The sequence below is a fragment of the Streptopelia decaocto genome, assembly GCF_964273445.1.
Source record: "Streptopelia decaocto genome assembly, chromosome: 4".
Lineage (NCBI taxonomy): Eukaryota > Metazoa > Chordata > Aves > Columbiformes > Columbidae > Streptopelia > Streptopelia decaocto.
Genome location: NC_138658.1, coordinates 8,238,127 through 8,310,215, shown reverse-complemented (window position 1 = coordinate 8,310,215; position 72,089 = coordinate 8,238,127). Strand labels below are relative to the sequence as shown.

At 45.2% G+C, this 72,089-nt stretch overlaps 1 protein-coding gene across 1 annotated transcript; it reads left to right on the top strand.

Annotated features, from left to right (window-relative positions):
- The first annotated feature begins 43,034 nt into the window (after positions 1–43,034).
- PITX2 (paired like homeodomain 2) lies at positions 43,035–57,223 on the top strand. Its single transcript, XM_082050154.1, has 6 exons — positions 43,035–43,171; positions 45,537–45,611; positions 45,798–45,922; positions 52,955–53,215; positions 53,995–54,200; positions 55,851–57,223. Exons 2-6 carry the CDS (start codon positions 45,547–45,549, stop codon positions 56,412–56,414), a joined length of 1,221 nt encoding a protein of 406 aa, XP_081906280.1. The 5' UTR covers positions 43,035–43,171; positions 45,537–45,546; the 3' UTR covers positions 56,415–57,223.
- The last annotated feature ends 14,866 nt before the right edge of the window (positions 57,224–72,089 follow it).

Genomic DNA, 72,089 nt, shown 5'->3' with positions numbered 1-72,089 from the left:
GTTATTACTCATCACACTTGTATTGCAACCACTAAGACCTGAAGTACCATTTGGGGTTGGGTTTGGTGTTTTTTTTGTTTGGTGATGGTGGTTGTTTTTTAACCCATGTCCACAGAGAATCTTGTGTAACAGAGATGCAGGCTTCATACAGTGTTATCATTCAGATGATTAATACATTTAACCAATAACGCTGAAACCAACATGAAAGAATTTAAAAGCAGGTGAAAAATAAGGACACCTAGGAGTGGAAGTCAGTCTGATACTTCCACAAGAGGCTGGAAAGATTCCACAAATTTGTGCACTAAGATTTCTTTGTGTTGTTTCAGTGCTAATGTTATCAGAAAGGCTTATCCTAATAAGCATGGCTTTTTAATGGTACCAAGGTATACCCTGGTCTTGAAATTATTAAATTCAGTCCAGTTTAATACTTGATACAATTTAATTGGTGAATTAAGAATGTGCTTTTTAATTATGTACAGAGACAGCCTGGATTTAAAAAAAAAAAATAAAGCGTAATCCAGAAACTGGAAGTGGTAGGTGACTAATCACATTCACACTTTCAATAATCATGGTCAAGTTTTCTTTGTGTAGAGCTCTAGGATAAACTCAAGAGATGATTACTGTAATTAAGGAATTTACAGATCTGTTCCTTTAGAGACAAGCCATTTGGCAGAGATTTGCAGTCTCTTGAATAAACTCGCTCCAATCCTCTAAAGTCACTATCTTCTGCTCATTAGGTTCCCAACCAGCATATGCATACTGCAGATACCGGTGTCAGTCAAAGCCCTATCTGAGCAAATAGTTTTTGCAAATACAGATATTTTCTAGAATCTGACTCCTCCAAGCAAATGGGGGCACTTCCAGTCCTAGGGGAGGGGGCAGACTCCAACAAGATCCAACCCACCAGATATTCAAACATTACACAGCCAATGCTCTAGGTACAATCCTAACTACATCTAGGTTAATGCTAACTGATTTTTTTGAGAACAGAGGAGAGAAAAATCCAGATTTACACAGGTGCAACTGAAATCAAACTCTTGCTTCTCTCTCCAAGGAGGTTGCAACCCCACCCTCCCAAATACAAGTCATTAGGGGTATATTACAGATATGTAAAAACAGATTACCCACTGCTAAGAATGATGAGTTAGAGACGGGACACCAGCCTGTATTATGAAAGATCTTCCTTACTGACAACCACATCCTAGATTCCAGGGAGGAATAAAGGCATCTAATTGCATGCCACAGGCACTGAAGCAACTGGCTACATCTTCAGATATAGTGTGCTTATCAATCCATGTCTTAGCCAAACAAGTACCAAAAAAACCTCTTTAAGCTCTAATATAGCATCTAAGTCTAAAATAACCTGAGATCCTGATTAAACAAATACTGACTACAGAATTCAAACAAATCAGTGGAGGTTTAAATGCCAGTGATTTGGGTTGCCCAACCTGAAATACCTCAAGAAGTATGATTTTGAGGAGACAGTTGTGGGGGAGATGCTCAGCCTCTCAGATTGTACATGCAAAAAAAAAAATTACAGTTATTAGACTATCTTCAGTCACAAACCATGGAAACAGTGGCTGGTCCCTATATTGTTATTTAACTCTGTGAAGCCATCACATTTGGAAAATAGCTGAGAAGACTGGTTCAAGAGGAAAGGGGACATTCAATTACATTAGAATAATTTACACTGATTTTACCATAATTCATGCAGTAGGCTCTGAAATTCATTGCCACAAAAAAAAAAAATACCACACACAATATACACATACTTCCACAAACTACCATCCAAAGGCAGATCAAATCTAGACACAGATAGGACTATTTAGAGGAGTTATATTCACCAACCTAAGATGACTGCTGGAAAGGATAAAACCTCCTGCTTCAGTTTTAGCTCAATTTCTCATTAGAAGGGATTAGAATGAAATTTTCATAGAAGCCTCTAATTCCTATGGGGTCTACCATCCTCATCTCAAGCATCTGGTATGGCCATCAGAGAAATGACAGTACATTAGACAAACCACAAGCACAATCCAATATGGCAATTACTACATGTTTATTTTCTGCTTGATAAAAAGTTAAACAGTCCATCTGATGCTACCATCAAAAGGCAATTCTGAAACAAAGCACCAAATAAACATTTATGTATGGACAAAAGAAAGACTGAATATGCTCACTGGCAGCAACAATTAATATTCAATTCAGAAGACACAAGATTACCTACCCAGACCATGGTCTATCCCACCAATCCCTTTGGGTACTCTTTTTTGAGAAGTTACAATGTGAAATGTTTCTTTAGATTGCAGTGAAAACAGGAATCGTCACTGGGCTATACAGTTGATTTAGGAAAAGGCAAAGTTCGCTTATATTTTTTAGACCAATGTGGGCACTTCAGGAGGATTTAGCTGCTTAACAAGAAAAGGGCAAAGGAACAAGCAGATAATATTCTTCTAAATATGTTTTCTGCTCTTTTCAGAGCAGGCAGTACAATAATTGTCTCTAAGAGCCAAATAAAAGGGAGAAGAATATTTAAATGTTAAAGTTGCTGGAAATAGCTGGTTACTGAAAGCTGTCCTTTAGACAAAGTGAAGAGGGGGAAGAGGAAATACTGTTGTTGCTTACTGCTTAGGATCAGCCCTAAGAAAATCCCTTCTTAAAAGGAGAGACTTGAGTATCCCAATCACAGCAGATTCACAATGTCAGAGATAGATCTGCCCTCAAGAACTTGGATAGGAAAAATAAGTGTCAGATGTTAAGCAATGCTCCAGTACAGCAGTAGCAATAAACCAGTTTTATAAACCAAATTTAAAAAGGCAGCCTCTAAACATACCCATGGTGTTTTACTCCTGCCACTGTACTTAGAGTCTGAACTGAAATCACACTGGAAAAAGAAAGAATGGGGTAAAATCCTATTAGTTGTCTCAGACAAGAACGTGCTGGAGAACTTTCTAGCTACTTTTCTCCTAGAATGTGCTAAACCCTGAAAAAAGGTGATAATATGAGTAACAAAAAAAAAAGTAATGGTAGGAGGATCAATAGGAAGATGCTATTTTTCAAACAGAAGGAATAAGTTACTTGCTTAAACTGTACAGCTCTGTATCTACAATTTGAAAAAGTGTCTCTCTTGCCTTTAATACATGTGGAACAAGGGAAGTCATGCAAGAAAACACATTTATAAAGATACCTTAAAATTCAAACCAGTAAGAAGCCAACAGAAAGTGGGGAAAAAAAAAAAAAAGTGAGATACAGTCTTTCAGAGCATCTTCTATGTCCTCCAATTACAACCTAGAGAATGGGACTGTGCAATGAGGGTCCAGAAAGAGTCAATTCATTTTGATGCCTTCAGTCCCCAGCCCAGGCAGGAAAATGGTATTTACACACTCTTAAAAAGTGCTTTGCAATCTAGAGGTAACTTTGAAATGTTGTTAGACAAGAATTGCCTTAGTAGGTATAATACCTACAGAATTACTGAAATGTGTTGTTTTCTCTCACTTGATTAACGGTTATTTTTCTCTTGTTTTCTCACTACCTATTCAGTGACAAAAACCATTTTACACTGCTTTGCCTGTGTGTCTTATTCTCTGCCAGCTGGCAAGGAGAAAGCCTTGTTCTCCTGGCTCTTACCCCTGGTCCCTTCCAAAGTGATATGCAAAGTTTGGTACTTATCTACTTCAGAGGACACCTCAGCAGTATGATGAAGTCACCCCATAAGCTAAAGCAAAAACACTTCCCCAAGCCTGCAGAGGCTCAGAAAGCACAGTCTGTGATGTTAATGTCATTTGTTTCAGCAGATGATAACTCTGGTGCTAATGAAAGCACTTCAAAAACACCACTCACATTAACTTTTACTGCTAAACAGAACAGGCAGGTAGGATTGAAGACAGTTTTGGGTTATGGAAAATGAATTAATTTTTATTTCAGCCACAGGAACCTCTCAGCTAATCTATGCTAACTGGCTAAATGTTGTGTTACCAGCCACTATGAGAAACTGAGGAAAGCCTGAAGCACATCTACCATAGTGTAAAACTAAAAACATGCATAGGAACACTGGATATTTGCTTATTCTTCCCTACAGCAGATTCATTTCTACATCTGTCTGAAGCACTCTTGGAGAAGGAAAAAAAAAGTAGCGTCTGGATAAGTAAGAAAGACATTCCTACGCTCCAGAAAGCATTCAGCTCTGGGAAGGAGAGAAGAGGAGCCAGGAGAAACTAAAGACAAATAGCCTTTGGGAAGATACAGTGGAGCTGGAAGGGATATGATTAGTTCCATTTCTTGAATAAAGGATTCAGCTTTCTAACATATGGGGAGAAGTGGCTTATGTGGAAGGGGGAGGGAAAGGAATAGAAATCAGAGCTTTTCTCAGGCAATAGGCTGATTTTTGCTCTAAGGCTACCTTTTATGTGCATGTTCTGTGGTAATCACCTAAAACTTTAATGTAATGTAGACTTTACAAACCTAAAATGTAATTTATGTTTTTTATCTAGGATGATCCATAGGAATGAAATTGATGGCTAACACCATTATTTTTGATACCCATGAAATACTTCAACTCAAAGAAGTGAAAAGGGAGATTTTGTACCCACTAAGCTGACGGAACTCTCACTGAGAAATGTGAAATTATGCAAATGTAGACTTTAAGAGCAACATAGGAACCTTCTTCTATTATGCACACACAAGTACGAACAAAAGGTCACAGGGTGGTTTGCTAAGCTTCACAGCAAACACAGCCTATTTAAGAACCACGAAATGGTATATAAAGACTTGACATAAGTTATCAACAGCCACAGCAGTGATGTAAATTTGTGACTTCTGCAATGACTTAATTCCTTGCTGATTTGAACAGGAATAAGCTGCCGTTCTTCCTGGATTCAGACGAGGTAGGAAATAGCAGCACATATTGGGCAAATAGTGCTTGCTCTGAAAACAAAAAAAAAAAAAAAAAAAAAAGAAGAAAATAAAAGAAAAAAAACCTGTTTCTCAGGTCAAAAGAAAGCATAAATATGGCACACTAATTAAGGTATCTTTCTCTATATTTAGTCAGTTATATCCATAGCTTTTAAGCAGCTAGTTTCTACTTTTTTAGTTTTTTTAATCATGTCTTTCAGATGAGCAACACATGCAGCTTCAGGACCATGCCTATTGAAATGGGTTTTTTTATTAACCATTTGCTCACAAGATGAGCTAGACGACAGTGAAGTTCCACTAATTCTAGTTACAGAATCCAAGGCATTGGAACAAGCAAAACCAAAAAAAATCCAGTTTATACAACTTCAAGACCATGACCAGTAGTTCAAAGCTCACAAAAACCAGGATTGACATTTTTCTTGTGTACTTTCAGATTTCTGAAGCACAGTTTTGTATTTTAGTAATATTTCTGAATAAGATAAGCCACAAAATAGTTCTCTGCTGATGCCAATCAAAGCAGTTACAAAAATATCAGTAGGTATTAATTTCAAGGGAAATTCACCAATAATTTTAAAAAGTTACTATTAACACATGCATTTTTGATCACTGAGGCTGCTTCCCACTTTGCAAAGAAACTTCTTTCACATTGCACTCTATCCCACTCTTGGTTCAGAGGGCTTACTCCACACAGGGTAGACATCTAGAATCACTGTATTTACTATTTACCATTTTTTTTTAGAAGGATTCACAGAATTTCACATTCTTATAATGGTGGATTTTGTGTGCATCTAAACATGCAAACATGGTATCTCATTAAGTGTTCTGAGATCGCTGGTTCTTGTTACTTTCAAACACAGTCTGGTGCTGGTAGCATATTGGCCTTTACAGGTTGCTTGAAATAACAGGGTTTCACTGTATTTAAATTACTACTAAAATGCATTTCATTTGCAAGAAATTCCACTCTTCATGCTGAAGAGTAAAAATAACATGACCTCTAATAGAGAGAGGCTGCCCTTTAAACTGCACTGTACCTCACATATTGGAGCATATTATGGGATTTATTCATCCAAGTGATGAAGAAGAAGTGTGAATGTTTGAGCCAAATGCACAAAATATAAAAAGCTGATCAAGTTTAATGGTTAGATTTTTCAAAAGCTCTGAGCTTTAGATCCATTAAAAAAGTTAAAGCCATCTCTGCTAAATGGATGACTCTGGTAACACAGCTAAAGGCAAAAAAAAAAAAGTTCTTGTGTTCTTGTTTTAACCAATAGGTTTTAAAATATTTTTTTCAGGGAATAAAGGATAAGTTACAGTGACTTTCTACACTTTCACAAAATAATTTTTTTTTTCTTTCCACAAAGTCATGATCTTTCTCCTATTGTTGCTACTGCAACAAAACAACCAGCCATGCAGTATTAGCACCTGTAGAAGGATGAGAGGACAAAGGAGAAGTTCATTTTCACCAGTGCCAGGCTCTTCTCGGTGACAACCAATGATAGGACAAGGGGTAATGAGTATAAACTGGAACACAAAAGGTACCACTTAAATTTGAGAAGAAACTTCTTCTCAGTGCAGGTGACAGACACTGGACCAGGCTGCCCAGGGAGGTTGTGGAGTCTCCTTCTCTGGAGGCATTCAAGACCTGCCTGGACACCTTCCTGTGTAACCTCATCTGGGTGTTCCTGCTCCAGCAGGGGGATTGGACTGGATGAGCTTTTGAGATCCCTTCCAATCCCTGACATTCTGTGATCATCATGTCTTACATGTCAGTTTGTAACAGAACATGCATACTAGTAACATTTTTACCCAATGATAGCTAGTCTGATTGAGCTCTGACAAAATTTAGTTTATGCCTAAATTCACAAACAGGATTAAGTATTTGACATACCTTACATCATCTTTCATTAAAATATACAACACACTATATTATAACAAAAGAAATTGACCAGAGTATTTCTCAGCCCTGTAATTCCACTTGGATAATTCCATTGCCAGTTACAAACATTTCCAAAAACCTTCCCAGCTAGACAAAATTTAAACACTAGAATAACAGATTTATTGCCATTATAAAAGCACCAGCAGGTAGACAGGATAAAAAAAACAGGAATTAGATCAAAAGGCACTAAGTCTTACAGCAGCCATTGTAGCCTGTCAATGAGGACAGTGACTTTCTTGCTTGCGTTCCTCCAAGTGGTTGCATTCCCTCCTGTCTCTCACCAGCGTTTTGCAATATCACACATGTCCTACAGGCTTTGACCACTAACTTGAAGTAATCTGTAGTTAGCTGACAGATCAGAGTCTTCCCCTACCCTTTTTTAGAATTACTGGATTTTATTAAATCTGTACCTTCTAATAAAGCGTTAAATGATTCAAGCTAGTTTCCTACTAGACACTACATTATCTACAAACCTATGAAGTGATTTAGCACAGGAAATACTAAGATGCAGAGGCAGCTGCCCCACACCATTCACATGCAGAACCAGCAGGTTACTGCTGAAATGACATTTCAGTGCATTCAACTGGTTATATTTGTTTTGATTTTACCCAACAGTTCATTGAAACTTTATCCACAGTATCTAAATCTGGGTTTCCCTTGTACTTACACCAACACCTAAGCTTTAATTAAAGCTTTTACTAAACCTAATTTTTATGTTGGCCAATGCACTCAAAAGTTACAAGACCAAATCCCTGTAAATCCATTGCAGCAGCTTGTCTTTTATTCCAGTGGCTGAAGAACTGACTCTTCAGTGCTCATACACAGATGGGACTCCAAAAAAGGTTCCAAAATTGGTGTCCTTGGCACTTGTATGCCAGTACCCAAGTTCCAGCTCTACTTTCAGTGTTATACGTATATGTTTTACCACAGAGAATGAACCACAGATTTTTAAATACTGTCATAAGGGACATCAAGAGGTCATCTTCTGTACCTTGCTCCCATCCAAGTGTCAACCATGCTTTGATCATTCTTGACAGGTACTTCACTAACTTCTTCTCAGCATTCTCCAGGAACAGATCATATACAATCTCCCAGAGTATTTCAGTGTTTCATCTCTTTTTTTTCACAGAAAAACTCACCAAAAACCTATTCCTAATTCATATTGCTGCAGCTCAAGTCCACTACTACCTGTCCTGCTTACCACAGAGGTAAGACCATGATTTTTTGTTTGTTTGTCTGTTTTGGTTTTAGAATAGGCTTGCAAATTATTGCATCCCTCCCTCTGGTACTCCATCAAGTTAAAGGACCCAATCCATTCAGTCACTTCTCATCTTCCTAACATTTAATGATTTTCAGTGCTTTCCTTTCATCTCTCTGCAACCAGTCCAAGTCTTCCTTGAAACGTAATGCTCAAAACTGGATATAGCATTCCAGCTGAAGTCTTACAGTGACAGAAAGGTAGGAAAAAAGTGTCCTTCCTGTTATAGTCCTGTTCAAATCTTTCGCAATAGGGCAAGACAGCTAAGTCACATTTCTCTTGTGACATACTCAGTACTGAATCTTTGCATCTTTCTCTGCAGAACCTCTGCTTACCCCACTGCTTCTCATCCACAGTTATTCAGTTAATTCCTACCACCAAATAATAACTCAACCCCATTCAATTTCAATCTGTACTTTCCCGATCTTGTAATTTCTAATTTACCAAAATATTTTGAATTCTAATCCCACTCTCAAACACAATTGCAGCTCATCCTATCATTGGTTCATTACAGCCTTTAATAAAATAGCTAAGTCATCAATGAAATCTTCAAACAGAATCTGGCTCCAGGGAAAGTCTGGAGAAAGTCTGTTTAGTAAAGCCTTGTATTTTAGCCACAAATCACTGTTAACTCTGCTATGGTACAATTGCCCAACTGATTTTGAGCCTACCTTACAATAGTTTGACCTAGCCCACATGTCTTGAATTCATTAGAAAAGTGTTGGGTAAGACTGTTTTAAAAGCTTTTCTGAAGCCAGGATACAGAGGGATTTATTGCTTTGCCTCTATCCACAGATAGGTTGCCCTGCCACAGAAGGGGGTTACATTAGTTAAACATGATTTGTTCTTGAGGTATTTTTGGCTGCACTTCACCCTTTATTTCCTAGATATTTCCAAACTGTACATTAGCTTTTTCCAGAATTTTGCCAAAGATTAAAATCAGTCTGACTATTCCACAAGGTCCCCTGCTCTTTTGCTTTCACCAGCCCCTCTCCACTTAGAAATAAGTAAGCATTGTCATTTTCCTCAGCTTTTTAGTACCTCATTCACTCTCCACAAATTTTAAAGAGATGCTTATTAAGCAACTGAATAAATCACTCTATGGCCAAAGCCAGGCCCAGATGACATGTGAAAAATCCAAAACTTACTTTCCTTATCATGCAGAAGCATCACACCTTTTTTTAGGAGTATTAACTACACTGACCAGCAGTGTGCAATTGCCTCATTCAGTGACAGTGGACACAAGACAGTTAAAAACTTCAGGTTTCTCAGCATCCACCCTCATAGGCACAGACCAACTTTGCATATTACATCCCAGAATTTTACTCTCCTGAACCAGAGGCAGAACAGTTCCTCTCAAACAGCAAAATGGAGAAAGAAATCCTTCAAGCTTTCAGACCAGATTGATCACTCAGGAGACGCAGCTAACTTGAACAAATGTCCAAACTCAAGGTTGCTTTCCGAATTGATGCTCTTGAGGTTTGTTCATACCAATCATTAGTCACTACCATTTATTAGCTTGCAGATAAACTGAAATAGATCCTGGGAAAGAGAGAAAAACATTCTCCCAGGACCTTGGTTATTAATTTTATTTATTAACCAAACTCAAGCTAAGGCAAAATTAATAACTTTCTACATGTGTAGCAGAAACTTGGAGGAGAGAGGGAAGCTTTCTAACACACTGTGAAAGCTGGCCTCTCCCATTTGTATACCTCTGAAGAGGTCAGCTTGTATCATAGGCTTCCCAAATTCAGGACCATAAAGATCAGTGAGCATTAAACATCAGGAGACAGGAGCGAGGCACGCACCAGGTTATTTGGGAGGCACACCAAGGGACTCCACCAGCACAGCCCTCAGAAATGACCCCTGCCACACTGATTCTCAAACTCTAAACAAACAGGCATGCACAAAAAGACACTGAATTTCTCATGTCTGACAGATGGGAAATTTGGAGCTGACTAAACACATGCCCAACCCTATATTCTTAGCCCAGATAGCACTTTATTGACCCCTGGCTGATGGAAATGCCAGGAGAGTATCATCTGAATGTGACCCCTTAATGTAGTCCATGTGTGAAAACCTTAAGAAATAGTTCTCTTTCCAGTGGAGGCCAGGAAATGAATGAAAAACGTCCGCTGAAGTCAAGGGATTTACATTGGCATAAATCTGACACACAGAAAAATTAGGGATCCAAACTCCGTCCTCCAAACAGAGGCCAAAGGAATCCCAGGCAAAGATCTTCTACAGCAGTTCCCATATCATTCTGTTCAAAAATATAAAATAACCAGTGCCATATTCTATAACACTAATGAACACCAAATATTGTCCTCAAATAACAAAAATAACCCTTTGAAGAATGTTTTTGTTTGGCTGGTTTATGTTGTTGCTGTTTTGTTTTTTGGGTTTTTTTGTGTGTGTGGGTTTTTTTGTGTTTTTTGTTTGTTTTTTTTTTTTAATGTAAGCCTAAATGCCTTACCAACTTAAGTTTTCCAAAAGAGCCTAGGGATATAAGGTACTAAAATTATTGAAATCCAATAGGAGACTGGTTACTAAATCTTACTTCAAAAATCCTAGTGAAAACTAGCTATTTATAAAGAGTGAATCTTCAGAAACATTTACTTCACTGAACAGATATACCTAATATGCACAATCTTTGCCAAAACAAATGTGTATTTACTTCACTGCAAACACATCCATGCACTAATATTTATAGACTACACCATTGTGATTCATTATCAAATAACATCCATTTTCTGTGCATCCATTTGGGCTAAAGACTATTAAAATGAATTTTAACTTCCTTGTTGGTTATGGAAGAGCATCCTTTTATTGACATCTATTTTTAGTAAAAATGCTTTGAGAGATGTGTTTGGTAAACAATATTGCTCTTACAGATCTCACTGCTTCAGAAACATGACTTCTCTGAGGAAACACTAGATCTTGTAACAGAAATATCTTTAAATCTTTTAGATAGCCAGTCCACAGGGAAAGGTTTAAGAAAGGATCAAAGCTTGTCCTTTCAGCTTGAATTATTCCATTACAGCTGAATGTGACATAATTACAAAAGATGTTGGATGTGGAATCTCATCAGGATTATCTGACACTCATCTTTGTTGAAAAAGTCTCCCCAGCTGTTGCTCCAATAGCACAAATGTGACAGGAGTGCAGAGCACAAAAGTAGTTGCAAGTGACCACTGTTTTGGGGTTGGTTTAGGCTCCCTGCACCACATTGTGACTTTTCAGCCACCATAAATATTGAGATTGTTTGGGACTGACTTGCAGGTGAGAGGGAACACCAAGTATGCTATTGAATTTCTAAGTAAGAAATTAATTTAAAACAGCTTGTAAACTGATATCTGTGTTATTTAGCTGATGCACATAAACAATTTTTCTTCTTTCTTATGCAAGGTCAAAATAATTCAGTGATTAGCTCAGGTTTTACTTATTTTTTTCTTTAAAAAGTCAGCTATATTGTCTGAGTCAGCTTACATTGAGACAAGAACACAGTGCTACTTGCAACATCTAAGATAAAGCACATTCTCTCTACAATCTACATTTCTCTTTACATTTGATGCATTCGAAACCGGTACATGCAACCTCAGACAGCAAGGAGCACATGATTTTCTTATGGTGCCATTATAGTTTTTGTGTGTATGTATGTTTATTTTTTTTCATTCTGTGAAAGGAGCTCAATTGTAAACTATAACATCAAACATCTTGAATAATTACCCATTCCAGAGGATTTGGTAGCTGTAAAAATACTTTTCTTTCCTTCCTTGTCATGGATTACATTTCCTTCATACATTATTAATGAAGTTAAACTACTAGTAACATGCCAAATGTGCTGCATAGGAGATTTGTGCCTAATCCAGCACAAAACAGGCCCAGTCACATAATGATAGAAAAAAAGAACAAATGTCAACAGTTTCACACTGGGACTAGATTAAGCAGACCATACTTACTGATTCCTTACAAAGGGATTATCTCACTTTTAGTGCTATGAGAAGACAAGGCACACACTTTTTCTATGTTATTAACACAGAACTGCACCTCAAAAAACAACAGCAGAGTCCCTGAATCTGCTTCCAGATAGACAAACACACGCTGCTGTTTATTGAACATATACTCTCCTTTAGATGACAGACACAAAACCAGGATACTAATAGTAATATATATATATATTACTATTAGTGTATATGTGTGTATATATATATATATATATATTTTACTATTAGTATATATATAAATGCCCTCTTGCTGCTTTAGATCTCAATCCAACTTTCAATGGAATTTGTGGATAGCCCTTAAGAGGATATTACTTACAATTAGACTCCAGCTGAATCTCAATTAAATTAAAATAACTGCTGTCTGTGGGGTTTACCTTCTTACCACAGAAAACTTTCTTTGGCTTGGGACCCAAATCATGCCAACAGCTAACAAGTGTTAGCCTGATAACTAAAGTGCTCACTGAAGCCAACAAAACTGTACTTCGTCCTAAGTGTTTACAAGACCAGGCATTTAGCACAAAACTGCCTGTCAACTAAGCAATAACAACACACTAGAACTTGCCTTTTTTTTCCACTCTGTCTACAACCTATATACACTAAAATCCCTATGGCACTGGCCGATGTTTACTGGGATAGCATAGGTATGGTTTTGTGAGATGAAGAATATTGCTTTAGGATGCTTACTGCTTCACCAATGACACCAAAGCCAGGAGACAGACTGTAAAGCCAGTGAAAATCTGCTTTGTCATTTCAGATTTGTTAAAAATGTTCAAGGCGTAACTGTCCCAGCAGACCAGGCGAGATCAGGTGTCATCTGTCTACACTACTCTTAACTTTACGCTGGATCAGGTATCATCTCCGCTACCGCAGCTGACATCGCTCTGGTGGCACCAGCACAGCGTGCGCTGCACCTGGCTCAACGAGGCATGACCGAGCACACACGCTGATCCAGACCTAATTAATATTAGCAGAGCTCTGGCAGGAAGGACTGTTTTGAACCACAAACTAAATTTGCAGCTCCAAGTTGTTATTTTACAGGTACACAGGCTTTAAGCACTTCTCTCTTTAAGTCAGAGCAACCTGGTCTCTGGGAGTTACCATCACTTTCACAGTGTCAATCCATCCGCTTGTGAGGCTGGAGTCTGAAGTGGGTCTTTGAAGGGACCCTGGTTTTACAAGCCGACATGTTAAATGCATGCTGTGTGCACATTTTACAAGCTGGGTCACTTCAGAAATCTAGACAGGAACCTACAAATGGCTGAGTGACAGCACAAGGACAAGTCATTCCCAATAACAGCATGCCTTAAGCCAGTTTCAATGGTACTTACAGATAGATATCAACCTGCCATCTACCCAGGGGAAAGTACAGTCTGTTAGTTGTCCCATAACACACATTGGAATATATAGAGCAAATAATTAAATCAACTAAAAACTTATTCAGCACACTGTACATTCATTTTGAGCACTGTTCTCCACAATCAGAAAGCGAAGAAGTAAGACAGACAAAACTAGAAGGTTGTCTTGTGCAAGCTCCAAAGCATTAGTAAGTCCAAATCATTTTTATGTGTCAGTGACTATATAATTAATTTGCTTATTAAGAACCTGGGCTTATACTCCCTTACTGAGAGCATGAATTATTGCAGCCACAAGAACCCATGCCTTTCAGTTTCTTAGGGCCTTCCACTAAAACCTGTGAAGAAAACAATACACTGTGTCCACCAGACAAACTTTCTGCATTTCTTCTGCCCACATAACCCCCATGGCAGGAACTGAATGGGAAATGCTGAAGGCAGAAGAGGAAGAAAATATCCTTAGTATATGCTCAGGAGAAAAGACTGGGATGCATCTGTGTCTCCATAAAGAAATAATCCACAGATCGCCCGAAGATGCCGCAGACACTTTCTCCATGAAGCCACTCCATTCTATACCAGGCTTAACATTTGTTGCTCTCATAGTGCTTTCCAGACCGTGTAACTCCGTGGAGCTGCTCTGCTGGAGCTTTCTGCAAATACCCCGTGAAATGCAGTTTCTCACTGCACAAGGGGGCCCATGAGGAAAATGCTAGTCAGAATCAAATTCTTTCCACAGCCTATGGACATTTATTAATCCAGCCCTTTTCCTCCCTAGTCTTGGGCTTCAGATTTCCCTAAGCTCCATTTGGACCCCACAGGCAGCAAGAAATGGTGTTTCTGAAGAGGCTGAATATAGAGGTTAGGGAATATCCTAGCATAAAGGTTTCCTGCTTTGCAAATCCCATTGAACTACATGACTCCATAGCATTGTCCAAAGAGGACATCGAAAAACAAATTAAGTTCATGTGACTTTTCTGGTACACTTGTGGTTACTTAAATATTGATTTTTTTTTTTTTTGACACTATGAAATGTGTTAAATATGAAATGTCTGGCTTCAAAGCAATATAACACCATGAACTGCATGCTCAGCTTCAGTAAATTCTATTTCATAATTGCAGCCTATGCTTTACCCAGTTTCAAAGTAGTTAGCAAGTCAGAAAACAGTCATTACATTTCATTCAGTAAAAAGAGCACTTCCCAAATGAGGTGTCTTTAAAGAAAAGAAACAGGACAACTTGCACTGACAACATCTATCCTTTGTACTACACAAGGCTCTCCTGATTCATCACCTATTCATCTGCTTCAGCCACATCACTGGCCAACATCTGCTTGCGTCTTAAATCATAGCCTTACTGTGAACTCTCTCCAGTTATGTTCCTTCCCTCAGTAAAGCATAATACAAGTCCCCTTCTGACATGGTCTACTGGGAAGAGATGTAGGAACTGCCGGAGGATTATAGTATAAGAATACCACAACTACATTTTCTGTCTAATTGCTACTTTACTAATTATAGCATTTCTTTTAATTTGTTAAATTTAATCATTTTGATGTTTTAGGCACTTCAGGTCAGAAAGGTCCAAGATCAGCACTTTGTTTTAATGCAGAGAAAGACAGTTTATGGTACCACTGGAGGGAAACAGCTGGAGTTCAGGACCCTGGCCTTATTCATACCTTATTTTTGTGGCCCCCAGCTTTCTTGCCCACATGCATCATGCAAAAATCTTGTAAGCAAACATATGTCAGTCATCAAGAGTGTGTCAATCATTAGCTGTAACAAAGGTAGGAAACTACAAATGAAACAAGTTTTATCTGCTAATATTGAAAACAAACTAGATGGCTGGTTACTGGAAAATGTGGGCCAAAGGAGTGAATAGCTGCAGTGAACAACAATATATTCTAAGCTCTGTAGACTTATAGGATTTCATCACCATTCAGGATTTGAGGATTTGGTTGGCAACTTTGGCACATGCACATGAGGTTTTTGACAACTCACACATTTTAAGTATATATATAGATGTACCTAGTGACGTGCAAAGAGAAGTACAATATGGAACACATGCTTTTGAACCAGAGTACTTAATATTATCAGCCCATATGGGGTTTCTGAAGATACAGTTGGATATTTATGTGCCAGAGCTACCATGCCTTAACCTAAAAGAGTTTTCCTGAAGAAATCTCTCACTGTGCCATGTAGTCACACCATTCTCTGCTTAACTCATTCCAAGAGAAAGAACTGCCTCATTTTTCATGGCTCACTCCTTAGGACACAAGCATAGGCAATCCCCACACTTTTCCCCAAATACAACAAGCAAGATCATGTGCACTTATTCCTGCAGACAGACCCGAACAGTGAAAAAGCTCTTTCCTTGAAGGAATGCTAGCACAGCTGCATGACAGGCAGGAAAAGCCCTATGAGTTTTACAGGAGAATAGGTTTCACTCATGCTCCAGGTAACATTTCCACATCAAAAAAAGCCAGGAGGTTTGCAACAAAAGGACATCTATTTGTTGAGCTCTGGTTTATGTTATGTGCAGTACAATAAATTAATCTAATGAATGTTTTACAAGTGTGATGTTAGTATTCTGTAAAAGATATTTCTCCATTAGAAAATCCTGATACTTAAAATGGATTCAGAGGGACTAATAAATTGGTCTGGTAGGTGTTAATCAATAATATAAATGAATAACCAATGAAAAACTGTCACTAGTATGCCAAAGGGGAAATCATCCAAGAATGAAATTGGTGCAATAATACAAGTGCATTGTATCCTTCAACAAACACATGTAAAGCATACTGGATAGAGACCAATTCCCAGTACAAAACCATGTGCTCCTTTAGACTGCCTCAAAATACTTAATTTTATAAGGGATTTTTTTTTTAAGGGATAGATTTTCTTCTAATTGTAAGCACTGATAAGCTGAATTCAAAGATGCACATACACTGTGCCTGTGCACTGGATAATTTGTTTAAATTTTGTAGGGGTTTTTTTCCATTTTAATTATTCCTGCAAAGAGCTTTTTGCCAGAGCTCTGAACCTTAGAGGAAAAATCCTTGGAGATTTACATGAAGAAAAAGATGGCATTCCCTCTTATTTGCCTATTGAACACACACACAGTGACAGATTGTCAGGATGGGCAAAGTCTATCCTGTGTTAACATCTGAAACATCTGTCTAAGATCCTCAGATAGTCTCCATGCATTTACAAAGCTCTCACTTTAGTCAGGTGGATAATGCTCATTTTAGCTCCCTGCAGCTTACAGTGCTGCCCACAGCTCCTGCAAGAGCCCCGCTTACTGATTTTTGCCACTTAAAATTCCCTCTCAGGTATAAACTACTGGTCTCCCAAGTTTATTTGGTTGACTAATTCAGGACTTCCGGTAAAAAAAAAAAACACAGAACACCTGGCACAATTTTTTTATATCTTTGAAATCAAACCATGCCCCAAATCTATGTATGGAATGTTTGAAGTTCCTGGAATAACTTATTTTGATGACAGGGGAAGCTGGGCTACATTATTCATTTTCTAGGAAGAAGGGAACAAATGAACTAACACCACCTAGGATTGTGTTTTTCTGTTGTGCTAATCCTTCCCCTCCCTCATCACCAAAAGTCATTTGGCCGACCACATCTCTATATTCTCCCATCCAACTGCACTGAAGGAGTGGCTGCTACAAAGCTGGCACGGGGAATTTTGACTCAAGATTGTCAATAGTGATGCTGAATATTTGGATTACCATCAAAAGGTGGGTCAAAAATGCTTAAGATATCTAGAAAATATTCACATCTTGCAGTCCACATCCCTTGCAAGACTTGAAAGTTTGATCTTTCACAAAACCTCAATATCTACTTTTTTGCTAACACTTGGGTAATAAAATCCACATTCAGTAAATCTGAACTTTTAAAGCTTCACACAGCAGCGTTAGAGCCACAGTCGTCAAAGCGACACTTGTCTTGAGAAGCACTGAGAAGCAGTTTGTCAGAAAGGGGACTGCTAGTATCCCAAGTACCATGTCTAAAGCTGCTGACCTCGTGGTGAAGGACAAACACCCTTCAGAGCAGCACAGCAGTTTTACAGGTACTGATGTGCAATGTTAACCCCAGCAGCATGTAAACACACCACTGTTCAAGTCAGTGGAAGTCCAAATCTCAGATGATATTTCCAGAGAAGCTGTGACTGCGCTATTCTTCATTCAGATGCTGGTATCATACCTCTGCAATGGGGATCTGATGGCTTCTCTGCCTTATACTGACACCTTTATTTTTAAAGCTCATATTCTTTAGGATCAGATAGGTGTGACAGACTATCTACAATCAGGAAGCAAAGAATCAAAGAATAAAATACAAAACAATAGAGAGCAACCAATATCATATGTGCCTGTACTAGGTATACAATGCAGATGATGTAAAGCCACCCTACCTCACCCTGTCATTCTGGTTTATGTTATTCTCACTCATCCCCAGCACATCTCACATTATACGGCAAGATCTCTGCTGTAGAGAGCTTGGCCCCAAGTCTAAGCTTTATTTTTATTGTGCCTCCTCAGAGGAGAAATGTTATAGCAGCAGGAGTTTTACATCATATTCACATTTGCTCTCTATCCTTGGGCTGGTCCCAGGCACAATAGTTCACACCTAGCTTCATATGCACTCTGAGTTGTTTTGGCAGCCAGGAGCTCCTAGTACATTGAAACATTGAAAAGATTGAAATTTTTGCTCAGGAAAGGGCACTTACACCAAACAGGAAAGCAGAAGCCTTTTCAGACAGTAGAAGTACTATCCCAGTGACCTTCTGTCAACAGAAGAGTCTTCCAGTCATTGGTTAAGCCAATACTACAACTACTTCACAGTACCAGGTAGCTAAGCTAGAGACCTGTCTTTTCTGTAGTCTTGCAAAAGGCTCCGTCTAGGAAAAAAAAAAAAATAAATAGGAGGCTTTTGACAGGCAGCACAAGCAGAGTATGTTTTGTCAGTAACGCCATGTAAATCTAGCAACAGATATGATATGTTGACACAGATATAATGATGTGCAGCAGGAGCATAAGCGTGCCCAGCCCTCTCACAGGTATCCAAGTGAGATTTTCATACTCAGATGTGCAGTGACTGGACACATGGCAGGTGCAGGAGGTTTTATGATTGCTCCTGCATCCCTGCTGCTGCACAAAGATTTGCTGGCTTTATTTCAGGCATTTACCAAACTCCATGAGCCCTTCTGGGCTTGGAATTGATAACTGCTGGATTGCACATAAGAAGAAGCTCATTAGAGTTGATGTTGAGGGTACTATTGGCACTCCATGTCTTGAAAATTCTCTTCTTCGCCTGTCTCTGGATTTCAGAATAAAATTTAAGGCACATATTTTTGCCAACAGTGATTATTATGTCTTCAAAACAAAACATACTATAGCAATAACCACACACTCACAGGACACTTGAGACAGCGGATAAAGTTATTCAAGCCAATAGACACATTCAAGTATTACGCAGGCTGAAAAGGTGTTATATTTAATATTGCCCTCCAGTACAAATCAAGTGTGGCTTTTTGTTGTGGTGGGGTTTTGTTTGTTTGTTTTGGGGGGTGGGAGAGGGCTGTATTGGTGTGCTACAGGGAACTGCCCCTAGTCCCATTAAATGTAATTGTTATAGTTCCCACAACAGTTATTTTAATTAAAAATTTGACTCACAACAAGCTATATGATAATAAGAGTCTCAGTGTATTAATAAAAAAAAAAGTTGAATATCTTCATCTATATTTTTCCACCAGAGTAACACACATCATTCTGCTATAAAACTGGCACATATTATCCATATACGCACACTGTCTTTACTGGAACCTTGTTAATTTTTAATAAAATTCCTCTACATTCAATAAATTGAAAATACAATTTCAACTTAAAGATGCAGAATAAATACACTGAATATTTTCTTCATGTTTTAAATTCAGATTTTAGTTTATGTTAACACTGGAGGTACAAATTCATATTTGAGTTGGAGTGACATGCTTAGCTACTCATCCATCATTATAAAATGAAACCCAGTAGTAACTTTTTAACATCAATTATACAAACGTTCACTGCAAAATTCCTGTTCCTACCAGGAGAAGTAAGCACTGCCTTACTTAAAGTCTCTTTTTCTCAAATATTTCCCTCTAACTCCTCTTCAATTCAAATTATTTTGCTCAGCCACACACAGTATCTTGAAAAATCTGTAGCAGTAAATTTGATTAGTGTCAATTCTGGCATTCCTCAAAACCTCGACGACTTCAGAGACTTGTGCCTATTCAGAAATGTTTTCAGCTGTTGATAGAAAATGTATCATAACATTATGGTTTGCAAAATTATTTCCTGAACTTATTTAGACATGCCTAAATAAGTGAAAAAAAATCATCAGTTTATATCATTCAGGAAATTAAACAATTCACAGTTAGAATAAAGCAGTCTCCCGAGCACCTCCAGGACAGCTGGTCTCTGGTATCCCTATTACTCATTATTTGAATCTACAGTAGATAAATAGCAGACCATGAACTGAAACATCTGCACAATTCAACCCAATTCTTTTTTTGGATCCCCTTATAAATATGATTCACATTGTGGGTTTTAAGGAAAATAAGTTAGACATAACATTACTACCACCTCCCTGCTTCCATTTTTACTAATTACGTGACTTCATAAAGTTGATAGATGAAGCACATACCCTTCACTATTCAAGATGTGCTCCATGCTTCCTATGTTTGAATCTCTGTACCTCTCCAAACAGATATTTGTCTGAAGGGAGCATCCACACATACATTCTTCAAAAGGCTCTTAATGTATCTAACTGAAGTCTTCATCTTGCTTCTGTCACCTTTACAAGCCTCTGCCATCATTTTTATTTGACACTTGCTATTCAGGTTTCAGTTTCACCTGATCTACAGTTTTCCCCAGACAATTCCACCCTAAAAAAAATACAGGGAAAGGCAGGTATGAAACAATTCACCAGCCAAATAGTCAACACAAAGTATCTGTACATTAAGCCAATTAAACTGGAGAGTCATCACAGATAAGGAACTCCAAGGATTTTAATGTTTTGATCTCCTAGCTCTGCCATAGAAACTTCTAACACAGCCTTGAGTAAAATAGGCTACTATCCCCATTATCTGCAAAAATGCAATAATGAGCTACTCCTACCTCCCAGCCCACTGGAAACTTGACAGGTCCCGAGGCATTCAGGACCTGCCTGCACAAGGCAATGCAACACCATCCTCAGCGGACATTTGAACCAGTTCTGAGACAGCAGCAAAGCTCCATACACAGTGCAACACTGGGGTCCCCAACACTACCTCATCACAATGCTGGGCCCACACTGATATGGTGCTGTGCCCTGCTGACACAAAGAAGCTGTTCCCAAACTCAGCCCAGCTGGTTCCTCCTCAAGCAGACCATGCTGCTTGGCCCAGCATGATCTGAAGCTGCAGCCATACAAACATACAACCACAGTGAGACCACAACCTGGTCACACACAACAAAAACCATTAACTCCTATCTCAAATTAACCTACAAGTAAGTTGCCATGCAAGAACATCAGAAGGTAACCCATGTTAATAATTTAAACCACTTTCTGAGAGAATAGGTTAAATTGTGGCTTTGCCAGGAGAACTTTGACATCATCTTAAGAAGGACCAAGATTTTGCACAAAATCTTCACAAACAGGATTTTTCTGATCAGGATATCTCAGTGATGTTTGATAAAAGGGACAGAAGAATGGGAGAACTCAAAGAAAATGGACAACATGTCTGCCACTGTCCCAAACAAATGATCTTAGGTCAAAATAGACATGTTTTATTGAACAGTTTGAAAGTTTGCCTATCTACAATAACTGAGCAGACACAAACTTCTAAAACATGCATGTAAAAACAAAAAATGCAAGATTTAGGCTTTAAATAAGGGGATTTAATTTTCTGAATGAACAGCTTAATACAGTAGGTCTTACAAGATCTGAAACATTTTTATTGATAAATAGGGAGAAGAGAGACTAACGAGGGAGTTGTTAGATGCTGTTTTATTTATACTCAGTGTAAAGAAGCAGTTACACAACCTATTAAGAGTCACCAGTTTCCTCCCTTCCTTCTACTCAGATGGTTACCTCCCACAGACAGGCAGGTAACTCCTTCAGCTACTGTGTACTTGCTTTGCAGGCAGAATGGTGATATAACCAGCTCTCCGTACAATTGCTCACTAATTTCATTAGTGATTAATCATCCACAAGAATGATGGCAATGCTCATCTCTTCAGTGGATTATGTTATCACTACAATACTTTAGTAAATTCACGTGTGGTTCAGCTCACACTTCACTTAAACATTCAACTAATGAGAGCTTTTCCTTTCTGTAAGAGCAGCCTTTCCAGATCACAGGAAATCTCTGCAACCAATATTTAGCTCTGCAGTAGCCTTAACAATTAATTATGTATCTGGGTTTTTTAAAAACCACCTATATCATCCCAACTATTAGTAGTTACTTCCAAAGCAACAACTAAAAAAAAAAAGGCAAAAATAAAGTACAATATGGACATGCATTGAGATACATGGAAGATCACCCATATTACCTCTCTTCCTGTCAAGCCCCCCACCACACACACATTGAACTCAACTTTGCACAGAAAAGGTGCAAGTAATAGCACTTGTTAATTAAGGTTGTAAGACCATCTTTCTGAAAATAAACTCAAATATCCCAGCACAGGCAGCAACATTTGGGCCTACACTGGGTGTACAATCTTCACCACATTCTTTGAAGACACAGTCCAATGAAATATTATTCCATTGTTTCAACCACATTATTGATCTCATGCTCAGAGACCTGTGGCAGATGACATGTTCTCCACTATCCATCATTTACAGCAAGCAAAGGAGAGGATGTCAACACCTTTTTTGCAAGAGACATGGTCCACATTACTGAGGAACCAGAATATCACTCAGGAATAGCTGGTGTAGCACTGCTTGAAGTCAAACTTGGAAGAAAAAAAAAAAATATATATATATATATATATTTTTTTTTTACTGCCCTACATGAGACATCTTTGGTCACTACAAGACATCCAAGCAACAAAAAAACCGACCTCTAAAAGCCAGCATGACATTCTGACAGTGATGCATTGCTGTTCCTTCTGTCAAGGGAGTGCACATCTCAACAGCTGGCTGATGCAGGAATTGGACACACATCCTTTTGCTGGAACACAACCGCTTTATGGGCCTTGCCTTCATTCCAGCCTGCCAGGAGAATTTCTTCCACTGCACCCAAACATGTTGAAAGTGTTTTTCTTGTTTGGTGAAAGGAAGACTTTGTTTCCTCCTAGTGTGCAAGACACAGCCACAGAGACCCCTCCTCACACATGAAGCATTCATAGATAAAAATGTAATTCAAGGCAATTGATTAAATAATACGCAAAGTAAGCCAAGAGACTCTGTATTAAAAGATGTGTTTTTTAAAAATATGACCTAAATCTATGGGACGCTTTCTGCTTCAGATATGCAGAACTGAGATTCCACACAGAATTTCTTTCATAAAACTAGTTTGGGATGTTTTAAAATACATGGTTTATGACATTATTATAAGAGTGGAAAAAACACTTAGTAAAACTGTTGTTGAATATTGGAATGTAAATCTCTGAGCTCCTTATCTTATGAAATAAGTCTTTTTGTGTGCATAAAATACAGTTCAATGTTAAGTATTTTCTCAAAAACAGGGGAAAAATCCCAGCATAATCTTTAGGTAAAGTTATTTCAGATGCCTAATGCCTGTAAAATTATAGCTGTGCCTGGTCCTAAACTTGAGTGTCTTTCAACATCTCCATTATAAAAGCAGTTTTTCAGGGTCTTGTAACTCAACCATAAAAATTTGATTCAGGATGAATCTTGGTGTAAGAATGCTCAGCCTGGAATATATTTAAAGTTGTGCCCACAGATGTGGGAGACTGTATTTTCATCTGAGCATAGGGTCCAAGCTGTCTCTCTAAAAGATGCTATTTACAAAATGCATATTTGTACCATTCACATACATGGGATCACTTTCCAAAGAACAGCAAGTAAGCTGCATTTCTAGCTACCTGCCCTGACAGTCTTGCACTGGGACACTGAAGAATGAAAGCCCTCTCTTTGTACAGTAAAACAACGGCCATGTGAAAACTCAAACAGTATCTTGATATATTTTTTTTTAATGGCCACTTTCAGAGAGAGAAAAGACACACCATGCTAAAACCTGTTCCCAAAAGAGATTTTCCTGATCTACAACATTATTTTAAGGTTAAAATAAGAACCACTTAGATACTGTACTAAATTCCCAGAATTGCTTTTTTTTAAACCTGATATGGAAAAGAATAAGATGGCAGGCCACCCTGATGGGGCCTTCCTGCTGGTCTTGGGCGAAGGAATAAGGTAAATTGAGAAGCCAGATTCAATCCTAAAACTCTCTCCAACAACATGAGACTCTGGCAAGAGCAAAGGGACAGGCTGGTTAGTTATTTTAGCCAAGCGCACGTGTGCTCCAGCCTGCAGCTCACAGCTGCTGAATTAGGCAGTGGGAGCAAACAGACACACAGGCAGGCATCTTTAGGCAGAAAAGGATACAAGCAGCAACGTTTGGATTCATATTTCAGATGCACCAACATGCAGTGGCCCTCCAACCCAGCCTTACGGCAGCAGGCACAGCTCTACTTTCACTGTGCTCAGCCACAAATTAAAACAAATGGGAAGTGTTTGCTCACTCCATGGTATGGTACCCAAGGGGACTGCCAGATAGATTTGGATTAGGGCTGCTGCTGGCTCCCAAAGCCCAGGGGGAAGAAAGGCAACTACAGTTGAGGAGCACCCAGGTGCCTGAAACCAGCCATCCTCATCCCTCCTCTCTTCTGGTATGTTCTAGGAGCAGTGACAAGCCACCTTCCAGAGATTAGCCCTATGGCACAGTGAAGAGACATCTAATTCTTTTCAAGCTTTTCAGACTTTGCAACATAACTAGGGAGACAAAATGCACTCAAGTGTGACCACAACAACAACAAAAAAAAAAAAATCACAAAGAAAATAAATAGCAGGGATAACAATTATAAATACCCACATGTAATCTGATTATAGGAACAACTCAAGTAACAACCAAATCATATTGAAGTCAGCAGGAGACCAGGAGGAGGAAGGAGGGCTCAGTGCAACTATTTCATGCCATTCAATTTTTGCCAGTTTCAAGTGCCCTTTACAAACACCCATCTTGCCTTTCCCAGCAACAGCCCATTTCTATTATGCTTGTGGGTTCTGCTAAAGGGAAGAGGAGCAGGGGTCTGCCAAGAAGAATACTGATCATTGCTATGTGCCAAGCACAAGCCATAAACCAAATTCTCTTTTTCCATTGTTTCTGGGGCTGTGCTCTAGACAGGAACAGTCCCCCTCAAACCAATGCACACGCACTCCAACCCTCCCCTTGCCAAGAATCATGTATGACACAAGCCTTCCTCCCCTCTGTCTCTGCCAGGAGGCTTCCCTGCCCTAGGAGGTGCTTGGGACATTGCCAGGTGGCTCCTCTCCCGCCCTTATATTTGTAGCTAGCAAAGGTATTTTAATAATATGTACAGACTCTTTAGTATTCACATTTGTCACTTAGATCTCTACCTTGTTGAGCTATGTATCAATAGCCAGGCACCTACCTGACAAGAAGCTCCTAGTCTTCTCCAGAAATTGGAATTTTATATATAAATATACACACACATATGAGAGTCCTTGTTTTAAATTGTAATTTTAATTTTTTCCATTTAGGATGAGATGCAAATCGAAGTTAAAATAGCTGTTGAATTCCCTAAAATCAAACAATAAAAAAATGAAAACACAACCAGGTTTTGATGGGGCTTCTTTCATTATTTTTAATAATATAATCAAAACGCCTCTTCTGCACTTGAGAACAATTTAAAACATAGTGGGCAGTCAAGATTCCATTCATTTCGGTTAACAGCTGTCCAAGTTCTGCTTTACCTCTTCCTCTACTTTTCATCATCACACTATTACGCTGTATCAGTTAACATAAATAATGCCACAGCACCTAAGTCTCCAGTAACTTATCATCTGTCTCACTAATGAGAAAATTAAGACAAGCTGACATACATGTTAGTAACAACAAATTTAAGATATATCTATTATTTCATACAATTTTCATACAATTAAAATAATATTTTACATGGAAAAAAACCTATATCACTGCTGTACAAGTGTATTGTAGCAAACCTGTGTACCTAAATAATCTGTTGCAATTGTGTACTGTATATGGTCAAGAATGAAGAAAGGTTTACACGCCTGCAAGCTCCTCACCACAACTCAGCTGCCAGACTGGTAGGAAAGGTGTGTTTTATTGGGAGAGACAATGTATCACCACTGTATTTTGGAAGCAAGACCAAGTCTGCATCCATGATAGCTCAATTGAAAACTGATAATGAAAAGATTTCACGAGCGCCTTTTGGGCTAATAAAGTACAGCACTACAGAATACATGCAGAGCTTTTTATACACTTTTGTAATATAAGGAGCATGAGCAGAAATACCCCAGCTGAGGTGCAGGTCCTAACATACTAAGTGATGCACATATAGTAAAAGCCACAGTCTCAGCAGTGCAGTCTATATAAGGCACATCATTATACAGTCTAGGAAACAGCATTTGTTGTTCCATATAACAAATTTTACAGAGGAATGACAAATATTTCTCATATTTACACAGAACAAATATATTTAGCATACGAAAGTGCTCTTGATAATACACTCTGAAAGTACACATTCTTTCCTAGATTTCTGTGCATGTTATGTCTGTATATCAGTGCAGCTATCCTCACCAGCCTGAGGCATGGACTCACAAGGATTAATTCCTCAATCCCACCCAGCCCTTGTTTGGAGCACAGATCCCCACAGGACTCCACGCATGCCCTGCATGGGTGACAGTATAAAGCACTTAACAGCAGCCTGTTGGGAGGGTTAGAGAGAAAAACATTGGCCTCAATGTTTAAGAGCAGTACATAGTTATACTTTAGAGCACTCTTTTAAAAGAAGTGGGGACAAGGGAATACAGACACAGATGATGAGGGGAGGAAGTTTTTCAATAGTAAAATTGCATGTAAAGCTTTTCCCTGCATCAACTACAACAAGAAGCCCCACTGGCACACACACAGAGAACAAGAGTTTCTTGGTAAAAGCCTTCCCAAATCTGACCTGCCAACTTCTGACCAGAAAGTCAAGAACACAAGTAATTAACTCCATGGCACAGGCATCTGGACAGCTGATTGTTTTCATACAGCTTTTCTCCACATGACTCTTGTGGGAGTTTCACCCACAGAACAAGAGTTTATGTCCTGGATGTGCTGCTGTAGTGAACTTTGGCTAGGGGAAGGATATAATTAAGTATAACTAGCAGCTCCTTGCTCCTTCATATTTCTCTGCAACAGCTCAATTTTTTAAGGTGTAAGGTTCTTTCCTGAATGGGAAAAATGTCTCTGTTGCAAAAGCAAACCATCCATAGGTGTCTAAATTTCTTGAAGCATCCTCTACACCTTCTCTATTAACTGCGCTTTTTTAACAAAACAAAACAAAAACAAACAAGCAAGCATGGATACTGTACTTCCCAGGGTTTGCCCAGTAGCAGCTGAATAAAACACAGGAGCATGCTGAAGCTATGGAGTCTCATATTCTGTGAATCTTCAGTAACACGGGTAGAGTCATGACAGGTCATGCTCAAAGAACACAGAATCTGACCATGGATGTATCCTTTGTGTGATCAAATAAAGCTGTGCTTATAAAAGTAGCATGCTGGAAGTGCAAGGGGAATAAGATCAAAGAGAACATAGAGGAAGAGCAGAAAGAGAAAAAGTTTAGTAAGATGCAAAGAAAAGAGCAAGGGTCCAAAGAGAATAAACATCAGCAACAAACTAACCAGGGAAACCTTGAACCTCTCAGGGGAATCGTTGCATCATCTTCATGTTGAAGACCAATTCTGAGCACCTGTGACTCCCACCACCCCAGGGGCAGCCTGTGCGTGGGCTGGCAGGGAAGGGAGCAGGAGAGCAGGTATTCCGGGTTCATCCCACTTGGAGTAGCAAAGTGATTGTCACTACTCTGAAATCGTTCATGCTTTATTAAAAAAAAAAAAAAAAAAGATTAAGTTCTCCTGTGGTACACAACTACAAGCCACTTGTCTGCAGGCGTCAGATTATGGAAGTCTGAAGGAAGAAATAGCCTTAAAAAAAACAAACACACGCACCATGGGCAGAGATACTTCAAGACAGAATACACATGATGGCCTCACTGAGCGAGAAGGACCTCAAGATGTTCTGTGACATGAAGCATAGAAGTACAAATCAAGATAATCCAAAGTGTTCAATTCTGCGTTTTGCAAACTGCAAAGCAAAAAGCATGAGGTCTTTATTGTAAGTACTTACACATTCTTTCAGCATTTTTCAATGTGAGATACTGCCACATTTACAACTCATTTCATCATCATAGTTTGGGTGGGTTTTCTTCAGGGTATTTTTGTCAAAAAATACCAGTCATTTTCTGGTTAAAGCTGCTCTATCCAAAGTGTTCAGAACATGAACAAATCATTTCCCTTGACTGTACATACATAGTGTAAATATGCCCATATATATATTTATATATTTTTTTTCACCTGCTACCTGATAAGGGTATTGCAGTTGGAAACAAGTATTTACATCACACTGCCTAATCAAACTAAAAATCAGGTAACTGGGTTCTATGTAACTCTTAGATATAATAAAGCCATGTGCTCAGTTTCTCACACAAGTCCACAAGAAAATTTTAATAACTTTTTTTTTAAGGTACCCATTTGCACCTGAAGAAGTCTTAAAGGGTTAAGTAAGCATCAGTAAAACTGGAGTATTCCTGGAAGTCTTCACACTTATGCAAAACCAACAGTTCACTAGAAAATATTTTTAATACAGCCAGTACAGTACACAATCCCCAACATGCTAAGATGCTTATATACAGCTCTATAGAATACCACCAAAAATAAAGCCATTTAGGAGTGAATGCACAAGTAACAAGAGGTTAAACTGTGCAATCTGGCCAATTTCCATTTTAACTTACAGTAGATTGTGACTATGAGAACAAATGAAAATTCAAAACCAAACACATTTTTCAAGTAAAGCCACAGTAATTTTATTTTTTTAAATACTCCCAGTGTTCTTGGCTGCAAAATCTCTTCTGGCCAAAAGACAGACTGAAATCAAACCAGAAAAGTGAAGTATAAATATGCCTGCATGGATACCAGATTAAACAAACTGCACTATTTTGGTGTGAATTACCTAGAGTAGCGTGCATCCTCGTTTTATGTTCAGCCTGAATGCCTCCACTAGCTTACATTGCAAACTTTTTTTTTCATTCAATGATCTTAACACATTTCAAGCAGATGTATCATCAAATGTATTACATGCCAATCTGTTTATCATTAAAAGGAAAAATCAATATGTCCAATTCAAGCGTAAACAGGAGTTGAATGTTCAAGCTGTCATTGAAGATGACATATAATTATAGAATATGATTTGTACTTGGCAAATCATTATTTCCTGAAAAGGGCAACAAACAGTAGCAAGAAAAATTTCATAGCAAGTCAGCATAGTGCCACTTATAGCCAGGAAATAAGTTTTATGAATGCAGAAAGATACCTATGCAGCCAAAAGGAGCAGTAAGCAAACAATCACTGTTAAATTTAATCATTATGTATGTTTAGCTGATGAGAGAACATGTAGCTTTATGTTACTGGGCTGAGTCCAGATTTTTATTTAAAACAGGAGTACTGAAAATAAGAACTTCAAAAAATGAGGTTTCTGTTCTGGACCATTAATTTTTCAGTCAAATCAAACTATCATTTAATAGAATCCTGATGCTAGGACTTGGATTCTACATGAAAAACTTGAAACTAAAGCACATAGAATAATTTGTTACATTGAGCTATTCAGCCCAATATGTCTAGAAAAAAAAAAAATAAGACAAACCTCAAAGTTAGCCTGTTCTCTGTGATGACACAGAACTAATAACAAAAGGAAACAAACCTTTGTCCTGGCCAAGAAACTAACCCATTAAGTACCCTTTATTTCTACTGAATGCTTCATTTAAAAACACACTTGCAAAATTACAGAAAAATACTCCGTGGGAATGCAACATCTATCAGTATTACTTGCAAAAAGTGGGCTTTCAAAGGCAACTAGCGATTTCAGGCATCCTCTTTGAGCGAGTAAGCAAGAAAACAAACACCACCACCACCACACACACCACAGTACACCTTGGCTTTCAGGAGGAGCACAGAACAATCTCCAAGCAAAGAAAACTACCTCTAAAACTGTGTCAAATCAAATATTTAAACATAATGGGGATGGAGCAAGGGGCCACTTCACTGCCTTACTCATCATATGATACCTAAACAAGAATTTCACTGCAGAAAAAGAAACATCAGTCTTTCCTGTCCAATTTTGAATCACAACTTGCGGAAGCCTCTAAAACTGACATTTTGGCCGCTTCAATTAACATTTTGCTCCACCTTGCGTGTCAGCATTCTTATTCTTACCCATTGTTAAGTCACTAGTTAGCACCATCTGCATCATTAAAGAGAAAAGTCCCTCCGTGTCATTCAACTAAGCAGCTGTGAGCTCTTTCAGGCAGACAAGAACATGCTGAAAGTACATGGCAGCCTTCAGCTGGGGGGCTGAAAGTATCCCAGTTCTGCTGAACAGTTGACAGCTTGTATTTGCACACGAAGCAAAGCATCTCAGTCTCAAAAATCACCTTGGTACACCAGAAACCATCTGAGATTTCAAATAACAGCAACAGAAAAGCCAGTATGTTGCTAGGTCATAAATATTGACAGATACCTGTAAATCCCCATTGAATCTTCCTAATATTAGTCATATAGACTAAGAGGAAAGATAAATGGGTGCAGAAAGGGAGAGGAAAAGGGAGGAAAAAAGAAGAAAAATATGGTCTCGCATTTTCCCTCCAAATCACCTGCCGCCTTATCCAGTTGAAGAGTTCACAGCTGTAGTCTATCAAAAATAATTGGTATTTTTACTTTGCAGATAGAAGAAAACATTAACCTCTTGCTTCAACACTTTCACATGTAAAGATCAGCTAGAATAACAAAGGAAAAGTAGCATTGTTATCCATTGTAACCGTGTCACTCCGTAGTATCTTTATTTTATTAACATTAGTAAGAGTGCTAAGTACTTAGCACATCTACAGGTTGTATCGGCATCATCACTGCCAGAAGTTGAGCACCTGAGCACTAATTTTGACACTTCCAAACATATTATTACATTTCCCTCCTTCCCTTCAGGTCAGACTGTTTACAAAACTGAAAGGTACATTTTACTATCTGCATTACAGGTGTGTTTAACAAACCCTCAAAGACACAGCAGCCTCCAGATACCCAATTGATATTCTAGCCTACACACCAAACAAAATAATTTTGAAACAGTATGTGTTGAACTAGCACAATCAGTTCTTACATTCAGCGAGAGCACACAGACATGCTTTAATCTCAAAAAACATCTGTAAAATACTTGGGACTGAAGCCATTGTGTAATAACCCTAATATATAAAACAGCTCAATGATTTAGAACTGTAAGATTTGCTGGATATCTTTCAAACACTAGCCTATTAATTTAAGCTTAAAATCCCCTGACACATTAAAATTCAAGTTCACTTTGCCCAAAACCACTATTCTGTGTTTCAACCAATGTCATTGTTAAGAGTTGGACTATTCTAGCCTTTATGAAGAGCAATAGTGAAGAGTTTGACATATTTAAGATAAGGATACAATAAGGAAAGAAGAAGTGGATTATATTTTTTAGTTTCTTGCCTTGTTATAAGAATAGAGCACAAATCTCTTATGCATTCATTTACATATATTCAAAGGCTTAACACAAGTCAGAAATGCAGTAGTCTGGATGTACTCAGTACAATACCAGAGACCTTATAAGGAAAAAAGGAGACTTAGTTCGCCATCCTTTCTTGCACACACACACAAACACCCACAAACACCAAGAAGAACAAAGGGCTGTTGTACCAAAGAGCAGAACCAAAGACACCCTAAAAACCCCAGGTACCACCTTCCCTTGAAAACTTAATGCCAGCTAGACAGTTAATGAAACAATAGCATGAAATAGGAAACCTAGCATTTCAGATACACTCAGAAATTGCCAAGTCTAGGACTAAAGGAGCTCACAAGACTATAGAAAAGCAGAAGTCTTATGTATAGTGGAAATATTGTTAGCTAAGAACAGTACACAGTTTTTTACCTACATCACCCACAGATAAAAACATCTTGACTGTAGATCAGCTTAGTCCGCTTATTAAGCCCATATGTTTTTCTTAAGTCCCATTTTGTTACATTAGCCAGTCAGAAAACATGGTTGATATCTCACCAGCAAGAATAGTCTGGTCTCCTCCACCTTGTACAACACAGCTACTAACATGACATGAACTAACTTGAACACCCACACAACAAAGGACCTGAGAAACAGCGAAATAAGCTAAGACATCAACTCTACAGATTTAAGGTACCCACAGCATGCCTTCTGGAACTGAGTTACTTAAAGTACTTTTGCTGGATATGAACTCAAAGCCTAATTCTGTTCATTATTAGGAAACATTCTACTCATTATTAGAAATTCTTAAGAAGCATGAGTAACTTTAAACATTACCTCACTAGAAGAGAAAAAACTTCCAGCGAACATCAAGTCCATTGAAAGAGTCAGGAGTACCTGATTTTTCTGGTGTATATATACATATATATACACACACACACATATGTGTGTACATTCATACTACCCTTAGATACAAGAAAGGGATTTTTTAAAAAAAAAAAAACCTTCCACAATAACATAGTTCATATTTTTAGGAGAGAGCAAAGCTTCTCTAAACCCTCAGCTTCCCAAGATGAACAGACCCTCAAGCCCAATAAAAATAGTCATGTCATAGCTGGTATTTAAAGTGCCAACACCTGACTGCAGTTAACAGGTGCTAGGAGTTATGGAAATGATGTTGTTGATTGCTACTGGGTGTGTTTTCCTCTCGCACTCACAGTTCCCTTGCATAGCCTGCCTTAAGATGAGTATTTTTTATTTCCTGTAACAATGCTAAATTTTAACAGGGAAGACAGCACTTTTCTGTGTAAAAGCAGCATTTTAGGGTAAAAAAGTCAAGCTTTAATGAGCTGCTAACTTTCCAGAAAAGAAAGGCAAAATATTTTTTCTCTATTAAAGAAAACAAGTCTCTAAGCTTGTGAAGTTTCAGCATACCTACGCTCTTTCAGTAATACCTAGTATTTGCGGGAAGGTGAAGTTCTGCACTGGGGTGAGTTTTCTACAGCTCTAGGAAAATACATAAGGCTGAATTATAATCTTCATATAAATTGTATATAAATATCCCCAGAACAGAAAACTGGAGTAAATATATGCGACCAAAAGTCTGAAGAGCTGGTGTGGGAGGTAGAAACCAAAGAAACAAGGAAAGGGACTCAAAAAGTGAATCCTCTGGCAGGGCACTGGGATAGGAAGATCATAATCAACTCTGCAGTTCATCCTTCCAAGTCAAGAGCAAAAAGCTTGATGAATGCCTAAATGACCTAAACATGCCTGCCTTTTGTATTATCATATCATCTGCAACTACAGGGTTACTTACTGTTTGTACCATAGCTCAGTAGGCGTGACAAACAGCCCAAAAGAGAAATGCATTGTGTTTCATTGTGCTTCAGCAGATCAGGAAAACCCACAGACAGGTTTTCTAAAGAAACAACCTGTCATTTGATACAGACTGGGCAGCTGTACGTGAGCTGAGGTTGTTTGGCCTTTCCAGGTACCAGGCAGAGCCAGCTGGGCAGACAGTGATGCTGCTGCCCATTACACCCCTGCTGTGCCACTGCTGCTATTTCAGCCCGCCCAGGCACTACAGAGCTCCCTACCTGCTTATTCCCAGGAAAACTTCTGCCATAGCAGCAGCTGCAGCTCCTGCTTTAGTATCTGGAAATCTTTTTCTCTCACCCCCTGCCTGTGAAGTGCCAAGAAGGAGCCCAGCTGTTAAGCATTTCATTGCTGATTTCTTTGGGAAGGCCTGGAGAAGCCACAAGCGGGCTGCCTTTCTTTTCTGTGGGAGAAGAGGAGCCTTTTTAACTCAAAAAAAAAAAAAAAAAAAAGAAAAGAAAAGCAACTCAATATTTTTCCTTTCTCTGTTGCTCTGTGTGAACTGAAGAATCTCAAAACCTTCACACTTACCATATTTTGAGTCTCTCTCGGGTCTCAGAGCAGCAGAGGGAGTGTCTCTGCCTATTACTCATCACAGGGCTAGACATGAGGCAAAGCCTATATTTCAAGCTTCTCATCTCTGTGCAGAGACAGTCCTATCTGCTACTGAGCACACTCAGAAGAGATCTTATCATGCCTTTTAAAAGGATTTTTCTCCCAAAGCAAGCAAAGTGGGAGTGGCCAATGTCATCTATATTCATGCCATGTTTTACAGCTCAAATATCAGATCGCTCCTGCTGTAACCCAGTTTGTAAAGTGCGTTTGGAAGGAATGAAAACAAAGCAAAAAAAGTTTGGTTGTTGTTTTTTTCACTGCTTGCAGATCAAAAGGCTTACATGTGTACTTTCACCACAAAGCAATGTTTGTGCTATGTAAACTCCCAACAATTGAGATTATAATGAAAGCACTAACAGCCATTTTTGTTGACCTACAGCTCACTTATAATAACAGGTAGGTTGAGTAGCTTTTAAAATCTGAGAAGACGGAAATAACTTCATGGCTGGTTTTATTATGCAATGCTTTCTGAGCCTCCCTGCCTTAATTCAGGCTTTCATTTCAGGGCAAAGTGATTGCCACAAAGTGTTTGTGGCCCCTTGTGTTCCCAGTGCTCTCAGGCAAAAAAGAAAATAAATTAAAGACAAATGGGCTGTGTGAAAATGTTTGGTTTCAGAAATCAGGAGAGAAAACAATAACCAGAATCAGCTATAGCTGCCCAGTAGCAGGCAGAGACAGGAATCAACTGCAGAAAAATCTCCTTCTGTCTCCAGCAACTTTTGTCTGCCAAACTTAAAAGGATTTTTTCTTTTCTCCTCAAAGGGTGCATGGGGAACATATTCATTTAAACAGTGTGATGTCAAATAGAGGAAGGCAGCATGGCTCTTATCCCTAGAAATGGTGGCATGAGTAAACCCTGCCCAGGTGTCACCGTTTACTGCAGGGCAACAATAAACCATGGCAGATGCTCTCTGTTAACCCCCCACCTTCCCCACTATAGGAAAGGTAATAGGAGGAAAAGGGAGAGAGACTTGCAAGTTGGAAAAGTTAAAAATGCTTTACTAATGCTACTAATAAATAGAGAAAATAATACAAAATCAATCTTGAATTTGCTGGGTAGCACAGAGTTGCCCATGGCAGCTGCAGGGCAGGCACCCAGAAGTCCTGGGCTGGACTTCACAGCAAACCAGAACTGGATTCAGGGATGCAGGGTCTGGAACCAGGCCTTGGATAGCAGGCACGACAGGCGGGGTCCTCTTCAGATGCGGCCACGGTCAGAGAGAGCAAGACCCTCATGATCTCCCACTTTTATATGGTGTATGACATGGATGGGATGGAATACTAAGCTGGTCAATTTTAGGCACCTGTTCTGTCTGCTCCTCCTTGCAAATACGCCCCTCACACTTACGGGATGTGCAAAATTTATCAGTAACCTTGGCTGCCACAGCAATAAGTCTAAACCTGGGCCTCTTCTGCATACTGTTGCTACGAATATCAGCTCCAGAGTGAGGAGTGTCTGAAAAATATGCAGCCAAATTCAGAAAAGTGCAGTTACTTAGAAGAACTTAGCTGAAAGGAAAATTCACTGAAAGAGAACTGGTCTTGTTTTAAACAAAATGAGGACACCGGGATTGTAAAAGCCTGCTAAAAAAAAAAAAAAAGGCAAGCTGACAGAAAAAGTGAGATACACTGGTGTGGAAATAGTTCAGTCACAAGATCAATGGCTGTAGTTACCGAGAGCGACTCCATAAACACACGTTCCACAATAGCCCACAGAGCATAACTAGTTAGGGTTGACAGCGCAGGGATGTCCCAGCTGAATGAAGAACTGGTTTATGTGGCATGCCATCCCCATGAGGTTGCATCAACACCATCCGAGAAAGCAGCTGCAAAGTAGCCTGCATCTTACAGCACCATCCCATACCTATGCTCAGCAGCGTGGTACAGCACTCGCAGAAACAGCAGGCTCGCCACTTTCCTGGGAAGCGAGGTTCCCAGAAGGAGAGAAACATGGAGGAGAAACCTGCTGGTGGGCTTTCCTCTCATCCTTTCTTGTCTGCTGGAGTAGTTTGAACATGCCGAACACTTTTTTTTTTTTTCCTTGCGATTCTGAAAAAGAAGCACTAAGTACATCTTACCTTTCCTCTTCAAGTCTGACCTCAAAGTCAGTGTCTCTTCTGCCTGAGGAAAACAAAAACACTCCTATAGCATACCCATAAATTTGTCTTTTAGTTTAGGGTTTGAATTGTGAGGGGCTTTTAACTTGCCAGTCTTTCCAACTCTATTCTGCATTTTATTATACCACATTCTGTTTCCAAACACTTTTTGATAAGCTGTCCAAACATGCCTGAAAGTTTGACTTTATGTGATTACCACGATGTCATCAAGAGCCATTTTATCTAACCTACATCATTAAGCTTACCATAAATTTGAATAGCAGATGACATAAATTCCATCAGAACAAATATTTTCTAAAAGCATTCAACATTTTCTCTGATGGGAGATATCAGAACGGCTTCATACAAAAGTAGTAACAGGGGGAAAAAAATAAAGAAGCAGGGAAGCACCCCACAACTGATGAAGAAAATTTACCATTACGCTTCCAAGAGAAATACTTTTTAAAAGCAGTGTCTAATAAGGAGCCAGCTCTTTGACACGGTATATTACAGTGAGTAAAAGAGCTTGGCCATGCTCCCAGACAAAGAACGACCCAGCGGGTGTTGCCACCTTTGCCTTTCCTTAAGCAGTTTCCTCAAATACTGCTTAATATTTCAAACTTTCCAAAGCACTGAGACTTTCCAAAGATTGGGGCACAGCCTGACCAGCCATCCCCGATGCCCAACAGCTGCTTTATCATGGAGGGAGAATGGCCGAGGAGCTGGTACTGGGGCAGCCAGACCTCCCTAGTGTTACAGGACGTTGGGGCCAGAGTCTCCCCTCACAGCAACAGGGGTTGCTTGGCTGTCCCAGTTAAGCAGCCAGGCTGCTTTTAAGCTTCATTTCCCTTGCTTTCAACCAGCTCCATGGGCACTGAAAACTGTCTTGACACTGGCTGCGTCCTGTCCCTTCCTGCCATAGAGAAGGGCAGTGGCGAGTGTCCCTTCAGCTCAGGAGTCAGGCTCCAAAAGTCAGGTCGTGGGGCAGCCCCATCACCTGCCAAAACCTGACAGTTGTGCCCCAAAATCTCAACCTAAAACTTCAAAGCACACACAGCACCCCTTCCCAAGCCTTTTTACCAAAAATAAAAATAAAAATAAAAATGGCAGCCACAGGGTGGGAGATGTGCCCCCCATGGCAAAGGGGGCAAAGCGCCCTGGGGGACTGTGGCTGTAAGTGACCTGCGCTAAGGCTGGTACAGCCCAGAGAAAGCAGAAAGAAGAGCAAGTTGTTTGCTTTAAGGAATGATGTGAGATCAGACATAGGTGGATACTTACTGTGTGCATCTCCCTTTCCAGCAATGTGTAGTTCAGCAAAGACATCAAAACCCACAAACAGATCAATTGCAGATCATCACACTGGATGACCGTGAAACCATGTGTGAGAGAGCAAAGCCTGAGCAATGCACATTTACCTCATCTTCTTTAATAAGCTTCTTCGCAATTTCTTCATGCCTATCAAGCAAAATAAGAAGTACTCTCTTTGGTAACAAAGCCACACAATATATAGGTAATTTGGGGTGATTCTGGCACCATTTTTCCACCTTCTCCTGCAGAAACATTCAAAAGCCACAGACAGAGATCACATGTGAACACTTCAGGTAGAACATTTCATAGCTTGACGGACAGGCTGGCACCAACAAACGCAAGTGAGACACAGGAGAAGCAGTGACTTGACAAGCATGACAGAGGCTCCCTGAAGAGAGTGAGCACAAACACTGCTGGTACTCACAGCATGAGGGATGGGTCCCTCTGCGCTATGACGGACAGGAGGTGTGACACCTGCCTGCTTTCCAGATGAGAGCAGCAGGGAGGCTGTGATGCTCCAACACTGGCAGCACTGTTGTGCTGTACCTGTTTTTTGAAAAATGTGACATCCCCTTCAGCCTACACCTGCAGCACTTACCAGAAGGTCTAGGTTTACCAAGCACGGATGAAAATGAATTAAGCAACTGCACAGAGATCCTGGGTTTCCATAAGCTTTGGAAAAGGTGTTCAAAACAGCATAGAAAGCCATGTCAAAAAAAATCCAAGTGACACTCTTTCTAGGGTTTCTCTGCTAAGCTCCCAAATCCCCCAAATTTGAATCCAGCTCCTGTAAGATAACAAGGGATGTTTTCATTCATTCCCTTTGCTACAACATGACACTACTGAGAAGGAAGTGCAGTGACAGTATTGCAAAGTGTCAAGCACGCAGGGAGAAGATAGACATGTTAAGTATACTGTGCTGGACACGGGATATGAGCAAGCTATGGGCTGAGAAGTCCTGTCACAAATGACTGAAGCTATACAATGAGGCTTGAAAACGAGTGCTAGGCCACCTAATCTTTATTGATAAGTGTTGCCACCCTACAAACCAGTCTTGGAGAAGCTAGGGCTCAACAGAGTGTAAGACTTGGGTGTAACCAGACAGTCCTGGTTACAACAGCTGAGCAGCCAACCCACTGGAAATGGGAAAGGGGTGGCAGATACAGACAACAGGGACCTCATCAGCTCTGCTTGATGGGGAGACACGAACTGGTGGGACTGGCATTTGCTCAGTAAGGACAGTGCCCCTTCAAAGCTAAGAAGGATACAGGATGCTAAGCAAAAGCCTACTGAGCATTTGCAGCCTGGGTTCAGCTGCTGCTGCGGGGTGGACAGAATTAGAGATGCCAAAATAGGTGCTAAACCTGTCCCTCAGCTTTCTGAAACTAAAATAAAGAGAAACAACATACAAAAGAGAAGGACGTGAGGGAAGATGACGGTTTGCTTTGTCCTGCAGAAATAGCAGCCAGAGCAGGAAGAAGGAATGTGCATGTGTGTGCACACCATGTGGGACAAAGGCAGCGTATTTCTCTTCAGCCAAGAGCGCTTCTGTCATCTGTCAGCGTCGTATGCCTGTGTACAAGCAACAACAAACACTATTTGCCTTTCAGTGCTTTTGACAATAGGTTTTTCTTGCTGATTGCCTCATCTGAATTTTCCTTTTGGCTCTCCTGCTCAGTGTACACATCTAGTTTTGATGACACTCAAACAGCTGGCTGCAGACAAGTCACAGGCTCGCATGTCTGGTGGAGTGTTACACACTCACACACGCACGCACACACACCCCCCTCGTCCTGACCTCTCTCCCCTTCTCCTCTGCAATCTGCTGCGTTTGAAATGTTTTCTTTTGCAGCACCCTTTCCAGGCTCGCCCCCCGGCCCCTGAGGGCTGCTCCCCAGACCTGCCATCGGTCCGTATGAAGGCAGGCGGGGGCGGGAGGTTCGCTCAGCCTTGGCCGCGGGGCAGGAGAGAGATTTCACAGCGCCGGGTCTCCCCGCAGCGCCCGGCGGCTGCTCCGCGCCCGGGGACTCGCTGGCTCGGTGCGCGGGGGGACCGAGAGCTCAGGGCTGTGGGGAGCGAGGACGGAGTGGGGGATGTCCGAATGCAGGGCTGCGGTTACAACGGTGGGAGCAGGAGACAAGAAGAGTTTCTGAGTGGTTAAAAAAGTTCGGATTAGCAAACTATGTTGCTGTCAAAGATTTCCCCCTCCTTTTTCTCTCGCCCCCACCACCCCGCTCCTTTTTTATTTTTAAGGCAGTTGATGTGGTAATTAAGAATTTGGTGAGAGCCTGGTCAGGTCACCTCGTTTCTCAGATCAGAGCCCCATCAGAAATTCTTTCAAGTGTCCTTCTGCGTCGCCAAAGATGACAACAGCAAATCAATAAGTACTTGAAATGAAAGGGGTTGCTGGGTAGCCCCCGAGGCTACAGATTTTCGCACCGCCGGGCTTTTTTTTTCTCTTTCTTTTTTTTTTTTTTTCTTTTTTTTTTTTTTTTTTTTCCCTGAACTTCTCGCATTCCTTTGCACTGCCTCTCCTAGGAAGAGCTGCCTTTTTATTCCTAGTCTCATGACGAAGGTAAGTGCCCTCTTAGCATCCCTATCGCAGGACGGGCCCTGCCGGCTCTGGCTGCGCTTCCCCGCTTGCAGCAGCCGCTCGCTGCCGAGAAGGTGCGAGCCGAGAGCAGCCCCGGCCGAGGGCGTCCCGCTTGCCCGGAGAGCAGCGGCTGCCAGGAGATATTTGCGCTCCCTGTTCCTTTACCAGAGGAAAAAAAAAAAAAAAAAAAAAAAAAAAAAGTAAGGTATCAAAGCAAAAGAAAATAAATACGGGAGTCACAGCGTGGAGCTTAGATTACTCTGTGCTAACAGAAATTGCTCCGCTCCGGTTCGCGCCGTCATCCTTAGCCCCAACGTGCCCCGGTTTAACAATCTTCCTAACGACCGAAGTCCTCGGGACGTTTTAATTAGGTAATTCATTAGTGAGTCAATACAGACATTTATATATTCTTTTAGCTCAAGTGGTTAAGCGCTAATTTCGAAATGATTATAAAACATCAGAATACACGAGGCATTAATTTATATGCAAATCAACGGGTCCATTTGAAATGTTTAAATTTTTAACAATTACTGTATTGTAGACGAACCGCCTGAATGAGCAATTTTGAAACCAGATCTGGACAGGAAGAAAATATTCGAGCAGCCCAACAAATCAATAATGTTTGAGTGTGTTAAACATAGCCAGCTATAGGTATTTACATACTCGTTCGCTGTCAGATAAGGAGCTCAGAGAGGTGGGAGGAGAGGCTGGTGGGGGACACGGGAGGGATAGCTGGCGAGGGCTGAGATCATAATCCGGGCATGAAAAAAGTAAATGGTCGTGAACTACCCCACCGCACACTTTCGAGGATAACTCCCTTTTCCACCGGTCCCACAGCGCTGGCGGCTGGTGCAAGACATCGAGGGATGCCTGAAACACGGCTTTACTTTTAGTCACCGCTAGATACGCTTTGCCTTTTCGTTGTTGTTGTTGGCTCTTTTTTTACCTTCCCCCATCCCTGGGCAAAACTCTCCCAGGACGGCAGTGGGGAAGCAGCCCGGGTCCTACTTCGGCTCGCCCGCGCTGAGACTCGGCATCACCCGGGGAGAAGCCCCGCAGCTCCCACCGCCGTCGGGGACACCGCTGGCTGCACTAGGTGCCTGCAAACGGGTAGTCGCGACAGGCATTTATTAAAACAGCTTTTCCTTCTGTCGGGGCGAGGAATAACCCCGGTCCTTTTTCAAAGCCTTTCAGAAAGCCGGCGTTCCCACCGGGGGCTGGGACGGAGGACCCTCATGCCGGCTATTCACGCCCCAGCCGGGCCGCGGGTGCCGGCTGCCTTGTCCGCCGCCGCTCCCCGCTTCAGCCCGCCGAGGAAAGGCTCCCTCGGCTCGTCGGGGTTTTTAAAGCTGTTGTCAGTGCTCTGGCGGGAGGGGGCAGCCAGACTATAAATACAGCAGCCGCGGCCTTTGCTTGCCCTGAAATCTATTATTACATTTATTGCTTTGACAGAAGCGGGGGGGTAGGGGGGGGAGGGAAATTTGAAATCCGCGTATTAAGTCGGCTCCATAGTTTCCAGACACCCTGGAACCCCTCTTCCACGGCAGCATGTCTAATGTATTCCCTGGTGATTCTGGGCATTAATTAGTTGTTTAATAGGAGTATGACTAAAAATGTAAAAGAAGGATTAGGAGCGTGAAACGTATGTCCAGCTCCTTCCACACACTCGAGGAGGGAATGAAAATCACCCTGTATCTTATGTTTCTCCAGGATCCATTTGCATTTCCCACCAGCTGCTCACTTCAGCCGCTCCGGCTCCGGGGCGGTCGGACCCCGCTGCCGCCCGGCGCTGAGGCGGGTGCGGAGCCGCGGGCGGCCCCGCTCCGCAGCCGCACTACCAATGCGGGCGCCGAAGCCTGTCTTGCCTTGTCTGTCTAAAGCACAGTGGGGCTGGGGGGTATGGGAAAGATGTGCAACGGCGGGGAAACACAAGTGCGAGGTGGAAGCTGGGAATGCCCCTCGCTCCCGCTCTTGGGATACGCAGGGAAACTGGATGTAACCTGGCAGAGCGCTCCCAAGGACAGAAACGCAGGTAGCCAAGGATGCAATTAGTTTATTTCTCCCTAGAAAAGCTCCCACACAATTTCATTTCTTACGAGAGGAAGCAACCGTCTCCACTTGGCGTGGCAACTGCTGCAGCGTCTCGTTCAAAGGGTTTTTCTGTGCACGCCGGGAAGCGGTGGTGCTGCTGAGCGCGGTTGGGCTGCCCCAGGAGCCGCCGAAAAAACGACCCACTGAAAATTTAGCCACTTCCAAGGGTTCACTTTCCTCGTTTGGCAATAATAGCCTCAGCCCTCTGCCCACGCCTACAAATAACGCAAATTCATTCCAGGCTGAAATAATTTAACTGTAGCCACAAATAAATCAGGTGCAGCCTCCGAGTTAAGAAAAAGCCAGTTTTATTTTCGCATATTTTTTCTCTATAAACAAAGCCGAGGAAATGCTGCGAGAAAAAGCGATCGCTTTAGTTTGGTCTAAATAGAAATATCCGAAATCGTTATTTAATTAAACACGAAAAATATCGCGAAATCGAAAATAAATTCCCCCCTAGCTCAAACTCGGTGTCATTTGGGGGAAAAGAGGAGATAGCATGCCCTAGAGTTTTCTCGCCATCGTCCGAAAATGAGGCAAGGCGAGTAACAGAGGTGAGCGGCAGGATATCGGCTAACCCGGCTCTGCGCTAGCGATACGTACACGAACAAGAATCCCCAGGTTTGTGTGTATATATATATACACACATATATAAATATATACGTGTATATATATACACGAAGGAAAAAAAAAAAAAAGGTTAAAAAGGAAACCGAGAGCTCTCACAATGGGTTGGCGATCCCTCTTCACACCTGGTGCAAGAACAGCCGGCGGCCCGGCCCGGGAAACTTTGGGCACAGATACTTGTGCCTCCTCCCGAGCCCGACGGGGCGGGGCGCGTCCTGCGCGGGCGCGGAGGGGCCGCAACCGTCCTCGCTCACCTCGGTCCTCCTCTGGCTACCTAGCCCGCCGCCTCCGCCGCCATTTGTCCTTCCTCCTGCCCCCTGCCCCCTCCGCGGCCGAGGACTGCCGTTACCGCCGTTACCGCTGCGGCCGTGCCCGTGGAGCGCCGCGGAGCTGCCCGCCTCGGCCCGGCCCGGCCCCGCGGCGGCGGCGGGGCGCGTTCGACGGAGCCCGTGTGACGTCAAGGCCCGGGGAGGCGGGCAGGGCGGGGCGGGGGCGCGGGAGGGCCGGGGAAGGAGGGAGCCAGCGGTGGCGGCGGCTCCGCGGCTCCGCAGCCAGCACAGGAGCCCGGCGCGGCCCCGCCGCCCCCGGCAGCACCGGTACCAGCAGCGCAAGCAGCGGGGCGGAGAGCGCAGCCGGCTCCGGTGAGTGTGGGCTCTCGGGGAGGGAGGTGGGGGGTCGGCGGGACGGGTGCAGGGCTACGGAAGCGACTGGTCCCGGCTCTATGCACCCCAGGACGGGCGGCGGGGCCGCGAGCTCGAGTTGCTGATGTTCTCCCGGGCGGCTGCAGCCCGTCCCGCAGGGCTGGCGGCGATGGGAGAGAGCGCTGCCCCCGCGCCGTTTCCCTGCTGGCCCGGGCCTCCCCCGCCGGCGCGGGAGCCGGGGAACCGGCCCCGCCGCGTTCGGCCCCGCTGAGCAGCCGCTCAGGCAGCGCCTTCCCGTCGTGGAGCCGGGCGAGGGACGGCAGCGGCGCCGGAAAATCGTGCGAGCGGGTCTGCCGCGCCGGCTGAGGGCTCCGCGGCCGGGACCCCCGGCACCACTCGCGGGAGAGCAGCGGGGCCTGGCTGCCCCTGCGGGCATCGCGGAGAGGTAGGCCCTACACAGAGCCTCCCTTTCGTTTGAGAGCCACCGGCAGCGGCTGCGGGCCTCTGGCAAAAACCCTCCCGCCGAAATCACGGACCTCAGTATTTCGGGCGTTGCTGAGATATTTGCCAGGGGACTCTGTTTTGGAGAGGTTGTGGTTTTTTGCTTGTTTTCTTTTTTTTATTTTACTCTTCGAGAGAATAGTGATAGATTAAAAAAAAAAAAATCTCGTGTGACATCGCTTTTTTTTCCGCGCCCTTCAGTCGTTACAGCCGGAGTGCTCCGAGCAGGTTGTTGCTGAGCGGAGCGGGCCCAACAAGCGGGGAGAAAGGGAAATCTCGCATGGCTGGTGGGATTGTTGAGGCTGTGAGCGCACGGAGGCGCTGAGATATTTAATTACGAGTGGAGGAGTGCTTGGAGAAATGGAAAAGCAAGTGGAGTTGCTTTAATTTGAGTCGCCGGGTCGGAAACAATAGAAAAACAATTCTCGCTCCCCTTTGCCCTGCGCTGCGAGGTGAGTGCAACAAAAATTAAAAGCGGATGCAGAGGGGAAAACGCAAAGGAGCAGTATGGGCAACTGAGAGTCAGGAAAGGATAATAATTCGCCCGGGAAAGGCGCTTTTCTTGGAGGAGACTACAGATTCAGGAGAGAGGAAAAACTTCCCTTCGGTGGCAGTGCGTTTGTTGGGGGGAAGCTGTGCGCCTCCTCCACTCGTGAGATAAATCACCCATCGAGGCAGGCGACGGGGGAGGGCAGCTGAATTTGTCATGCAGGACTAATAATCTTGACGGAGACCTATCCAGATTTAAAGACCATCGGCGAAGAATTAAGGTTCTCTTAATAGCCTTCTCCATTAATTTAGGCACAGCTTGTGTGCTAGGCCTGACTTCTGGGGGAAGTGGAGTTGCTCCTTGGCGTCCTTCGGCTTTGAATAGAAACGGCCGAGTCACAACAAGACCCGGAGGAGTCCCGATAATCGCACCTTGCCTATTATTATTATTATTATTATTATTATTATTATTATTATTATTATTATTATTATTATTATTATTATCCCTTTCCTCCTCTTTTTCCCCTGCTCCCATCTTGTCCGCCCCAGGGAGGGCGGCGGGGCCGGAGCCGACGGGGCCCCACACAGCGGCCGCCGCGGCGGGAGCCGCTCATCCCAAACGTGCTTCGGCTCCCGGCTGCCGCATTTCTAAGCACCAGCTAATAATGCGCCCGATTCAGACATTAAAAAAAGAGGCGAAGAGAAGAAGAAAAAAAAGATTACCGAAATGATGGTGACATGCAAATTTCCCCCGAAATTATCATAAGTAAACATTTGAAGCCTGGACTAATAAAATCCCATCTGTGTTACTTCATATCGAGTTAGTAGAGAGCTGTGATAATGAATTTTGTAATATCTCACGAACAGACATCTCAATCAGGCACTAATCCCGTGATTTTACTGTCCAACCACTCAGGCCCGAGGAGGCGCCGGCGGCGGCCGGGGAGCGCGGAGGCGCAGCCGGGAAACGGGGCCTCGGCTGGCGCGGCCGCGCATCTCCCGCCGCTCAGGGGGCCCCTGTCGGTACCCGTTGCCCCACAGCACCCCTGGGACGGGATGTCCCGGGGCAGACCACGGCCTCGAGGTTCGGGGACTCCCCTCCATGTCCCGAAATAACTAGAGGTGGAGGGAGGCTGAGCGGTGCGACGGGCTGGGAAATCACCACGGGGTTTGAGTCCATCCCGTGGTGTGACTCGGGTAGGACCCGAGTTTGAGGTGAGGAGAAAGGGTATCGTGCAGACGTCCCTGGGGAAAGGTGAGGGTCCCGCCAGCATCGCTGCGACATGTCTCCCGCGGCGACTGCGTTACTTTTTTGCATTTATTTTTCACTCCCAAAATAATTGCTTTAAAACTCCTGTGCCTTCATCTTTTGCAGGTAACGGGTAATGGAGTCCAACTGCCGCAAACTTGTCTCCGCCTGTGTTCAGCTAGGTAAGAGAAACCCCCCGCCGTGCCCCCCGCCGTGCCGGAGGCACCGCGGCCCCGATGCCATGCCGTGCGCGGGTGCGGAGCCAGGGGAGGCAGCCTCCGGGAAGCGGCGCTGCCTCTGTGGGGGGGTGCGCAGCAGCGGGCCCTGACCGCCTCTCCCCTGTCCCCCCCCCAACTCCGTGTCCCCGTCCCCAGGGTTATAGTCCACCGCCGTCGAGTGTCTTTTCTCCAAGAAGGCAGACATCAAAAAGGGGGACCTCAGCGGGGCGCCGGAGGGCCGCAAGGAGCCCGCCGGCACCCAGGTCTTCGGGCCGCCGCCCCCCAGCTCCACTGGTCAGCGGCGGCCCCTCCGCGTCGCTCCGCGGGCCTCGCTGCCGGACAGGCGGACAGACGTATAGCAGCCCCGCGCCGGGCCCGCCTGCGCGGCGGCAGGGCGCCCTCTGCTGCCCGCCGGCTGCGTAGCGCGACGCGGCTTTGCGCCCGGGCGACTCTTGCGCCTGAAGATGCGCGGCCGCGGGGGAGGGGAAAGAGGGTGCACTGGCAGCCCCGCGGCTGCAGGCGAGCACTAACACCCGCCGCCAGCCGGTCCCCGCCCCAAATAAAGCATCGCTGTCAGCGCGCCCTTCAGATACTCGCAGCGTCGCGCTGGGATTTATTTTTATTTTCTATTTTTTGTCCCCCCTCTGCCCGTAAACAAGCCGCCAGCCCTCTCCTGCCCCCACAGGCAGGCACCCCTCAGCGCCCCGTCTGCAGGCAGGGCAAGGTCCTGCCTTCTCTTCCCCTGCCCGTTTCAGGGTGTCTAGTAGGCGAGCCCGAGAGGTGGTAAAGAAAAACAGCAATGCAAACACATTACAAAGAAGAAAACAAGCGCTCTGTATTTCGAGAGACTGTTTAATCCAAGATAAACGTAATTTTGTTTAAATAAAATATATTAACCTGAATTAATAATACAGGAAACTAGAGTGAATTAATAATGCACGTATTCCTGGTCTCGTGGTTAAACACTTCCTCGTAAGAGTACTGTATTAACCCTGTTTGGCCAAACAGCTCGCTATTTCTCAAATAACATCCAGTGATTTCAGGAGGAGCCACGTCCCCATCCTGAGTCCACCCTCCCCCAGAGACTTTAAGCAGGGTTTGCTAGCTGGTCATCAAAACTCCTAGAAGAAGAAACGCTTAGGCTAAAGGAAGGTTAGCGGGCAAAATCCGGGGTAATTCCAAACGCGAAGATATTACAAGCCGATAATTCTTAATCCCGGAAACATACATGATATTAAATTGTGCACAAATAGGCTTTACCAAGGTCTGGCACTTTTTTCCTCGGCCAGTAATAAGTGTTAAATAATGTGGAAAGAAAGGGTGACATCGCTTTATATATGGTTTGCAAATAAGAAAGGCCTTTTTACCCTTCCCTGCCTTTTCCTCCCGACGAACAGGTGGTCTTAATCAAAGCCCTTTGCACGATCTAATGGGAAAGTGGGGACCTTTCTGATATAATAAATTTATGAGCCCTTCCACGCCAGCTTTATTCGGCTAAGTATTTATAAAAGTAATATCCACATATGCTCCCTGACACGGTAACTTTTACTTCCTCTGCAGAGAAACAAATGGTTATTTTCTTAACCATCAATTATGAACCCGGATTATTGTAGTACACGCAAAATTTCCTGCCTCGTTACCGTATCAGCCGGTCTAGTTTTTACCCGTCGGGCTGCAGGGGAAATTGCTATCTAAACACCTTTAATGCCATTAATTAAAATATAAGTCTGAGCAGAAGAGGTAACGCGCGGTTGCCTGACCATTAAAACCTTCCCTTCTACGGGGAAGGGAAGCGCGGAACGACCGCGGATGCGGAAATAGCGCTGCAGATGTGAGGGTGATCCCTGCGAGCAGCCCCAACCCGTGTTTCTGTGAGACAGATAATGGCAAGTCCTGAAACACCCTGAGCTGTTCGGGCGACTTGCTGCACATCATAGAAATCACGGGTGTTTTCTCTTGATTCGGGCGGGTTTTGCTGGGGTTTGGCTTGCATTTGCTTTTAGTCGTGCGGTGCTCGTTGATTTTTTGCTTTATCTGACCGTTAGGACTTCGTGCTTTATGGGAATTACCTCGCCAAATGTCTGGTCCTTGGGGCGGGCTGGATGAGAGGCGGGGAAGCGGAGCGGGTGTTATTTGGGACCCCGTGTGTCAGAGTTCAGTTTCGGGAATTACGAGGGCGGTTGTGTAATTTCGCGAGTTAATTACCGTCGGTGGGCACAGGGAGAATAATCACTAACTAGAAGGATTGGTAATAGTAGTAAAAAAAAGCCAGTGTTTTGATCAAATCGATGCTTCTGTGAAAGGAGGAAACGAAATTCAGTAGGAGACCCTCCAAAACGACACGGGCGTGGTGGGTTCCCGCGGGGAAAGGGGCGCCGGGAGAGAGAAAGACTCCAAAAGAAACGGGTCCATGGCCACGCCGGGGGAAGGAAAACGGGAAAGCATGAAAATATTATTGCAGACCAGAGTGTCAAACGCAGCCGGGCGTCTGTCATGTTTACCCGCAGAGACGGGAAAATTGTTGCTGGGTCCCGCGAAATTAGGAACACTTCAGCAGAAGGTTCGGCAGCCCCACAGCACGAGTAAATAGTTACTGGCGGGTTTATTCAAACAATTGTGTGTAAATGCGTGTATACATAATCTATAAAATTCGTTAGCTGAGTGAATTCTACTTAAGGAATCATTTCCTGTAATCGATAATCTGGGTATTGCTGAAACAGCAGCCTCCAACATAAAATCTTGAAACTACATTCCGCCTCATACCATCATTCAGCATCACAAACTGATTGTTTCAACGAAGGAAAAAAAAAAAAAAAAGTTTTTTTTTTCTTAATATTATTTGTTTTGAATATTCCATAACTTAACATCTCTTTTACGAAAACAAAAGCCCAACGCTGATTCAGCGTTCCGTGCAGATAAACTGAAGACCCGGCAGCCTGGAAAGACAAGGTCCCCGCCGCCTTTTTTGAGCCCAGGGAAGAGGTGGACGCGCAGCCTCCGCCCCTGCGAGAGGGAGCGGGCGAGGGGGGGGCTAAGGCGGAGCCGGAGCGGCACTGTCCTCGCTACATAACGTGGCCAAATTTGTCCCCGGAGCTGTGACCCGGACGGTGGAACCGGGCTCTCCCCCAGGCCGGGGCGGAGCGCACTCGGCCGGTGAGCTGCCCCTGTACGGAGCCGCGGAAGTTGCGCGCCCCTTTCCGCAGCCCCCGCCAAACGCAAATTAAAATAAATTTATTGCGCTTTGGACATATAATTCCGCTTTCCCCCCCCACACACACACACTTCGTCGTCTGAGAATAATATATGCAGCAGTTGTTAGCTACACTCCAGGGAAAACTAAATGTATAACGAAAGCTTATTCGTGAGTAGGAATATACTAACGGAACAATCTGATGTCTTCTTAATCCTATGTAAAAAGCTCTGTAGTCTTCCTAATATTGACTGAATGGGTAATTAATGGCTCTTCATCGAGGAGAATACCCGGTAATCCGAGATAGGCGAAAGACAACAAGCCAAAGGTAAAAGACAACAGGACTAGCTGGAGACTCTACATAAGAACCAATTTACCCGTTTAGGAGAGTATTACGCCTAGAAACCATGAACCCATAAGGAGATAAAGGAAAAGTGGGAAAATAAATACGCGCAGTAGGTCTGGCCACCCCCCAGGTACCCCCAGCCGAGCCGCTCAGCTCCCGGCCCCTCTCCCAGCCAGCCCGCCTCCCGCACCGGGGACCTTGGAAGGGAGAGGCTGAAAAACACCCTCGGAAAAAGAAAAAAATAAATCAAAATTAAAAAGGAAATGCAGAAGGTAGAGCGGGATGGGGAGTAGCCCCAAATCCCCATTTTTCACAGCCCACCTGGGCGCATCCCCTGCAAGCCCTGCAGCACCGGGGAAAAAGGGGAAATTCCCCAAAAATGTTGTGGGGCTTTTTGCGGGGTGGGGGGAGAGGTGGCAAGCCTGCGTAGCGGGCGCGGACAGATCGTACGCGGGTTATGAGGCCGGAACCCGAACCTGAAAGCGATGGGAGCTTCCATCAGGAAAAAAAAAAAACAAACCCACACACTTTTGACATTTTAATTGAAATCTTTACCGCTAATATATTACTTGGGTGACTACAATTAGGTTGTTTTTTCGGTTGGCTGACAGCTTTTAAAATATTATTTCACTCGGGAAATAAAAGCTTCATCTCAGATTATAGGTGGGTATTTTTGGATTTACGTGATTTATGGTCACCATGACAACTAATGCTGCGTGGTAGCTCCCCTCCCGCCCAGGGTGGGGGAGTTTTAATCAAAGGCATGTAAGGAAATGCCGGCACCCTCTCCCTCTGGGCTGCAGGGGGCTGGGCCGCTGCTGTGCCCCACTTTTGGGGACGCGGGGACGGCCACCGAGTCCGCTGGGATTGACGCTGGGGAAGGTGTGGGAGGGCGGTGTAGTGACCGACCCTGCCCCTTTTCTCCCCGTTCCCGGGCTGGGACCCGCCCGTCTCCGCCGAGTGTCCCGGGACAGAGGGGGCCACGGTGGGCACGGCACCTGCAAGTGCATAGAGCGCTTAAAAAGCGCTCTGCGCCGCGCAGCCGGGAGGGAATTTTCGTTCCAAATCGCGACGGAAGAAACCAGCATTTTCCCAAACTAACTAAAAACAAATGAAGGAAAAAAAATAGGAAGGGGGATAAAGGCTCATCTGCGAGCGGGCTGCATTGCCCTATTAAATGAAAATAAAATGTGGGACGTCACCGTATCCCATCTTCCTCCGGCTCGACCTCCCCAGGGGTTTGCGGGCCGGGTACAACCCCGGCGTGGGGGCTGGAGAAGGGCAGCGCCCCCTCCCAGGGCACCTTGCAGCGAGGCCGAGGCTCCGCGGCCTTGGCGAGGTCCTGTCGTAGGGAAAGGCTGCAGGGGGGAGATGGGATTTCTGGGTGCAGAACTGCGGAGCTAGCGAGAGGTTAAGAAGAAACGGGGATATGATTGGTAAACAAATTGTGCAGAATGGAGCTGGATTCATGTTGACTTAGTTATAGGTCATCTGCTGCCGGTGCAAAGGGAGGAAATATTTACTTTACACATATACTTTATGATCTTGGGGGAATTAGAGGAAATTCAATAAGAAAACGGCTAGAATCATTTTAAACCCCCTATTTAAAAGACTTAAGCAAATTAGAGTCTTATCAGATTAAAATCCACTACAAATGTAAGAGCATTGTCTCCGTCGAAACGCTGTGGGGTCTGAGGAAAGAGATTCTTTGCCAAATCTCAGGGATAAAAACACGTCATTTAAACACCAGATAATGAGCAGAATGTAAATTAATTTAACCTTCTTTACTAACAGGCTACGAAAGTAATATGTATAATTTAGCGATTAGTAAGATTGCGAGGAATGATACGCATCTCCAACGAGCATCAGCGATTAAGAAGGACCCTTGCGGGTGGCGAGGCGAGGGGGGGACGTGAGGGAAGCGACGGGATACAGAAAACTTTGGGCGCTGACAAGTGGGTGTGGAGGCCCACATCAAGGGAAGCTTTCAGTAACTTTTCGATGCCCGTGACCATGCAGGGGAACTGCAGATAGAGACGCAACCTGCATTTTCGGCGCCTGGGCTACCTCGGGCTTCCCATCCCTAACAGGGTCACAGGTCCCCGGGGGCAGTGGCGTCTCGGCAGGGAGCGACTCCCCGGATCCCCCGAGGGGCGAGCTCGGGGACAGGGTCCTCTGACCCCAGGTGTCCCAACCAACACGGCAGGGCAACATGGCCCCGAGTTAGATCCGCTAGAAACATCCCCACTCCTCCTTCGTCCTGCGACACCCGCGTCCACAGCAGCCTGTGCTCAGCGCTATAAGAAGGGGACGGCGGGACAGCGCACCCCGCCATTCTACCGCCCCTGCCCGGGCCTGAAGGGTCATATCCTGCCCCTTCAAACCTCGGGAAGGGTTTGGTCGAGAGATCCTGAGTGAGGGATTTGTGTGCCGGAGACCAGCCTGGTGCGGGGCTTGGCCAAACTCTGCAAACGGCTTTCGTGGGCGCGGGTTCGGGAGATTGCTCTGGGCGCCGCGCCGGGAAGCGGGAGAGTCCGCGCGGGTCCCCCCAGAGAGAGGGGAACGATCTCTGCGGATAACCGCGCTTATTAGGTGTAAAACTGGGGTGGAAAACTTCCTTGGGGGCTTGCTGCTGGGAACTCAGCTGCAAAGAGGAGACGGGAATGGCAGTGCCAGCGAGAGGATTTTTCTCCCGTTTTCTCCGCCTTCGGTGCAGGCGCAGGCGGGTAAGACAGTCGGCGAGCGCGGGGATTGCAAGTGCTCGGGGGCCGGGATGTACACGCTCCCCCTTACTGTGTGATATGAAGCGTTCCTTAGCTGTATCGCAAGGGGGTGGTTATTCTTGTTGTTCGTGTTTAGCTGTCGTTTTTGTAGCTGTTTCTGCTACTGTTGCTGCTATCAGTCAAAGATCCGCCGTCTAACCGGTCGCACCCCCTCCCGTTTATTTTTTGCCTCATCCATAACGAGGAAATCGGGGCTGGAGCTTCCTTGCCTTCTTCCTCCTTGCTGCCCCTGTGTCGGTGCCGAGCTTTCCACTCCTCACCCCTGCAGGTCCGCCAGGGCGGAGGGGCGCGGATCGGGCGTGCCCGGAGCCGCCCCGACGGGGTGTCCCGTGTGCCGGCCGGCGGAGGCCGGGCTTTCTGGGCATCGGTACCGTCCGCCGGGCAAACCGGGTAGAAAACGCGAGGTTTCGGGGGGCGGATGCGTCGGTTGCAGGGCGAGCGCAGGGGGCGGCGCGGGTCTGGGCGGTGCGGGGCGCGGCGGAGGGGCGGGGCGAGGGCGGGGCGGGGCGGAGGCGGGTGACGTGCCGGCGCGGGGAAGGCCGCCGCCGGTTTAAGATGTCAGGCCAAGAGGGAAGCGGCTGAGCTGATGCGGTGCGGGGCCGGCCGCGGTGCGGTGAGGGCCCATGCGCGGGCAGCGGAGAGGAGCGTCCCGCGGAGCGCCACCGCTCGTCGCCGCCCCCGCCACGGGGACCCCCGCGGCGGGCCGGGGGCCGCCGGCCGGGGAGCAGCCGTGTCGCCGTGACGGCTTTTGCAGGACCAGACTCGCCCGCTCGCCTGTCGTCGCCACAGCTGCCGCCGCGCCCCCTGGGCGGCGGGGGCTCCTGGGCTCGCCGTGCCGCCCGGGCGCTAACCGAGCACCACCGGCCCCGCAGCGGCTCCCCGCCCAGCAGCCCTGACCCCTGGAGCCCCGGGGCCGCTCCGTGCCCGCTCAGGGGGCGCCGCGCCGACCCTCCTACACGTACCGACACCTACAGACACACGCACACCTCCTCCTACCGACCCCCCAGGTGCGCACGTAGACTTTGGCGTCCTTTTGCCGATGAACTGCATGAAGGACCCGTTAAGCCTGGAGCGCCTGGGAGCCGGGAATAAGCTGTGCTCCTCCTCACCTTCCTCCTCCTCCTCTTCATCATCTTGCCACCACCACCAGCCTGCGCTGGCCATGGCGACGGCGCTGGCGCCGGGGCAGGCGCGCTCCTCTCTGGAGTCTGCCAAGCACCGGCTGGAGGTGCACACCATCTCCGATACCTCCAGCCCCGAGGCCGCAGGTAAGAGGGGGCGAGAGGCAGGGACCCGTGCCCGCCGGGCACCCCGCCACCCTGCCCTGCACTGGCCCGGTCGGCGACCTCGGCAGCCCCGCGGCCCGCGCTCCGCCGCCGCTGCCCCTCTCTGCACGGGATCGCTTCGCAGCCGAGCGAGACCCGTTTCGTGGTTTTTTTCGCATGCGGTGTCTGTGTGCCGGCGTATAAAAGATAACGACGTGTGTAAGGATAGGCGAACAGCATGTACAGCGGTGGCGAATAGCAAGAATACAAATGGGCGAATAATACGGATACAGTTCGACGAATAATATGGGCATAGATGGAAAAATAATATGGATATATATGGGCGAATGGTGTGGATACAGATGCGCGAATAATACGGAGACAGGCAGAGCAATAGCACGATACAGGAAGGCGAATAGGACGGGTATAGATGGGCAAATATTACGGATTACATGTATACAGATGGGAGAACAATACGGATACAGATAGACGAAAAACCTGCATGTATCGATAGGCGAAAATCTTGCATACAGACCGGCGGAGACGCGGCTCCGTCCCGCTCCCCCGGCGGTGGCTGTTTCTCCAGGAGGAACCCATCCGTGGGTGCCGGAGGGACAGCAGCGGCGGGAGGCCGGGCGGGTTAATCATTACACCGCCGAGCCGCGTTAGGCGCAGCCTAACGTGCTGGGGACAAGCCCTTCCCCAGCCGTTGGAGAGGAGCCTTCGGAGGCTGAGGCGCCCCCGTTTTCCTCCTTGTTGTTTTTTGTTTCCTCCCCTTACAGAGAAAGATAAGAGCCAGCAGAGCAAGAACGAAGATGCGGGGCCTGAGGACCCCTCCAAGAAGAAGAGGCAGCGGCGGCAGCGGACTCATTTCACCAGCCAGCAGCTGCAGGAGCTGGAGGCCACTTTCCAGCGGAATCGCTACCCGGACATGTCCACCCGGGAGGAGATCGCCGTCTGGACCAACCTCACCGAGGCCAGGGTTCGGGTAAGTCCCGACACGACACACCGGCTCCGAGCAGCGGGGATCGGGAAGGAGGGGGAAAGGGGGAGAGGGCTGAAATGTTTGCAGCTGCTTTCGATTTCGGTTTGTATGTAGACTTCAGAGCCTTCGCACAAAAGCAGGGCAGAGCAGGACATTTCTGTCAAAGCGAGACAGATTGGGATCTCTGTCTCTCTCCCTGGAATATGGTTTGCTGCACGTTTCGGCCTCACCGTGCAATGCGTCCTGCTCCTTTTGATCGAAACGCTAATGAAAACATTAGCCAAGAAAGCAACTTGGAACAGGCTGCAACCTGCGCTGCCTCTAATGAGAAAAAGCTGTAAAATACACAAGGGCTTTTACTTCACAGCGAGGCACTCCCGAAGTGCCCTTCCTTGCATTTTCTCTTTCTTTTGGTTTCCCAACTTGACGAGCGTCTCTCTCCGCCCTTTCCCCCCTTCTGAGATTTATGGGACCGTCACGGCGCTGCACAGACACCGAGGCCGGACCCCACTGGCGCGCAAACACCGCGCTGGATGAAAAAAAAAAATCCAAAAGGGCCGAAAGCCCCGATTTTCGGAAATCCCACATAAATCCTCTCCCTGTGATCTCTTGAAGAAAACGATGCAGTGAGAATCGGGTCGGCAGCTAGAGGGGCCGGGCAGCGGGTCCCGGCCGCGGTTGGTGCCCCGCCGGAGCACGAAGCGGTGTTGATCGCGGCACAGCTTTTGCGGGGGGGTTTGGCTTCGGGCGGCGCGGTGCAGCCAGTTGGGGCCCGTCCCTGTAGTGCCTGGGAGGCCCCTGCCCGGCTGTGCCGGAGGAGTTCCTGCAAACACCCCAGGGCGGCTCGAATACACATGGGAAGGCTGCTCCTGGCGGCTGCCCGACGGGTCAAACACCCAGATGTGGATTGGGAAAGGACTCGTTTGCCCCATTGTCTGCGGGAAAGGTCCCTTAGATCTCATTTAGCACGTTGTTAAACGGCAATTTCTTTATTTTTCCTTTTTTCTTCGCCAAGGAGCAGCCGAACAAGTTTGTTTAGAAAGTGATTTTCGGCTCTAGAAGCTTTCGCGCAAGGGGAACTTGTAGCTTTAACAAACCGAAGCAAGGATTTATTAGTTGCTGGTTTCCCCCTCCTTTCCCGTAATAGGAAACATCGCCTTAAAATTCCGCGGGTTTCCAGGCGTTTTGCCCTTTCTTTTGCACTATTGTATTTTCCCTGAAGGGCTTCTGCGCGGAATAAGCCAAGGAAGGAGGGGAAAAAGAGAGAGAAACTAGCGGAAATGAAAAAAAAAATAAAAAAAAAAATAAAAGGAAGCTTTGGCCTCTATGGTGCGAATTAGAGCATCGCAAATTATGCCGGAGGGAGGTCGGGTGGGGAATGGAGCGACCACGGATCTGCCATGCTAAACTCGGCGGCATCAGGGCCCGTGGGATGCTCCGCGGTCTCGGCAGCACATCGCTGCCTCGGCCCAGCGCAGGGCTCCGGAGGGAAGGAGGCAAACATATATATGTATATGGATGTACGTACACGTTTATAAATGTATGTATATGTGGGCACGTTAGTTTGTTGCCCCGAGAGGTTGCAAAGGGCTGCAGTGGTGGTTCCTGACTAACTCGCGTCTCCCATCTCTCTCTCTCCTCCCGTTTTTGAAGGTTTGGTTCAAGAACCGCAGAGCCAAATGGAGAAAGAGAGAAAGGAACCAGCAAGCCGAGCTTTGCAAAAACGGCTTCGGTCCACAGTTTAACGGCCTCATGCAGCCCTACGATGATATGTACCCCGGCTACTCGTACAACAACTGGGCAGCTAAGGGCCTGACCTCCGCTTCCCTCTCCACCAAAAGCTTTCCTTTCTTCAACTCCATGAATGTCAACCCTCTGTCTTCTCAGAGCATGTTCTCCCCTCCAAACTCCATCTCCTCCATGAGTATGTCTTCAAGCATGGTACCTTCTGCAGTCACCGGGGTCCCCGGCTCCAGCCTCAACAGCCTGAATAACTTGAACAACTTGAGCAATCCCTCCCTGAATTCTGCAGTGCCAACGCCAGCCTGTCCTTATGCTCCTCCAACACCTCCGTATGTTTATAGGGACACATGTAACTCGAGCTTGGCGAGTCTGAGACTTAAAGCCAAGCAGCACTCCAGTTTTGGCTATGCCAGCGTGCAGAACCCCGCTTCCAACCTGAGCGCTTGCCAGTATGCGGTGGACAGACCCGTGTGAGACACCCCAGTAGGAAACACTGCATGGGGATCCCACCCCCATCTCCCGCAGAGACTGAGAATTATGCTAGAAAGTAATGGGCACTAGACAGAAAGAGAAAGGAGGAAAAATCAGAGGCAGAGAGAAAGGAAAAGAGAGAGAGAGGAAAAAAAAGAGGAAACCACTGAAATAAGATAGTTCCTTTGTTTTCAAAGGACCTCCTACAGATTATGAGATCTTTCTTTCACTAAGAGTATTTCAACAATTACAAGGACATATATATATATATATATATATGGACAAATGTTTGACTGGATATGATATGACATTTTAATGTTCCTATAAGCTTGTTATTTTTTAAGTTTAGCATTGTTAACATAAAAATGACTGAAAGGATGTATATATATCGAAATGTCAAATTAATTTTATAAAAGCAGTTGTTAGTAATATCACAACAGTGTTTTTAAAAGGTTAGGCTTTAAAATAAAGCATGTTACACAGAAGCGATTAGGATTTTTTCGCTTGCGAGCAAGGGAATGTATATACTAAATGCGACACTGTATGTTTCTAACATATAATTATTAAAAAAAAAACCCATTGTGTGAATATCAGTTTTAGAATAGTACCTCTGGTGGATGCAATGATGTTTCTGATATTGCAATGTAAAACATGCCCTGTGTATATCATTTCGTACAATATTATTGTTTTACTTTTCAGCAAACGTGAAAAAAATGTGTTTTATTTCATGGGAGTAAAATATACAGCATACAGCTTTGTCTGGATTTTTATTTACTGAGCCACGCTGCGCAGCGGTAACTGGTCCGCAGTGATTGACTGATCGTTGACACTAAATCTCGTTGTCTGGAAACACAGGGCAGTACTTTTTATTGCAATACAAATAAATGCCGGCATTTTTTTCACGTAAAAAAAAAAAAAATCTCTTTCGCTAGCGTTGCATGCTAGAGAAACGCAGGGCTTGGACATGCTGCCTTCCGTGCAGCAGGATCCCTTTATTCCCCTGCGTAGCCCAGAGAAAATGGATTATTTGACATCGTTAGCCTCGAGAATTACCAGCCACAAAGTTGCTGTATCTCAGGCATAAATTTCTCCTGCTGTGAAGGAAGCTTTTATTACATTAAAGAAGAGAAAGTGGCGAGGGAAAAAAAAAAGGGGGGGGGGAAGGAAAAGAACAGTTAGTCTGCAAACAAACTGCTCCTGTTCAAAATAATCTGTCCCCCTTGCCGCTCCCTGTGTTCACCTTCTCCCTTCAGCGGGGAGATCCTTCATGTAATATTACATTTCTATTTCCAAATCCCCCTTTCAGACATGAAGAGAAACAAAGAACAGCCCAAATAACCGCAACCCCGCGGAGCGCGGGGGGTGAGAGGTTAGCCCCGAGTTTCCTGCGACTTCGTGCTGCAACACGTCGTTGAAGGGAAAGGTCGTGCTCTCCCGTGTTTTGTTTTAAATAATATCGACCCATTCATTCTCAACCTGCTTGTTCGTGAAATTATACAGGATTATAACTTTGCCATCGCCGGACAAAATTGAAACAAATCAAGATGAATTGCTGTTCGGCCCTCCCATCGCCTCACACCCCGGGCGGGCAAGGAGGGGCTGGTGGGGGGGGAAGGGGACGGCAGGACCCGGCGCCCGACGGGGATACCGATGTACGAAGAAATTCCGCAGGAGCGATCGCCAGCGAGGTGTGCGGGGGCCTTTCCGCGCTCCTTGCGCGTTTTTGTAAGGCCGGGAGGAGCCGCAGAGGGAGCCCAGGGGTGTGCGAGGGCTCCGCCGGCGCGCAAATGGAGCGCTTTCGGAGTTTTCTTCCACCCCCGGCTTTCCCCGGCGGACACCGCGGATGGGGGTGTTCCCCCCACAGGGTTACACAGGGAGAGGAGCAGAGAAGAGGGGAGAGGGGAGAAATTGGCGCCCTACGCTTTCCCACGGACAAAATGCTTCCCCCACCCGAAAGGGGGGCCCCTCTCATGTTCCCATTTTGGGCAAACCATAGCCCACACTTCCCCTCCACCCCCCCTTTTTATTGGCTTTTTTACCCCCTTTTCCTCATCGAATTTTTATTTTCTTTTAATTCTTTTTTTCTTTTTCTTTTTCTTTTTTTTTTTTTTTTTAGTGTTCTTTTTCTCTGTGTGTTGTTGCTAGGGGGTCCGTGGAGAGATAGACCCTCTGTGCTTGGGGCGGGGGGGAGGCGGACGGCCCCCCTCTACCCGCCTCGGCGTGCCCGGCCTCGCCGCCGCCCCGACCCAACGCCTCTCCCCTTGTTTTTTCCGCACCGTGTCAACACCTCACCCGGGTGAGTGCCAGGGACTTCCAAAAATGTCCCCTTCCTCCTCCTTCTCCTCTTCCTCCTCACTGGGCTGTGGGCAGAAGGTCTGGGGGCGACGCCTGTGAGGGGCTGGAGGCCGGGAGACCCCCTCGGGTGTCGTGGAAGCCGGAGAAACGCGAGCGCTTTTCTGCCCAAACCCTCTTGGCGGGACGGGCTTGGAAATCAGCGAACGGGTCGCTGCGGGTATCGGCACGGTATTTTATACGCTCTTTTCGGCTCTTGTTTCTTCTCGGTGGCATTGGTTATTTATAGTCTTCTCATATATATATGTCCGTGTATATATTTAGTATATGTGTGTGCGTGGAGAAAGAATATATATTATATATACATTGTACATATAGGCATATACGTTTAGAAGAATAATATATACCGTTTCCGGCAAAAAAAAAAAAAAAAGAATTGGATTAGAGTTTTCCACTCTACTATGTAATGGCTCAAACGATGAAAAATCAACGTGACCGCTCAGAGAGGACATAAATCACCCCGAGTGTAATCTGAATTTCTCTTTCTCCCCCTAGCTGAAGCCTTGAGGGTCATCATTTTTCTGCGCCACTTGACCAAAGATATAATGTTTTGATTAGGTCGTAAATCAAAATCTTGGGTCGTGTTTTTTCTTTTTTTTGGATGCTTTCCTTCCCCTTATCGGCGGTGGCAGTGTGAACCTGGAACAATGGAGGCCGCACAGAGGGTGAAAAAAAAAAGCCACAACGAAATGGGGAATTTGCAGAATATCTATTTAGAGAAGCGGGAGGCGGGGGGGAAGAGGGGTTAAACAACGGGCTCGCACCCCCCCCCACCCCGGCCCTCGGGAAGGCCTCTCCGGACGGCTTGCAGTGCGGCCCCCAGTACCGGGCGTGCGAGCGGGCAGCGCCGTCTGCTTCCCAATCCACATCCTAATCCACATCCCAATCCACTGCCCCCCCGGGCCCGGCCCGCGCAGCCCCCGCCGACCCCGAGGCTGCGGCACCGGGAGCGGGTCCCTTCCACCCGGGGAGCGCGGGGCCCCTTTTCCCCGCCGGCCGGCGCCCCGGGGCCGTGTCTCTGCTCGGCTCCGTTCTTTTGTTTTCGGACGGTGCCTTCCCGCACTTTGAACCCCGGCGGCGTGCGCAGGGCCCTGTCAGTCGGATCGGCGCGGCTGTAAAGGTCAAAATTAAACGTAAATATCGATATATCTCCTTTTCGTTATTTACTGTGCGCTTCCCTCTGTCCTCTCTTTGCATTGTTTTCATGTACGAGTGCGTTCATCCCTATGTGCCTTTCTAAAATAGCTAGATACCGATCCTTACATACCTGTACGTTTGTTCATACCTATCAAATAAAAGACCTTTTCTCTTTTTTTCCTTACGAGGTTGATTAGCATTTTTGGAGGGAAATAATTTCCTTGGGAAAATAGTTGACATCTGAGCCCGGGGAAGTTTTTCCAAAAAGCCGTTGTGCTGCGTCGTGGGGCGGGCGCGGTGGCAGCCGGCGGGACTGGGGCAGGTTTGCAGCCCCCTGCTCCCCCGCGGCCACCTCCGGCCGGCCGGGCAGCGCTGCGCGGGTGCGGAGGGGGTTGCGGGGTGGGGGAGGGGGGTATGAGTGGGGTGAGGGGTCGCACACCCCTGTTCAAGCCAAGGAGAGAGAGCAGGGGACCGGCTCTCGGCGCACCTAAGCGTTTTCGGGGCATGTAATTTACTTTCCTAAATGCCTGCTTTGGTACGCGTGTTATACATGTGTAGTTCTGAATATTACGCACCCGATAGACCGTAACAGTCAATAATCCAGGAACATGGAAGGATTTACACCTTCGGAGCTCCATACGGTGCTGGACTAATTGATTGCTAAACCTGAAGTTTTCTCAAATGCGAGCCCTTTTTCGAATTAATTTCTCCACTCTCCTGCATGTTTTTCTCAGGGAAGAAAAGAGAGGAAATAAAAAAAACCCCTTAATTTGTTTGTGTTTTTGTTTTGTGACGAAATATCTTTTTTTTTCTTTTTAGTTAAAAAAAAAGGCATTTGAGGCCGCTTTTCGTGAGCTCGGCCCCGGCTTGTGCGGGGCAGAGCCGCGGGGCGGAAGCGGGCGGAACGGAACCGATGTTCCGCGCCCCTGTGCAGGAGCGTAGGGAGCTCCGCGCTGTCCGCCCGGCGAGACGGGGGTCTGTCGGTGCTGGGCGAATTCCCCCTTGGTCGTTCCGTGGTTTCGAGGGCGAGGAGGACTTGTTTGCTCGCTTTCTCCCCTGCGCCTGCGACCATCCTGCCTGCCCCGAAGGCGGAGGGCTGCGACGGGGGCGCGGGGGGCAGCGCGGGTCACTCCCGCCTGCGCGGAGACAAGCAGGGGAGAGCGAACGCTGCTGCCGCCAAAGCGGGAACGGCCCCGGCCCTGCCTTCTCCGAGGGCGGGCTTGTGCCTGCCCGGTGGGGGGGCACTCGCCCTTGCCCGGCCCCGCGACCCCGCACGGTCGCCACTGGCCCTTGCCCGCCGATGGCAGCGTGCGAGCGGCGGCCGCACGGACTTCAGCCCCACGGGAAGAAGGTAGCGTGACTGAGGCGGGGACGGATCACCGCCTGGGGAAGCGCCTGGGCCTGACACCCCGCGGGGAGCGAGCGGCAGGGCCGCTCGGGCAGGTAAAGCTTTTCGCGGCTGCGGCCCTGCAAAGCGAAGGCCCCGGGGACTCTGGGCTGAGCCGACCCCCAGCCCCGCGGACGAGCGGCGTGCCTTGCGCGACTGGAGCCAGCCGTCGGGAGCGGAGGATGGACGTGACTGACCGCCAGCGCAAAACCGAGAAAATAAAAGAAAAAAAAAAACAAAACAAACAAGCAAAAAACCCAAACAAACAGAAACAAACAAAAAAGCAACAAAGCCCCCGGCAGCCCACCCGGGAGCAGAAGCCCGCGTGTGCCTCGCTTCGGCAGTGAGGAAGAGCCCGGAGCCCTTCCGCTTCTTCCCTTTGCCCGGGCGGCAAGGCGCAGCGCTGGGGAAGGAGCCGTGTCAGCCCTGTGCCTGTGTGTGTGTGCGAGTGTGCAAGCATGAGTGTGGGAGAAACTCGTCTCCAGCTCAGCGGGGCTCCCCACCGAGCCGGGGTGCCGCAGGAAAGAGGCTCAGAGTTAGCGCCCTCATATATATGTATACACATATACACGCATACATATATATACACACGTATGTATTACACATACATATATATACATACACACACACACGCGCGCATAGAGTGTGCAGCTGCTCTGTAGCCGCTGCCCGCACATGAGACGGATGCTCCAGCGGCTGCACCCCCGCAGGGCCACGCAGGGGCTGGCCACGCAAAGACCGCATCGTGAAACCCGCGCCTGATCGGAGGCGAGGGCTGTGTTCGCCTACCACTCTCTCCCTCCTTCTGACCTTTTTTTTAAGGGTTTCCCCCTCCTCCTCCGCTGCCAAGCCGCAGCCCGCGGCTCCCCGGGGGCTGTGGGGCCGGCGGCCGCAGCCCTCTCTCCGGCCGCGGAGCTAGTGCCCCCCGCCAAGCCCTGCCCGCGTTGAACATTAACAGGCTGGGACAGCCCTGCGGTGTAATATGCTGCATATAAAAATGAATCATCTCCCAGGTTGTAGTAAAACGTCTTGTAAAGTCCACCTATAAATCTTGGTATGCACTTAGTGCGCTCGGCTTCACGTCTTACTGTTTCTACGGAGTGTGTGCCATCACCTCCTTTCCCCCCTTTTCCCTTCCCTGAAATCCCACCGGTCGTCTGCGGTCCTAACCCTGGCCCCGTGTGCCCCGGGCTGGAGTGCAGGAAGCCCGAGGGGGGGATGCGGGGTCTCCCTCGCGGGGAGAGCGGGGCCCCTCGGGGTATCCCCGAGGTGTCGGCGGCCACAGTCGTCGGGGGCTCTGGGGCCTCCTCGTTCCCTCCTAAATGCGGAGAGGGAGGAAAACAAGTGGGACAGACACACAGCCCTTCGCCATCCAGGGCGGCAGGAGCCCCCTCCCCCAGGGGCCAGCTAAGGTGGGGCGCCTCGCAGATGTCCCTGCTGCTCCCGCCCTCCGAGGGGGACTGTGTATGATAAGAAGAGATACTCATATATGGCAGCAGGGTCCTATAAAACTCAGCAAAGCTCTCCCCTGCAAATTTGTTAGGTATTTTTCTCCGAATTAAAGGAAGAAAAGGAGGAATTCAATCCGAAAGGAGCGCCGTGCTGCGCAGCCTCGGTGGGTAGGCACAGGCAAGGATCGATGAATGTGCAGCGATCAATGCAGCCCACAGTTTAAATCCTCAACTGAGATTTACGCAATTGGAAAGGAACACCAGCAACAAGCCCCTGGCCTGCTGGGTGTGTATGTGAAGAAACGGCAGCACTTGAGAAAAGACGAGGGTGGAGCCGGGCTCATCACTTGATACATATATTTAGTGTGGTGGTGGTTCCACTCACGGGGGACTACTTCCATGCTTAAAGTTATTCACATGCTTGAGTGATTTGTTGGATTGTGGCCATATGTAGAGCAATAAATATAAGAGGCTACTTCTGTGTAAATAAGAGATCCAGAGGTCTCACAAGTAATTTTCCAGCAGATCCAGACCTCGTACTGTTAAGATAAAAGTGAAGAGAACTCTTTTCTCTCATTCAATTAAAAAAATAAAATCCCACCAACAATTAAGGTCACTGGCACAGTATAAGCATAAAAGAGCTTAAACCTTTCCTTTATGAAAATCCTTGCCAGGCACTTTCAAGGCTGCATTATCTGGAGAGGAGCAGGAATCTACAAGCCCTGTACCTATGCAGTTGTTTCCAACTTTTCCAGTTGCAAATTCTTGCACCCACATTGGTGGATGCAGAGCTGAAGAATGAAGTGATTTCTTGCCAGGCTGGAGGACAGCATGTCAGTGTGAGAGTGGGTCCCAGCCTGTTTGGTGCTCCTTTGAAGTCAGCAGAGCCTGAGCTGGCAGTGCTGAGTGCGAGGGGAGTTCCCAAGCCAGCAGAAACTCTCCCTATGAGGTTCGGGGCAGCTGAATTCCCATGGTTTCTCCAGGGAAGGTCATGTGTGCTTCCCATTCCTCAGCCAGGATGGGAAGAGCAGTGGAGATGGAGGTGGCACTTCTGCCCTCTTTCCTCTATTTGCAGAGCCAAAGTCTCTGGCAATTCACATTTTTTAATTTTTTTTTTTTTTTTTTTTTTTTAGTGCAAAGTAAAACAGTGTTTGATTAAAATAATAATACCCAGCTTTTGACAATGCTTCCTACAAATTCATGGCTTTAGCCTGGACTGTCTCATGGCCAGACTGTAAATTTTTGCATTCTAACTCCCTGTGACAAATCTCTAGACCCAGTCATTGTTATTTCCTTCAGCTGGCAAAAACCTCCAACTCTGCTATTCTTCCCCCAAAACAGAAATTTCTACCACAAAGGCCATTACCCTGAGAACATTTTTTAATAAACATGTTTGGAAAATGAAAACAAGACACATAAAATATATGAAGATGAGTAACATCAAATGAAGACTTGGAAGCGGTTTCAAGTAGTGTTACAAATAGGAAATAGCTTTCCAGAGATAAAAATACTCCATGTGTTTTGTTAACACCAACATGCAGTCAGGCTTTATTCTCATGGTTTATTTCGATGTTAAGGGACACCTTTGTCCTACTTGATGTACTTGTAACTGCTGGCTGAGCCAGGAGGTCAGAGAGTTTAGCTTGTAATCAGTGGGTGACCGGCAACACCCCTGACAAATAATGTCGGTGTGACACATCAGAGTGACAGCCATTGTTGCATGTCAGCAGCTATGGCTCAGTGAGTCCAACCAAAGGACATGGGGAGGGATGTTTCGTTGCACAGGTAATTTTTGAAAATCCTGGTCTATGCACCTGAGATGCTGTTCAAAACTTCAGCCCCTGAAATGGCTCCCACTGACAGGGATGGTTTGGGTTTGTTTTTTTTTCAACAAAAAGAGATAATTACCCTGAGAAGCAGCCTCATTGCTGACTTAGTGACAGTTGTAGGCTCTCAGCATCTTATAGGGTGTTTCCTTTTTATTGTCCAGGGGGCAGGGAATGTTGCATTTTTCTGTCTTCTCGACAAAAAGGCTTCTGAGACTGGAGTGCAGCTCTAACAATGGAGCATTTAATTCTTGTGATGGCCAGGCACTGCCATTTTGAGACCACTCAAATCCCCTCCGGTAGAATTGGCAGTTCTGGGGACATAAATAACACAGCTTGTGGACCCGAGCAAGCATTGTTTACATGGCAATATTATGGGTCTGCCCTGGTCAGTGTAGTGTTCTCCTCTTTGTGCTGAAAGCAGAAAAAGCTGTGATGTGCTTATGGATCCAATGGGGCATGTATGCATACGTTTAAATCTCATTGGCTTCCAAGGTAAAACCAGCACATGCTCATCTGGGCCTGGAGCAGGAACGGAGCATGTGCCCACAGGCTGTGCTGAATCAGGACCAGGCTCCATGGCTGGAGAGAAAGGACTGGGGACAGCTTCCCTTCTTATGACCTTAGACAGGCTCATTTCATCTCACATGGCTGGGTGAGGACAATAACCAGGCAGGTTTTTCTGTGCCTGGAAAAATAAATTTCCAGTGAGGAAATACTTAATCTGCTGCCACAGAAATTGATCAGCTGTTTGGGACCAGGATATATCTGATGTTTGGGAAAACAGATGAATTAAAATTGGAGGAAACCCACCAAAGGAACTCTGTGAAGGCTTTTCATGGAGTAAGGAAGAGAACCTGCAACCCAGGCTATGAAGACCACGCTGACCCTGTCTTCACGCTGTGGGCATGAGCAGACACCAGCTCAGCCTCATGTTAGAAACATGTTGTATCAGAAATCACAGAGCAGTTTCTTTACCTTTTTTTCTTCTGCCTGGAGAAGAAAAAATGAAGCAGCATGAGAAGAAGAAAAGAGATCTTATTTCTGGTTCCTGTGAGGTTTCTTCTGCAGAGATTGTCACAAGAAACCCTTGTTGAATGCAATCCCACTGGAGCCCATGTGCGGTCATATTAGGAAAGGCCTATGTGCTGTCTAGATCACCTCAGGGGTGATGTGTTACAGGGGTGATAATTTTGAATCTCGTTCTTTGGTGATGACACCCAAGCGATTATGTTTTACGGATTTATTTTAATGGCTTTAATGGCTTTCCCTTTCTTAAAAAAAAAAAAAAAACAAAAAACCTAATTGAAATAAGCTTGCAGAGGAAAAACGGGACAGCTAAATTGGTAATGTTAATGTAGTTTCTATAATGGTAATAATGATTCTCATATTCTTCATGGCATCTGATTAATTCCACCATGAAATTTAGTTTACACATGTACAAAAGCAGAGTACGTGGAGTGTTGTGGGCAGAATGCCCATCCTGACTACCCCAGAGGATTATGAATGCCAGGCTGTCACAAAGAGAAGTGCAGAGCCTAGCGCAGGACTTTAGAAGAAACCCACTGGTCCTGTCCTTGGAGGGAACGGTGGGGTCCTTCCCTTTGAGAAGATACCTCCTTGAGGAGTTGCCCTCAGCACAGTGATGTCTCCCAGCAGGGCAAAGGAAAGCCTCTCTCTGTCTATTAAGAGATGCCTGATTTGAGGCTGCAAACATGGACTTGAGCCAAATGAGCAAAAAGTATAAAATCACAAAGAGCAGTTATTGATACCCTGGCAAGAAATCCAAGACTGCATCTGACACTCATCTATGCATAATGCTGTAGTCCAACTCCACTTACCTCTTAAGGGCATGACATTGGATATGTGATCCTGCCTCTGTGGACTCTGTGATTAAAACATGGTCATGCAGTCTAGCTCAGTAACTGGATGTGCTTACAGTACCCCAAGGGGCTCTTGATGTTTTAAACTCTAGCTGAGAGACTCTTGCAAGAGTTGCTGTTGCCTGAAGACACTGTACTAATCTCTCTTTCAGTTGTTTTGTGCTCTCTGGTTTGCCCTGTGAAGTGTTTATGGATGGGACCTTTCTGAAAGTGAATTCTTCCATCCCAACTCCTTCTGTGAGCAAACAGTAAACCCTCAAGGGAGCTGGGGGCTGAGTCGGATTTGCATCCCTTGTACCAAGAGTATGAGATGGTTGCTGAGTGTTATGCATGTGAGTGCAGAATGACTCTTTGCCTTTAGCACAGAGATTCAGACAGACACACTACATGTCCTGGACTCTGCTACATGTAGGGTGCTCTGCTGTGTTGCTACCGAATCATTTTGTGAAGTGGCAGCTCCTAAAGCTGAGCCTATGTGTCAAATCGGGTGTGAATCTGCTGAACTCAGCAAATTCAGAACTAGATGGCTAGTTCACATTTCAGGCACATGAACAAAGTCACACCACTGAGACTGAATTTAAACTGATGGATCTGAGATGCTTCCAGACCTTTACATCCAGGTACATATCTTGGCTACCTAGTTTTGCTCTAAGCAGTCAAAACCAGGTAGAATAGTCATATACACTCAAGCACGGGAAGGAAACCAGGCATGCAGGCAAGCTAAGAGGGAACCACAACACATTCTTGTCAGGTCCTTGGTGTGTGCCAGAGGAGATGGGCACCTGGAAAACACTGTGTACTTCATATGCCGTGTGGGCTTGGTTCAGACTTTGTCAGGTACCACTTCCACCTGCTCTGACGCAAACTAGAGCAACACTTGTTTCCCATGTGATGTGAAGATAAAAGCATGCTGGTGGCTGTGAAATGCTCACTAATTTGGTGAGGAAGATAATTTCAGTATATGAATGGCAAACTAAGTCTTTAATTTCTACCTAGTAATGGGCACTTACTGGGCATAATGCACGCATTCATTTTTGTTAGCTTTTTCTTTTTTTCATACATAAGATTAGCAGTTCCAATTCCAGGCCTTTTATTCAGGTGATGAGCATAATCTTCATAGAAGTCTCTGAAGACAAAGTGGCCTGTTGGCCTATAAACTGGAAACAGCTGACCTCCACTAAGTGCCACAAAAGGTTTCAATTAAAAAGGCAAGTGTAGCTATAGGAGAAACTGACTCAGAATGAAGCAGCCACCTCACTGCAACATCATTAAGGAAAGACTTTAATAGGCTGGGACAGATTTATAATAATTGATACAACTTGCTCATTATCTGAGACAAGGTATCTACAGCATGTAGCATGTCTCTGTATGAAATTGTAGACTTATTTGCACAAGTGTGAGCTGATTACATTACATGCAAGTAGCGGGGTGAAACAGAACATTTGGTCCAAATACATGTAAATAGAGTTCCTAATAGTTTAGAGAAAGTCATGTCATGGGTGATTTATACCTCCCTTCTTTGTCAAATCATGTTGACCAGGTTAGATCTTTTCATTTTGTCTCCCCAGGGAGAAGAGCAGAGCATTTTAGGGACTCGTTTCCAGGAAGAAGTGCCACAGTGGTAGAGATGCCAACTTTTCATTTTCCCAGTGGGTGGTCTGCTGTGAAATCCCCAAAAGGCGATGGATCTGGAGCTAGCCAGGGCCTCCCTTAAGCTGAGGCGTTTAAGAGATTTTTATGTGTAATTTAAGATGTTTGCTGAGAAATAGAGACTCTGATTTAACTATTTGCAGCTTATGATTTTTCCATTAGAAAATCTTAAGGAACCATCAGCACGTTCCATATTTGAGTGACCACAAAATCACATCTTTTTTTTCCTCAAATCTATTGCTTCACAGCAGCGTCCTTTGTTCTTCTCTCATTTGGCTTGTACTTATTTGGAAATTGTTGGGGAAGACACTTGACCACTGTTATTCACACCAAGCAACACGAGTCTCTAAGATTGCCACTAGCTTCTTCTGGGGCAATTTGCAAAGCAAGAGTTCCATCTGGAAGGCTCGGTGGCCTCAGATCTCTACTTAATATTTAACACAACTCCCCCAGACACTTAAAGGTTTCCCTCTGCCTTTTCTGTGCAGACACCCCTCTTTAACACCCTGGGAACTCAAAGTGAAGAGAAGGCGAGTGGCAGGCAGCATTTTTGCATGTAAACCTCCCAGTCATCCCAAAGATGGTAGAACTGTATTGCAATAGGCAAATGCAACTACATCTAATTGTCTCCCTTAGTTAAGTGTTATATTTTTTTTTGTAGGAAATATATAACTTTTGTTTGACAGTGCAACAGGGTGGTCCTCTTTAAGTAGTCAAAAGAACTCGGAGCCAGTTTCCCCTCCTGCTCCCCCCCCCCCAGTAAGCTCTTTTTAAGGAAGTAGATGCGTGAAGGAGCAGCAGACAAGATAGAGACCAGAGCCAGATGTTCATCCGAGAGCTGCCTCCTGGCTGGGATAGAAACCCAGCTGTTTGCTGACTCAGGGGGATTCCAGGCAGAAAGCTCTGGGATTTGCCGTGTGTGTGCGAGAGCAAGGCGCAGCCTGCACTCCCCTACGCTGACTTCCCAGCTTGCAGATGAAGGGGGGAGCCGTGCGCTTGGCTGGGAAAAGGATGCTGCGAGGACAGCGAGTGTGTGCCAAGCAACCCTTTCAGGAGAAAGCTTCAGCTCCCAAAATTGTGCTGATGAGGTAGGTTGGCATGTTTCTCCTGGGACCTGTATTAAGAAATCCTGCTCTAAAGTGAACTGCTGCCTTCAATAGTCTGGGCATTTGTTTAGTTCATAGGAAGAGAGCCGAGGAAACAGCTCTGCTACGGATATGCTGCAGGATGACAGCTTGTGCCTGGCTTGTAAAATATATTAGATATTTCTGGGCATATTTACAAACATTTCCTAGCTAGGAAAATAAGCCAGTTGGCCAAAGTCAACAAAAGCCACAGCACACATTATATCCCTGACCAAACCATACCTTCTCTCCAAAAATTATGGTTCAGCCTCAGAAAAACCTCCTCACTCTAGCCAGTGTTTAGTGCCACTGATTCTGGGGGAAGACAGAGTTTCCCTGCAACATCGGTCCACAGGTCACAGCCTCTAACTGAGAGTCTGGCAGGACACAGCTCTACAGACCATACTTGCTCAGAGACGTCTACCAATAACGTGCCATGAAGAAGGAAGAAAAGCTCGTTCTTAGGGTTGTTTTTATTTTATACTTTTTCCAACATTCAGGAAGAGATGCCACACGTGCAAATGCCCTGCTAAATGGGTGCCTGAATATAAATTCTGGAGAGGTGCACCCGTTACCCAGGATTCTGAAGGTGTGCACAGCAAGTCTCTGCACCCTGAACCTGTTCTTATTCACAGTTTATTTCATTATGAGACATGGCTAATGACAATTATCCACACTGGAAAAACTAGGGCTGGCTGTGGCTCTTTGCTGCTGAGCAGACATGTCATTCAGCTGCATCTGAATTACCTCCTCAGGCACAGGGGTCTTGGCAGGCTGTGAACCACATGGGTTTTCTGTCCTCTGCCACTTCAGGGTGGGTGTACAGGTTAAAGGGAGAGAGCTTGGCATGCAGTAACTCATGCTCGTGTCTTTGCTTTGGGTGGCTCAGCAGGGCTGTGCAGCCTGTGAGCCTGACTCTCCTTGGAGCAGGTCACCTCTGGTGGTCCCCAACCCCTGGGATGATCCATCCTGCTAACATGGGGCTTTGAGTTCGGGTGGCTGATGTCCAGCACTGCAGGCAGAGGAAAACCTTGGCAGCTCCACAGGCTCACTTTCACTCACAGCCAGGATTAGGAGCACCTCTCATCCTCCTTGATAAAGCCCAGCATGGAGCAGATTTGACCTACTCCTAAGCCAAGCGTGGCTCAGCAGCCAAAGCCTGGCCAGCTTGGCTTCACACTGCTGCAGCACTTGTCTTCAAGGTTTTGAGGTTTGCCTCCAAAAACCTGATGATGAAGTGGCAGTGTCAGTGATGCCATGTCACAGCTTCAGCTCCTGGATAGGAAGAGTAGCAGAAGTGAAGCACTGGACAAAGTGGCGTTACTGCCCCTCTGACTGAGCTAAGATCCTCTCTGGAAAAGCAGCTTCTTAATATTTTATACTACTGTGTTTAATTGGTAGCATTATTTGCAAGCTTTGCAATACAGTAATCCCAGGGAAGATGGGTTTGTGTTCAGCTAAGCGCTGCTAGCTAGCACAAGGTGAGAAATTCCCTGCTCAGAAAGGCTGCCATTTAAATAGATAAGGCAAATTGTAGGAGGAGAAACAGAGCTAGAGAAAAGTGAAAAGACTTGCTCAAGGTCAGATGGCAGAACAGTGGCAGATCAACAAAACAGTCTGGTTGTCTGAACTGCCAGTCTACTGTCCTGCAAAATCTTCAGAAAAAAAGTCTCTAATAGGTGTAGCTATCCTCGTGCCCACAGTAAGCTTGTGCAAATAATAGATCAAAACTCAAATTCTGGCATTCCAGAAATTAGAATTTCATATTTCATGCACTTGGCGTATGATCCCCTAAGGTGGCTAATGTGAAAGTAGAATGGTTTGTTGGATCAGTCATTCATTTTTAAAATTTAACTTTTGGAAAGCATAGTTATCTCGAAGTCTATTTTTTTCCATGGTGAGAGGAATATTCTGGTGACCATAATCTTTGCTAAAATATAGGATAAGGAACTCTTCGTCCTTCCCTGCAATGTGCTATTTTGAGTTGGCATGTGTTTACAGAGATAACATTTGATGTCATAGTTGCCACATTTGACAGAGAAAAGCCTGAGAGAACCATTAACTATAGGACGAGTCAGCAATCTAAGGCATCTTTGTCCTTTGCTAAATGATTAGCTCAAAGCAATGCTTCTTCTGAAGTTTCCACCCCAAGAGAATCCTACAAACAAACACTCTAATAGCTATTATAAAATAAAGATTCCTTTATACATAACAGAATTTTACAACTGCACAAAATCAACTCAACTTTATTGCCCACAAGAAAAAATAATTAGTTGTCATTCATTCTAAATGCATTGTAGCAACGTTAACTACAGATTTGAAAACATCAGTGAATGAAAAAAGACAAACTAGAGACAAATAAGAGTCTGCATGCCAGATTTCTTTTTCTGTTCTACCACTTAGTTGCTTTGTAACCCTGCGTATGTCACTTAAACGTCCCATCTCAATGCATCCATAAGCAAAAGGGAATGATGATTTCTAATTCACAGAAAGATGCTTCTCCTTCTGCTGTAGACCCAGGTCCTTGACCTTCCCAGGATCTACTTTGTGAAAATTTTGGAAGAAGTTTTTTTCTCAATGAATCCAAGTAAGCCCCAATGCACTGTAAATCCTAAGGGATCATATTATTCAGTACATTAGGCGTTGCTGTCAAAAATAGAGTTGCATGGGAACTACATTCCTAGGATGCTGCTGGTCATAAATGTGTTGAAAACCCTTGAGGGGAAGATGATGCTCATCCATGATGAAGCCCCAGACCACATCTTAGACACCTCCAAGCAAGAAGAGCAGCCACTGATACTTCTGCCTGCAGCTCAGTTGGTTTCTAGACTGTAAAACTCCCTCACCATAGGTACAAGAAGGCAAATA

Excerpts from the sequence above, each read along its gene's own strand:
- PITX2 (XM_082050154.1), top strand. The coding sequence starts at position 45,547 with ATGGAGTCCAACTGCCGCAAACTTGTCTCCGCCTGTGTTCAGCTAGGT. Across the intron at positions 45,612-45,797 it reads GGTAAGAGAAACCCCCCGCC|CGCCGTCGAGTGTCTTTTCT; the intron begins GTGCCCCCCGCC and ends GTTATAGTCCAC. Across the intron at positions 45,923-52,954 it reads GCCGCCCCCCAGCTCCACTG|GTGCGCACGTAGACTTTGGC; the intron begins GTCAGCGGCGGC and ends CCGACCCCCCAG.